The sequence below is a fragment of the Cydia splendana genome, chromosome 24 (genome assembly GCF_910591565.1).
Source record: "Cydia splendana chromosome 24, ilCydSple1.2, whole genome shotgun sequence".
Lineage (NCBI taxonomy): Eukaryota > Metazoa > Arthropoda > Insecta > Lepidoptera > Tortricidae > Cydia > Cydia splendana.
The window spans coordinates 4,646,108-4,715,000 of record NC_085983.1 but is presented as its reverse complement, the minus strand read 5'-3'; the positions used below and the strand labels follow the sequence as shown (position 1 = coordinate 4,715,000).

The 68,893-nt window shown below is 40.0% G+C and overlaps 3 protein-coding genes and 1 long non-coding RNA gene across 11 annotated transcripts in view; 2 read left to right on the top strand and 2 right to left on the bottom strand.

Annotated features, from left to right (window-relative positions):
* LOC134802291 (nuclear transcription factor Y subunit beta) overlaps positions 1-1,012 on the bottom strand; it is a 26,297-nt gene extending 25,285 nt beyond the window's left edge. For 5 of the 6 annotated variants that reach the window (XM_063774873.1, XM_063774869.1, XM_063774870.1 and 2 more), the window contains exons 1-2: positions 864-1,012; positions 599-706 (exon numbers count right to left, since the gene is read on the bottom strand). In XM_063774873.1, coding sequence (XP_063630943.1) covers positions 599-697 — 99 coding nt within the window. In that variant the 5' untranslated portion in view covers positions 698-706; positions 864-1,012. Of the gene's footprint in view, positions 1-598; positions 707-821 lie in introns of all 6 variants that reach the window. The other variant, XM_063774871.1, reaches the window with a different exon arrangement.
* A 464-nt stretch (positions 1,013-1,476) lies between these two features.
* Positions 1,477-4,585, top strand: LOC134802065 (uncharacterized). The gene is made up of 3 exons (XR_010145806.1): positions 1,477-1,660; positions 2,583-2,764; positions 3,675-4,585. It is a non-coding gene; the product is annotated as an uncharacterized LOC134802065 (long non-coding RNA).
* A 7,983-nt stretch (positions 4,586-12,568) lies between these two features.
* Positions 12,569-39,820, bottom strand: LOC134802322 (zinc finger and BTB domain-containing protein 41-like). 2 transcript variants are annotated; one of them, XM_063774923.1, is made up of 16 exons: positions 39,700-39,820; positions 39,316-39,430; positions 38,214-38,348; positions 37,318-37,493; positions 36,560-37,028; positions 36,158-36,288; positions 35,586-35,775; positions 32,198-32,349; positions 30,103-30,177; positions 28,349-28,478; positions 26,529-26,573; positions 26,302-26,384; positions 24,395-24,500; positions 21,216-21,332; positions 18,957-19,163; positions 12,569-13,908 (listed from the first exon to the last, which is right to left on the bottom strand). In XM_063774923.1, exons 2-16 carry the CDS (start codon positions 39,427-39,429, stop codon positions 13,264-13,266), a joined length of 2,775 nt encoding a protein of 924 aa, XP_063630993.1. In that variant the 5' UTR covers position 39,430; positions 39,700-39,820; the 3' UTR covers positions 12,569-13,263. The 2 variants fall into 2 exon arrangements, with proteins under 2 accessions (XP_063630993.1, XP_063630992.1); XM_063774922.1 differs by lacking the exon at positions 26,302-26,384 and having other exon boundaries at positions 26,446-26,573; positions 39,700-39,819.
* Positions 39,821-39,961: 141 nt separating this feature from the next.
* On the top strand, positions 39,962-59,406 carry LOC134802327 (bromodomain-containing protein 8-like). Of its 2 annotated transcripts, none has more exons than XM_063774933.1 (17): positions 39,962-40,352; positions 41,359-41,539; positions 42,213-42,411; positions 43,021-43,122; positions 43,807-43,947; positions 44,035-44,182; positions 45,791-45,947; positions 48,512-48,646; positions 49,667-49,785; positions 51,161-51,327; positions 53,391-53,536; positions 54,202-54,330; positions 55,255-55,327; positions 56,516-56,630; positions 57,937-58,071; positions 58,188-58,296; positions 59,171-59,406. In XM_063774933.1, the coding sequence occupies exons 1-17, from the start codon at positions 40,168-40,170 to the stop codon at positions 59,291-59,293; spliced, it is 2,364 nt and encodes a 787-aa protein (XP_063631003.1). In that variant the 5' UTR covers positions 39,962-40,167; the 3' UTR covers positions 59,294-59,406. The 2 variants fall into 2 exon arrangements, with proteins under 2 accessions (XP_063631003.1, XP_063631002.1); XM_063774932.1 differs by having other exon boundaries at positions 54,163-54,330.
* Positions 59,407-68,893: the final 9,487 nt, after the last annotated feature.

The window sequence follows — 68,893 nt, the reverse complement described above, 5'->3', positions numbered from 1 at the left end:
AGAAGAAGAATTCCATTACAAAGTGAGATTAGTTAGCATATTATTGCATTTTTTTTAATTTATAACTATTTACAAAAAATACAAGTGGCATATCCGCCATATAGCATAGTGGCATATTTTACACACAAAACAAGTTATCATCATGAATTAAGAATACTAAAATTATAACATAGAATTGACATTGAGGTCATCATAAAATCATGAATCATCAAATTATAGACATACATTTAAAATGCAAACAAAATTATTTGTATCAAGTTATTTGTATGTGCGTCTTTTTTATCTGGTATCATTAGAACTGGTTACACAACCTAAAGAAATGGTACACTTGGATTACTTCTTCAGTATAATTTATTATTCTCATCTCCTACCTGTACCAATACTCATAAGCTTATTTAGTCTTAAGGTCTATATTCTTTGAGTCTTAAGAAGAATCTTGCTTCACTATATTTAATAGATTTGTATTGTATTGCTTTCATAATTCAGTGAAACATATGGGGAAACCCCAAATTATGCCAACTTGACATAACAACTATTGAATAAAGATTATTTAAAACGCAGGGAGACGGAAAGAGGAAGAAGAGCAACTAATAGTTACCTGATAGTTCTGTGGGGGCACCCCAGGAGCAACTTTTTGCTGATATTGTTGCGAAATGCAACATTGCAGGAAAACAGCAAAAACTAGATAACGCAACATCTTTCACACCTGAAACGTATACAATAACAATTACTACAAACTGTAGACACACCTTAATTCACTATTTTAACGATAAAAAGCGAAATTATAAGTGAAAACTTGGAAATAAAACCTATGATCTAACCTCCGTGTTGAACCGTCTTAAAAGCGAGGTTAATTGATTTACCTCTAAATGTAAGCTACGTGGATATTAATGGCGATAAAATGCTTATCGAGTATTCTGATAATGTAAGCCGATTTAGAAATCGCAAGCGTTTCTAAAAAGTGTAACTTCAAACAAATCGACACGTCACGTCAAACGTAAACGTCATTTGACATTTTAGTGCGTTTTGTTATCGCACTGTTTTTTTATAGTAAAGTAAAAAATCGCTGAAACCGAAGCGAGCGATCCTGAAGGACCGTGGGCAATTTTCTAGTCAAAGAATATTCATTAGTTTAGGAGCTGTTTTTGCATAAATAACTGTAACATAAATAGCTGTTAGAGGGGCAAATAATGACGTTTTGATTTTTGTAAAAGAACAAGGACTCTCTTTCTAACAAATGGAATTTGAATATAGAATTCGACTGATATTACAGCACAAATTATACAAATGAAACCAAATGTGGCACGTTTCGTCATTTGTAATTCGTTAATTGCCAGTGATAAATAAATGCGATCAAATCGAAGATAAATTGTTACATCTATAGAGCCCTAATCCAATTTCCGAACCGAACGCAAAACTCTTTCTTTCTGTCAGTGTCACTATCTGTCACTTGCATGTCACTTGAATATCTTTCTTTTTATTTCTTTATCTGATTCGTTTTCTTATCCTGTGACTATCAATCCGGTTTGGGTGGTTACTTTCTTTTTATTACAATTCAATACCATCTTTCTAATACGCATAGGCATTTACAAATCGGAACATATCACTACTTGAAAGTTCAGGAAAAGCATCCATTTAAATATTTACATCTTGTGTCAAGGTACGTTTTAAACAGTTAGTTATTATTTATTTTTAGCCACACACCCAAACCCAACCCCAACTCACACAACTATTTTTAGAAAAATCATAGAATACAATACTTATTGCCTCTTTCACCTGTCTTAAACCAAAGATGATCGTATGTTTTTAAATAGTGAATTTAACTTACTTTGTCGGTTCAGGAAGTAGGAAGAAGGTAGCAGGAAGCGGCTATTTGCTAAGCTGAAAATGCTTTGAAACACAACTGAAATTAAAAAATGATAGGACCATATAAATATGTACCTCCTATGTTTTGGTATGTTCACATAAAATTATGTTTTATGTACAGTCACCTGCAATAATATGTTACTCTTCAAAGGCCGCGAAAATATGTGTGTGTGGCTCTACAAACAAATCGTGTCAGAAATTTTTGCGGCCTTCATTGTGTAACATATTATTGCAGGTGACTGTACAATCAGAAAAACTATTAGCTTAGCACCCTGCCTACATAGTAAGCAAATCCTGCTCTCATAAGCCCAATATAGGTATCAAAACAAGAAATTAATTTGAAAATTGAATTTTAACAAAAAAAAGGTATGTTCACGTTTAGTTTCTATTGAGGCAAGTTCAGCCAGTTATGTATGTATGTCTGATGTATCAAATAATCTGATCAAAATAAAATAATCTTTCTCTCACGTGCGGGCTTAGACTCTTGGGATATTGTCCCCATGCTGGCCTAATGTGGGTTGGGGACAAAACATACAACTTAAAAAAAATTCCACATGGTATCATTACCGAAACGTCTAATATTTTTAACATGGGAATCAAAATTTCCATTTCTAAAACGAATGTTTTCTTTGATCCTGCGAAATCTTCCGGTAATTGGTTCTCAGAAAATTTTCAACTTTTTGGAAATTTTCCACTTTATTATATTGCTTTTGCAGGTTACACAGAAACATGACAACTATGTCAATGGATATAACAAAAGTTAAAGAGGAGCCCGGGGAAGAGAGTGAGAGCAAGGAAGCCATACAGGCTGATTTGTATGAAGATCATGTTATCAAGAGGGAGGTGGTTGTGGGCCCGGAGGTTTTTCAACGGCCTAATGTGGCATTTGCATGTAAAGGTACATTTTCTAAGATTTTGGCAGTTACAAACTATGTGAATGGACAAAAGTTTAACGCATTCACTGCCAGGCGGGAGCTCAGTCCGCAGTCGTTTTTTGTTACATATAGGCTTGTGTCGGTCGCGAACTAAGAACTGTTAGGAAAGAAATCCCGTGAAGGACCGAAAGGAACTAAATCTTTTGGCGCGCTCTTAATCGGTCTTTAGGTCCTTTAGTGGGATTGGAGAGCGATTGACTGAGTGAAACGGAAAACGGACGGAACGAAACTATTTAAAATGCCGCTAGCACAAGTGCGAATGAGACAAAGAACAACGTGACACGCCAAAGCCCGAAAAGTATGAAGCAAAATCAAATATTTTTCCATATACCTATTTTAATTTTTTTCATTGAGTTAAGGTGTTTAATGTTTAATATCGACATAATCATATCATACAATTTGAATTTACCAAAGATTGGAATAAAATCGAGTGTAAAACCGATTCCTATTCATTCCCGGCTCCCAACAAGTTCGACGACCGAACTGAACTAAAGGAACTAAAAGAGCGAACTAGTTCGTTTGACCGATTGATAGAGAGTGGAGCGCTCTCTGTAGTGAACGAGCAGGCACAAGCCTAGTTACATACGGGTTTCACATGTTATCGACCCTCGTAGCGCGTAGCACGCGCTGGCACTGAATGTGTTAAAAACGGTAATCTGAGTAGGGTTGTTTTTTAGTATAGTTTTGCTATGTATAATAAAAAAAAATTGCTTTCTTAGAACAAATATTATTATGTGATGTTTTAACGTTCTATGATTTCTAATTAAATCTTTATGATAGTTAATAGTGATCTTTTATAGACTCCCAACATCATGTTCCATTATGCTTGAAAACCAGACATATAAGTTTCCTAACAATTAATTTATTTTGCAGCTAAAGAAAATGTCAAAAACTGTGAAGAAAATATCAAAAGGGAACGGCACATGCACACCACACTCAAGGTTGAAAAGAAGGAAGAAATTACAGATAATGACAGTCAAAATAACTCGATGACCTTTGATGATGATTTAAAATCTAAGTTAAAAGAAGCTGAGAGTAATGATAAAAGTCCCATTAAAACTAATGTAGTAAAACCTATAAATAAAACCTTGTCAGAAGAGAAACATTTTACATGCAAAAAGTGTAAATCTATGTTTTCTAGCAAATTGCTTCTTTTGAAGCATAGGAAATCCAAACATGGTTATGCATATTACAAATGCAAGAAATGTAAATACGCCGCTGGTCGCAAAGCACATTTTGAAAATCATTTGCGTACACATACTAGAGAAAAACCATTTAAATGCCACTGGTGTGAATATAAGTGTAGCCGGAAAGACGCTTTGATGGTACATGAAAAGATACACAATGAAGACAGGGAGAAACGTTATCAATGCGAACAATGCAGTTTCAAATCTGACAGTAAAGGAACCATAGTTCGCCACGAAATGGTACACAGTGGGGAAAAACCATACAAGTGTCGCCACTGTTCATACGCCTGTAGAGGCAAAGTTGACTTGCGAAGACATGAAGGAACACATAGACCTGAGAATTCATTCAAATGTGGGATATGCGATTATACATGTACGCGAAAAAGTGACTTAGGTCGACACAAAAGATCACATGCACCAAGACCATTCAATTGTACAGAATGCACTTTTAAATGTAGTCGAAAAAAGGTATGGTTGCGCCATCAACAAATGCATATCGAAAATACTTTCCAATGCAACGACTGCAACTTCATATGCAGAATGAAAAGCCGGTTTCTCTTGCATCTAATAGAACACCGTAGTGAAAAACCATATAAATGCAATCAGTGTCAAAATGAATACAAATTTAGAAGCAGCTTAAGAATACATAAAATGACGCACACTGGTGAAAAGCCTTTCAAATGTAATCAGTGTAGCTACAGGTGCAGCCTTCATTACAATTTACTGAAACATAAAATGAGACACAATGGCCCGAAACCATACACTTGCGATGCATGCGGTTTCAAATGCCGCTTACGAGGTGGTCTAATACGTCACCTAATGATTCATACGGGCGAAAGACCGTTTAAGTGTAAGTCGTGTGATTACAGGTGTAGGGATATCCAATCTTTACGAATACATGAGAGAATACACAGTAATGAGAAACCATACAAATGCGATATATGCGAGTATTCGTGTCGATGTAGAAGTAATTTGACTAAACATGTGAAGACTTGGCACTAGAAGCCCAAGGGTGCGAAACTCTTCCTTTCGGGAATTCTCGACTCCGTTCGGCTCAGCATTGCTCCGAGCAATTATTAGGGTTGGCACAACTTGACGTCCCTTTACGTGTACGACCACAGATAGGATATTGACTTGAATTTTGACAACCCTAAATAGCCGAAAGGGATATAAGAAAGGGACAGCATGATTCGTCCCTGAACCGCTGTCAAACTTCGGTTTTGTAGGAAGTTTCCTTTCGTTTCCTTAAGATATAAGGTACACCATAGTGCACTAATTATTGGCCAGTGGCCAAAACATATAGGTACTTTTGACGCGTGGTGCAAACAGACTTAATTGTTTCAAATTATAACAGGGTGGAAAGGCACGACGATCCTTCCCGGAAGTATTAGGTCGTTTAAGTGATACAGAGACTATTGGTAATGGTAAGAATCGTTAATTGAGTAAAAATTAAAAATTGCAAAAATACTACTTTTTAACTGTGGTGATAACCCTATAGCATGTGCACATGACGGCTAGATTAAGGATCTCCGTCGGGAAAGCTCGGGACTTTACACTTTTTTCCGATCGTTGACAGTATCGCAATGATGTATGAATGACGCATAAATGTCAAATAAATCAAATGCATGCAAAAATATTACAAACAATTTTATTACTTTCTTAGATAATTACTTTTTCACCTCAGCAGCTCGAACAAGGGTACTTTGCTTCTTAAAAACAGTGAGCAAAATGCGATTTTGCTCACTGAGTCATTTTGTCTCACTCAGTGAGCAAAATCGCATTTTGCTCACTGATTGTGTCTCACTAAGTGAGCAAAATGCGATTTTGCTCACTGAGTGAGACAAAATGACATTCAAGTGATCTTTATAGTCATTTCAACATGCGGGGTCTAATACAAGTTCGATATACTTGGGTTCTATTATCTCTGTCCCTCTAGGTATGTTCTCACTGCTTAGGGTGAAAAATTTTGTGTACTACACGAGATCAAAGTTATTTACATCTCGTGCGCTTTTGAATCCCTTACTACGCTCAAGATTCTAAATTAGATTCACTCGCTACGCTCGTGAATCTATTATAGAATCTTTCGCTTGCACGGGACTCAAAATAAGCACTCGAAGAAATATCAAACTTTGATCTCTTGTTGTACAAATAACTATTTTCCAATATTTAATACTATCTTCTTTTCACATACGGTGTTCAAATGTACCTCCGTGTATTACAACGCCGCCGCAGCCCGTACCCGAGTATGTCGATGCACATTGCACATGCGATATAGTGTATGCTCTTCGTCATTTATCCTCCGCAGAAAGCACCAATTAGCCTTTGTCTCATTTCGTCCGCAGTTTCACATTCCGTTTGGTTTGGTACACCATATCTTTTACACGGGTCTCTATTGGTTCCCATAATTTTTTTGTTCCGATTTATTCAGTCCATAACGTTTTCCATCATAATTTTTATTAGTTATATTGTCAATAGTCATAAATTTTAACAATATAAATTGCAGTTCCGATTTTTGCAGGTCACTATTATTGTTAGTCATAAAATTTGTTACTCATAATATTCAAAGTCCAGAAGGTATACCATTACATAATATTGAAGGCAATAAACTTGCTTACAATAATCGTTGTAAGGTCTTTTATTGCAGGTTATAATGATAAGTAGGGGATCTATTGCATTCTCTAAATTTTAAGTTCCGATTTTTTTAGACCATATCGTTTTCCATCACAATTTTTATTAGTCATATTGTCAATAGTTATAAAATTAATCAAAACAAATTGCATGCTAATTTGTTGCATGCAATCCCCAGGTAGGTAGACATACCTACCTGGGGATTTTTTTTATTTGGCTTACTGATTTCCCCTCCATTTCTTATTTTTCATGTAGTTTATTAAGCCATTTCATCCCGCCAACGAGTCGACGGAGCCCCGCTTCGCGGGGCTCCTATTTCCGCTCTGAGGGACACAAGGTAACTAACGAACCTACCTGAGGAATCAGATGTTTTATTGTTTGGTTTACTGATTTCCCGCCATTTCTTATTTTTCATGTAGTTTATTAAGCCATTTCATCCCGCCAACGAGTCGACGGAGCCCCGCTTCGCGGGGCTCCTATTTCCGCTCTGAGGGACACAAGGTAACTAACGAACCTACCTGAGGAAACAGATTTCATTTTTCTTTATATGAAGGATGTCATTAAAAATGGCCCTTTGTTTGACATAATTATTGAAAGTCATAATGTTTAATATTATATCCTCTAATATCCTAAATATTAGAATATTAGAGGATATCATTTTATGACTATCGAAATTCGAAACAGTAAGTTTATGGGAAACAAAGAGACGACATTAAAACGATATGATTAACGACCATTAGTCCGATAAAATATATGCCTTAAAATATTTCTGAATAATTATTGATATACCTTTGAATGTTATACTCAACAATTTTATAACTTTTGTGATTATAGCGTTTACTATTATAGATGTTTAACATTAGAACTATGAAACGTTATACTTAACAAAAATTATGACTATTGATGTTTATATCCATAAATTATATGGATATCAATTTCTGACTATCGAAATTCGAAACAATAAGTTTATGGGAAACAAAGGGATCCCCTTTTACACAGCCCCACAAATTTAAATAGCCACGAGCATCTAACATTTTTATTTGAAGAATATGACATTCAATAAGTATAGTTCAATGAAAATTTAATTTCAAACATCAGACGTCTTGTCTATTTCCTACCACGCAAGAAGGTTTGTTAGTTTGGTATTGAAGAAGTATTTATTCTTGATTTATTCTCAGTATTTCATTTTTGCAAGTTCATTCGGTGCAACTAACACAACCTACATGTAATTTTTTATTATTTTAAATAGTTTCCAATTATTCGAAAATAATTTTGTGAAACGTGTTAAGAAACTAAAACCTTTTTATCAGTCAAGGAAACCAGAGATATTTATAAGACGATTGCGTACTTTTGAGTGGTTGTCAATGTCACCATTTGAACTGTCGTTGTAAACAATGTTGTGGTTAGTATTATTAATATTAAGGAATAACATAACTATTTCATTCAAGTATTGAACAAGTGGAACCACTAAGAAAGCGAAAATCCTGCAATGATTCTTACCGTGCTGTAAGCAGACCTAAAAATGGTTAGATGGCAACAAATTAGCATAATTTCCTGTCGAATACTGATTGTTTACAAGTAAGTTCATTGACCCTGTCACCTGTTAGCGTTAGAACAAAGTAGTTTTTTGCGTGGATGTTTAAAAGGTTAATCATTTGTGGATGTATAAAAGGCATAATTTAGAAACGGTTGCCCATATTAACATAGTTTCTATGGAGAAAATATAGAGCTTAGGCTAAACTATCTCCCATTTCCGGAAAGGATCGTCGTGCCTTTCCACCCTGTATATATATGTACTTGAACTTATGTAAATAATATTTTTTAAATGAATAAAGGTTATTAATACATGGTGCCCACGAGGAAACTGAGGGATTTGAACCACACATTGCAGAGGCTAAAAGAAGGAAAAAAAATTATATGACTTTAGCTCAAATTCGTCAAAAAATATTTTTTTTGGGTGTTTTTCCCCCTTTTTTGTGTATTTGTACATATAATGTAAATGCTATTTGTAAAACTGTCAATAAAAATATTTTTTTTTTGTGATAAGTAATCCTAGGTTTTGCAAATAAGTGCTACTTGTCACTTTTTGATGCCTATCAATAAGGATATTTGTACTAGGTCCCAGTGGCAACATCGCCATCAAAAAGGCCACTAAGAAACAATAACCAGATTTTTTTTTAACTGGTTTTGACTAGGCTAGTCTATAGGACATTTTAGTCTTCAAATGAGATCAGGAATATACTGTTAAAATCTCTCGGGTTCCTCATGGGTACATTGTATATTATTTATAAATTATTGTTTTATTATTTATGTCACTTCTGTCGCTTAACTTCAAATTCGGGTAAATCCTTTAGACACTCTCAGCAAATATCTACCCTATTACCTTTTCTTAATACGAAAATCGCATAATCTGACACGGGGATTTACCAGAGTTTGAAGTTAAGCGACTCACTTATAGCACCTACTTAAAAAAATCGCAATCCCTAACCTTGTGGTGACTGTACATTAATAAGGTGTTTTACATTTCTGACGGGGTAATTAAACGTACTACAGACTCGTATTGAGATATATTATCGATTTCCATCAAGATCGGGTCAAAATAAAGAAATTCAAGATGGCGACCATTTCTTTCAATATAGACTTTAGATTCGTGTTAAGGCCAGATTGCCCACTATAATCCATAGTAAATTTATGGTGGGGAATAAAAAAAAGTGAGACTGTGACAAGGACAAACAATAATAGCGCTTTCGCTGCTACTCCTACTGAAAGATACATAAGACTATCCCGTTCGGTCATTTTCTTCCACCCCTCATGACTGATCCAGTTATATACTAGATTCATGAGTGCGACATAAAATAGTAGAAATAAAATAAAATTGAACTATTCTAAAAACATCCATACTAAATTGTTGCCATTTTTAAGCACTTTACGTAGAGTTAGACCAAGAAAAGTCTGCATCGATTTTGATAGCCCACGCAGGCTCGTGGCATTTAGGTAGCACTTAAAAGATTAGTTTAATTAATTTCCGTTTTTTAGTGGTTTTTTTTTCTCGACTCGTATAGGAAGAACATTGTCACATCACTAGTCTGTGCCTGCTACCTAAATGCCACGAGTTACCGATGTGTGCTCATCACTAATATTTTAAGTGCTACCTACCTAAATGCCACGAGTTACCGATGTATAGATATGACGTATAAATAACACTTGCACTGCGTGGGCTATCAAAATCGCTGCAGACTTTTCTTGGGCTAACTCTACAATTTCAACTCTAAGATTCGCGAGCAGCCGCGATACCTTCATACTGGTATACGCGCCCCGGCCGCGGGTTGGTCAACGACACCTTCGTAACTCATGAGGCCCTGGTACTTGCTCTTTGCTAAATTCAACTTTAGGACAATTTTTTTCTCGTTTTTGGTCACAGTAGCCTATGGAGACTAACAAGCAACGCTAAGCGGTCTTCTTAGTCTATGGATGTTGCTATATTACGGGTGTCACATGCGCGTTTCTGACTTATAAAGCAATTGTTTCTACTATAGGTACAGTCAGCAGCAGAAGTTGCTAAGCGGGTCAGGTGTTCAAAAATGATCTCGACACGACTTTATTGTTAAGAGAATAAGAGCGTGTCAAGATCATTTTGAACACCTCGCTCGCTTAGCAACTTCTGCTGCTGACTGTACAACCTAATGAATATTCTGTAAGTTAGCAGCAATGCATTACCATTGAACCTGGAGTACCTACCCAAACGTAGTGATTATATTAATATATTCTCTTTGATAGCCGTCAGCAACTTTTCGAATTTAGAATGTTCTACATCGAAATTTTTCCTGTCGCGTATATATATATTATATATACCTCCGAGTCGCTTATAGGGAGGTTGGTCGGGGAGGTGGGTTTTGGACTCCGGCCGCGGGCCCACTGCCATATAAACGCCTCACGTGCTCTTACAAACTGTATACATTCAAAGGTCTTACATACTGGGCGCCTGTACACACTCAAGGGTCGGGCGAAGCCCGACATTCAGCGCGCGAAGCGCGCTCTTACATACTGGGCGCCCGCGGCGCCCTACACACTCAAGGGTCGGGCGAAGTCCGACATTCAGCGCGCTCTTATATACTGGGCGCCCGCGGAGCCCTACACTGCACTCAAGAGTCGGGCGAAGCCCGACATTCAGCGCGCTTCGCGCGCTCTTACATACAGGCCGCCTGCGGCGCCCTACACACTCAAGGGTGGGGCCAAGCCCGACATTCAGCGCGCTTCGCGCGGCTCTTACATACAGGCCGCCTGCGGCGCCCTACACACTCGAGGGTCGGGCCAAGCCCGACATTCAGTGCGCGCTCTTACATACAGGCCGCCTGCGGCGCCCTACACACTCAAGGGTCGGGCCAAGCCCGACATTCAGCGCGCTTCGCGCGGCTCTTACATACAGGCCGCCTGCGGCGCCCTACACACTCAAGGGTCGGGCCAAGCCCGACATTCAGCGCGCTTCGCGCGGCTCTTACATACAGGCCGCCTGCGGTGCCCTACACACTCAAGGGTCGGGCCAAGCCCGACATTCAGCGCGCGCTCTTACATACAGGCCGCCTGCGGCGCCCTACACACTCAAGGGTCGGGCCAAGCCCGACATTCAGCGCGCTTCGCGCGGCTCTTACATACAGGCCGCCTGCGGCGCCCTACACACTCAAGGGTCGGGCCAAGCCCGACATTCAGCGCGCTTCGCGCGGCTCTTACATACAGGCCGCCTGCGGCGCCCTACACACTCAAGGGTCGGGCCAAGCCCGACATTCAGCGCGCTTCGCGCGGCTCTTACATACAGGCCGCCTGCGGCGCCCTACACACTCAAGGGTTGGGCCAAGCCCGACATTCAGCGCGCTTCGCGCGGCTCTTACATACAGGCCGCCTGCGGCGCCCTACACACTCAAGGGTCGGGCCAAGCCCGACATTCAGCGCGCTTCGCGCGGCTCTTACATACAGGCCGCCTGCGGCGCCCTACACACTCAAGGGTCGGGCCAAGCCCGACATTCAGCGCGCTTCGCGCGGCTCTTACATACAGGCCGCCTGCGGCGCCCTACACACTCAAGGGTCGGGCCAAGCCCGACATTCAGCGCGCTTCGCGCGGCTCTTACATACAGGCCGCCTGCGGCGCCCTACACACTCAAGAGTCGGGCCAAGCCCGACATTCAGCGCGCTTCGCGCGGCTCTTACATACAGGCCGCCTGCGGCGCCCTACACACTCAAGGGTTGGGCCAAGCCCGACATTCAGCGCGCTTCGCGCGGCTCTTACATACAGGCCGCCTGCGGCGCCCTACACACTCAAGGGTCGGGCCAAGCCCGACATTCAGCGCGCTTCGCGCGGCTCTTACATACAGGCCGCCTGCGGCGCCCTACACACTCAAGGGTCGGGCCAAGCCCGACATTCAGCGCGCTTCGCGCGGCTCTTACATAAAGGCCGCCTGCGGCGCCCTACACACTCAAGGGTCGGGCCAAGCCCGACATTCAGCGCGCTTCGCGCGGCTCTTACATACAGGCCGCCTGCGGCGCCCTACACACTCAAGGGTCGGGCCAAGCCCGACATTCAGCGCGCTTCGCGCGGCTCTTACATACAGGCCGCCTGCGGCGCCCTACACACTCAAGGGTCGGGCCAAGCCCGACATTCAGCGCGCTTCGCGCGGCTCTTACATACAGGCCGCCTGCGGCGCCCTACACACTCAAGGGTCGGGCCAAGCCCGACATTCAGCGCGCTTCGCGCGGCTCTTACATACAGGCCGCCTGCGGCGCCCTACACACTCAAGGGTCGGGCCAAGCCCGACATTCAGCGCGCTTCGCGCGGCTCTTACATACAGGCCGCCTGCGGCGCCCTACACACTCAAGGGTCGGGCCAAGCGAAAGATTTAAAGAAGGAAGGAGTTTAGGAATCAAACAAGGCGTAGTGCCTTAATTAAAATACCATTCATATAAAATTAAATATTTATTTAATCAAGAGTATATATGTATTTCTATGGATCATTTACAAGCTCGTAACACCCTCCTCAGAGGAACTTATTTTAAAAACCTATAAACATCAACATCATTCATTTTAGGTCTTAAATACATATGAAAAACAGGTCTATAGTGCAAGCGCTTGCAGTGCGCCGACCGAACACTCGCAATTGATAAAAACAGATAGTTTTAATCTAATAACTAATCTAACACAAAACACTTTTGCTAACCAAAATAGAATAAAAAATAGGGTAGGCTGTATCAGGGACACAGGCGCAATGCTTTTGCAAAGGCCGAGCTCTGCGTAGGGTTTAAGGCCTGAAGCGTCCGCGAGATTATTGCTCAACCATGGAACAATAGTAGGTACAAACGTCTTAATAGGGTATTATACTGTATTTAAAATAAAATATTTTACACCATGCATGAAATAAAGCACCAGATAATTATTATAAAAACACAGATAGAAGTTATTTTTAAACACAAGTTCTATTTAATAAATCGGATAGAAATATAAAAAGTCGGTGAGTTGACCGTGACGTCACGATGTAATGTTTCATATAAATTCCATATTAGCAAATCGTTTTGACAGTTCTAAAAAAGTAACTGATTTGACTAGTAGGAAAATACCCTATTGCGAAGACCGAAGGCCTATGCCGACTGTACGATCGACTTCACACTTCATCCTCGCACGCTATCCTATACATCTCCCCGTTTATCATCACAAACTGATGCCCATCATTCTCAATAACCTCCAGAGGCTCCGAATCATCAACCTCCACCTTATCCACCTCCATCTCCACTGTGTCTTCTTCCTCTTTAACACTTGATACATTTTCATCTACATCTGGTACATCTTCAATCTTCTCCACTTCGCCTGGTTTAATAATTTCAATTTTCTCAATTTTGATTCCACTCTCGGGATAACTAATCTGAGCGACCGCAGCTTCCAGTTCCGTCGGCTTCTTTTTCCTTCTATCCCGTTTCCTTAGATCCCTACTCCTATTCTTGACCATCGTAGTTTCTTCGGCATCAGGACTGAAGATGAAATAATTCTCGTATTCTACAGGTTTAGATTTTTGCTCCAAATAGTCCATTAGTTCGATTTTAACTTTTTCCACTATGTCCCTTTCTAACTCGTTGATAATGATCTTCATGTGGGCGTATACGAACATCGTGTCCTTAGATTTGGCGACTTTGGTCTTGATGGGGGGGATGACCAGGTTGTGTACGGTTTCAGAATGTTCTTTCAAGTTTCTCCAATAGGAAAACTCGACGCCACAGAATTCGCATTTGAATAGTTTCGTTGGTTCGTGTACCTGGAAATTGTTATTTGGAATTATTATAATGTAACAATGAATAGGGAGTATTACTGCAATGTTCTGCCGCCAGAGTGCAGCACTAATTTGTTTAGTAAACCATAGAGTAACTTATACATACTAGGCCTTCAACAGTTTTTTGACAAGTTTTCACTTTGTTTTTCACTGTGACATTGATGCACCATGGCGGTTTGTTTACAGGTAGCCTACCGCGAAACGCGAAAATCAAAAATTTCTTTATATGCCTCTCTATCGATCGGATAATCAAGAGTGATAGAGAGGCAGAAACCGATCTATCGATTGTCGTGTTTCACGGTAGGCCATGTGATTGACCTAGTGACGCATGATGTGTCATTGATGATGTCAATGAGGTTTGTTTACTGTATGTGCTAATGGTGCCACGTACGCAGAGCTTTGCCTAATATTCCCTATTCTTGGGATTAGTGGTCAAGCGGACCCCAGGCTCCCAGGAGCCGTGGCAAAATGCAGGGATAACGCGAGGAAGAAGAGAGAATGTAACAATGAAATGGGTTATGCGTTACACATAAGTTTAGATCATAAGGCAGACCATTATTAAACTACACTCCCAACATTTTTCATACTTATATATTTCGTACCGTCTATTCTACTAAAGTCTAGGAAAAATGTTAACGGAATGGAAAAAAGTGGGATTTATTAATAAATGCTTGGTGGGAAACAGATTTCGGATATAATTTTAAGTGCATTTATGACAATTATTGCATCTTTTGATGACCGGTCTGGCTTAGTGGGTAGTGACCTTGCCTGTGAAGCCAACGGTCCTGGGTTCGAATCCCGGTTAGGGCATTTATTTGTGTGATATTTGTTTCTGGAACAGGGGTGTATTCAGGGTGGCTAAAAAATAAGTGCATTCCCGTTGCCAGGGAGGTTTTGGGATTACACTGAGCAACTTTTACTATGGGACCAACCCAATGCACTTACTTTTTGGCCACCGTGTATAAGCATGTATTTATCTGTATAAGGCCCAGTTGCACCAACCACATTTAACAGACTGATGAACGCCAACAGCAGTGAAGTATGAAATTTCCCATATGTTAAATTGTATATTTAACAGCGCCATCTATCTCACCTCTTACATACTTTTTAATAATGATCTACATAAACGTAAGTACCTACCTACTTAGTTCCCTACAAAGTGCATAGGTGGTGCTGTTATTAGTTTTAATTATTTTAGGCTAGTTAATTTGTGATGTACTCTGACACTTTCCAAATAGACACGATAAGAAGCACACGCTGTTTTCTCTCCGATTCCCTCAAGATCCTCCGACCTCCGCCCACGTGCCATCATTCTGGTGACCCCGACCCTAAAGAAGATACTTCTATTGAATACGCTCGGAGTAGAAGCTGGGCGATGCGAGCCTAGCAACAACGAGACGGGAAAATCGAGCGGTAAGCATCCATACCGCCTTTGTGTTCCCGCATCGCCACGTGGGGGATCGAAGCGTTTTTGCCAGCGGAGAAGGAAACCTGGGTGCTACAATCGACACGATCTTCACATATGCGCAGAGAGCAACCAAAATCAATTGAAAAGTCACCGATTCATCAAACAACGAGCGAGTCGTGGCGAGCGACGACGCCACGAGGTCACCTGCAGAGGTCAAGCTTCAGAGAAGGGTTGAGAAGAGAGGAAGAAGGCTAAGAGCAGGTTTCTATTATCAAGTAAGTGGCTGGCAATTAATTAACGGGCTAAATTATTCGAAAATCCTTCAACTTTCGCGTTTTTATAACCTAACTGTACACGTGTTATACCTATTCAATTCTACAATCATATCTTACATTTAAATATGCCTTCATCGGACAGTGATTCCACAGAATCCACAGTTGTTGGGGATGTAAAATTAAAAACTTTAATTAAAAAACGAGGAGTAATTAAGGGGAAGTTAACCTTATTTAAAAAATATCTGTCGAAACTTACACCTGCCTCATTAACTGCTGATCATATAATCGATTTAGAGTTACGTACAACTAGAATAACAAGTGTTTTCAAAGAGTTCGAAATTATTCAAGATAGAATTGAGACTTTAAGCGAAACTCTCGACGAGCATTTACAGGAAAGAGAGACCTTTGAGAACACTTATTTCGAATGTGTGTCTTTAAGCAAAGGTTATTTAGCGCAGGCATCTAGACCAGGAGCCTCCACATCCCCCGAAGGCAACGTTCGCGAGGTCAGCGAGCCACGTGAGCACGATTCTATTAAATACCCAGATATTAAATTACCGTCTTATAATGGACAGGTTACGGACTGGATTGAATTTCGAGACACTTTCGACGCACTCGTCAATCAAACCAATCTAAAACCTATCCAAAAATTTAAATACCTAAAGGGTTGCTTAACTGACAGCGCACTGGAGGTTATCAGCTCATTGGAATTTGCCGAGGAAAGCCACGCCATAGCGTGGCAATTACTGTGCGAGAGATATAATAGCCCTAAGACACTCGTTTATAGCCATCTCAGAGCTCTGTTTAATATTGACACTTTACCTAATACAGCCACTGCCCTTAGATCCTTAAATGATAACATTTCGAAGCATTTGCGCATACTTAGATCAGTAAAGGTCCCTACCAACGATTGGGATTTGCTAATTGTTTTTTTCCTCAGTTCCAAACTCGATAAAAAATTGCAAACCAAATGGGAGGAAAAAATTAATTCCCGTGAATTGCCTACGTTACAGGACTTCAAGTCATTCTTGCGAACTCAAGCCGACCTCAGGGAGGCCGTGAGTCAAGCCGAGGCCTCGAAGACCGCGGCCCACGAGGCCCCGTCGCGGAAGGCGATGGTAACCACGCACCCTCCGTCCCATACCAACAGTAAGGTAACCCCTAAAAATAGTACCTATCGTAACCAATGTCCGAACTGTAAAGAGGCGCATTTCATAAACCAATGCCCGAAGTTTTTGGCTCTGAATGCAGCCACACGCATTCGTGTGGTAAAAAGATTAGGTCTCTGCTCCAATTGCTTAGGATCGAATCATATCGTACCAAACTGCCGCGCGAGTAACTGCAGAACATGTAAAGGTAAGCACCATACGCTCTTACACATTACACATACCGACACAACCGAGTCTAATCCACGACAATCGACACTTCATACTCCTTCAGAGACGCCGACTTCTGTAGATACGCAGTCAATCAATTTAATTACTAACCGACGACAATTGAACTCTGGTGGGGTTCCGCGCGATATCAATCCACAAAACAAAGGTGTAATTTTGTCCACCGCCCGTGTAAAGGTACTTAATAAAGATAACCAACCAATTATTTTGCGCGCGTTGCTAGACAATGGTTCGCAATCGAACTTTTTAACCAAAAGTGCATACAATAAATTAAATTTACCAACACAACAATTAAACCTAGAGATTATAGGATTTAACGAAAAAATTACGAAAGTAGATCAATCATGCAACTTAATCATGCGGTCAACCGATGACTCATACTCAAAGAATTTGTCTTGTTTTATTGTATCCACAATAAGTAATTTACCCCAACACGCGGTTAGCGCTCGACAACTCAATATACCTAGGCGATTCCGTCTGGCAGACGAATTCTTTTACGAAGGTGGGGAAGTCGATCTGCTAATAGGAGCTGAGCATTTTTATCAGCTACTTTGTACCGAGCGGCATTATTTAGGTAACGGCCGACCAATCCTTCAAAATACCCAATTAGGTTACATAGTATCCGGCCCGTACTCGTGCAACTCAACCAACGTGCCACAGAGGGTGAGATGTAACTTTACTCAAACTCAGGCACTTCAGACCTTTTGGAATTCAGACAGCGAACATTCTACAACGGCGATACCAAATGATGAATACGTTCGGTGCGAGAAGGTATTCAATGAGCACTCCAGAACGTCTGATGGTAACTTTGTGGTATCTATTCCCTTTAAGGACCCGCCTACCGATCTGGGTCAATCGCGATCTGTAGTTTACAAACGATTTAAAACATTAGAATCCAAGTTCTCTCGAAATCCCGAATATAAGGAAAAATATGTTCAATTCATGAAAGATTTTGAAAATGCAGGACATATGGTTCAGACAAAAAATACTGAACACTGCAATTACCTACCCCATCATGCCGTGTTAACCCCCCATAAGCCCACGACACCTCTTAGAGTCGTGATGGACTGTTCATTTCAAACTAACAATGGAAAATCACTTAATAGTATTCAATACAAGGGTACAATAAACCAAGACGACTTAGCCAACATATTGCTAAGGTTCCGAAAAAATAAATATGTAATAAGTGCAGACATCGAACGTATGTACCGAATGATTTATATCAACCCCGACCAACGACATTTACAGTGTATACTATGGCGCGAAATATATATTATATATTACACATATTTTATTTGTCTATAGTCCAAAGAGCACAAGTACCAAACAGTTTGTGTTATGCTTCTTCCAACAAAAACATGATCATCTTATCGGTCATAGTTACCTACCTACATTCCTTTAATTAAGAGATAGTCATGTGTTGAAAGAAGTATAATAGCAAATCTGTTATGCTAGACAGAGACAACAACCTTTCTGAATGGCACGACAGGTTTCTTATAATTTAAGCAACTCCTTTGCCCGGGAGCATGTTAAATTGTATATTTAACAGCGCCATCTATCTCACCTCTTACATACTTTTTAATAATGATCTACATAAACGTAAGTACCTACCTACTTAGTTCCCTACAAAGTGCATAGGTGGTGCTGTTATTAGTTTTAATTATTTTAGGCTAGTTAATTTGTGATGTACTCTGACACTTTCCAAATAGACACGATAAGAAGCACACGCTGTTTTCTCTCCGATTCCCTCAAGATCCTCCGACCTCCGCCCACGTGCCATCACCATACAAATAAATTTAGCGAACACTTTAACGGTGACAGACGGTTTGGTGCAACCGACCATGTATGTTATCGTCGCCTAGCACCCATAGCTTTGCTTAGTTTGGGGCTAGGTTGATACGTGTAAGATGCCCCCTAATATTAATTATTATCTGCCCCCCCCCCCCCCCACTTTACCTTAAGTACGTGGTCCTTGCAGTCGCTCCGATACTTGAATCTGCGCGTGCAGAGCGCGCAGCGGAAGGGGCGGCGCGCGTGCTGCGCCAGCATGTGTGCGAGGTGCTGCGCGGGCGTGGCGTGCCTTTTGACACACAGCCGGCACGGCAGCCCGGTGGCGGCGGCGAAGTGCGTGCGGCGGTGCGCCTCGAGAAACGGCTTGAAAATCTGCCAAGATAAACACCAAGTGGATCGTCAGTCATAGATGTGATTATAATATTAGGTCCTTACCTATGAAATTGGCGTTTTTATTCATAGATATAAGTCTGATCCTAGTTTTTTTTTTTTTTACAAAAGTACATACACAATTACAATAAAACTACAATATGATTTCGCCAAACTGCTTGACAGCAATTAATTGTTATTTTTTATTGTTAAGTGTTCAGAATTAAGCCTTGAAAATAGGTGCTTTCATGTGCTGTCGGTTCGAGTATTAAAATTACTTATATTTTTCTAATGGTACCAATTTTCAAGAAATGGAGATATTGAAAACATACCTTAAAGGTGTCAAAAATTACTGGAAAAATTTTGTTTGGTTTGAATTAGCCATCAAAAAAATATCCGCAAAATTAATTGTATGGAAATTCGTGTTTCGTTGAAATTCTCCGGACAAAACGCCAATTTCATAGGTAATGACCTAATATTTATGAAACTTATGAATGTCATAGTTGTAAGGGTTTGCGATCGCAATAGGGTTATTGGCACAATATGTTGAATTTTGTAACGAAATCTAGGTAAATAGATAGAAAATTAGCAATTTCTCGCAATAAGTTGGAAACATAACTAGTAGTTCGCCCCGAACTGAGAACTCGCGGTTCACCAAAAAGATCAATTGAATGCAGTGCTACTTAGTCGTCAAAGGATCAAAAACCGCGTGCGATTTACTGCAAGATCTATGGATTGATAAATTTAAGTCACCATAGAGATTAAAATAAACTGTATCTGTGGTAAGCCGTAATCTTTCTTGTCAAATGTCAAATACAAATATTAAATAGTATAATAAATAGTTTTTATCTTGCTCATTATTTTAATCCAAGCACTTTCATTTAATACCAACCTCGACCATACTTTCTTGCAATTAAAATTACCAGAATAGCAAGACCCCTCACAAATAGCTTTTTAGCATTTTAAGCTCTTCTAGCTCAATAACCTCTTGATCGAGCTTGCTCAAAATTTAATGACTAAAATATAATGCCCTCAACTACACGTTCACCCAATTTCATTTAAATTAGAACATATTTACTTAAGTTATTGTGTATCAAACTATCCTGTGATAGTTCAGCTTAAAAACATCGAAATGCCGGGACGTGCCCCTAGCCAGCCGTGTGTCCCAAGTTGAATGTAAGAACTTCACTTCGCTTCGCTCGCTCGTTCGATAAATATATGGGAATAATAAAAAAAATATAAGACCTCAAGTTCTAATTTTTTTTTACTTACAAATAGGAAAAAATAATAGTACATACCATTCGATTCCTTACATTAATAAAAATGTACAGTCGCCATCAGATATATCGGAGCGGCCAAGGTGTTCACAATATCTGAACACGCGCTCTAACGCCCTGACAATAGAGGCGTGTTCCGATATTTGTGAGCACCTTGGCCGCTCCGATATATCTGATGGCGACTGTATAGCAACAATTTCCTTGGTTGCCATAGATCGAAACGGCTTCTACAGTCACACGGTGACGTTGTGATGTATTGCCATTTTTTTAGAAGCGTTTCGACAGTGAAGTGCGGTGCCACACTTTGACCATCATTTGCGACTTTTGTATTGCTTTAAGACAATGGGTCCCATACAGACATATCTTCAAAATAAACCTGATCGACTAATACCATTAATAAAAAATCGGGCAAGTGCGAGTCGGACACGCGCACGAAGGGTTCCGTACCATATAAAAAAAAAACAAAAAAAAAAGCAAAAAAAACGGTCACCCATCCAAGTACTGACCACTCCCGACGTTGCTTAACTTTGGTCAAAAATCACGTTTGTTGTATGGGAGCCCCATTTAAATCTTTATTTTATTCTGTTTTTAGTATTTGTTGTTATAGCGGCAACAGATCATCTGTGAAAATTTCAACTGTCTAGCTATCACGGTTCGTGAGATACAGCCTGGTGACAGACGGACGGACGGACGGACGGACGGACGGACAGCGAAGTCTTAGTAATAGGGTCCCGTTTTACCCTTTGGGTACGGAACCCTAAAAAATGTATATACTCACCGATTTCCCGCAAATGTCGCAGATGCTATTCTGGGTGAGGTAGCGATACTGCAGCGTGGGGTGCTCCTGCATGTAGTGCGTCTTGTAGTGAATGACGTTGTGGAGCATCTCCGAACACTGCAAATAAGTTTCATACAGATGTAGTGCATTATTATTTTCCATCGTATTTTCACGGAAACGTACGAACGTGTCTTGCTATTTCAGTCAGTCTCGGTACAAAAAGTACTGAGGTTGATTGAAGTAGCATGATAAATACGAACGCGAACGCTTCAGAGACAACAATTATGCACTACATCTCTATCAATTTTATAGAATAAATATTAAAATTATTAAATTATTAGAATTTTATAGTTATTCGTTTAACTAGGGGGCAAAGTTGTTGTTTAACTCCTCGTGCATTGATAGACAAGCAATTCGAAAACTGAAATCGATTACAATATAGCGAGAGAGATGGTGCTACCATCTATACAATTTAGGGGACAAATCAAATTGTTTTAATAAATATTTTGATTTGTGTTTGTTAAGTAGTCTATTCTCTCTCTCTATTCTTCTTGCTGTATCCGGCAATGGCGACTCCATCAACAGTTCTTACCCGGATTATGAAATGCCCTAATGTGGCTCGCAAAACTAAACTTTGTCCTGAAGAAGCGGTCACACGAGTAGTCTAGATCACACTACTAAACACACATCAAATTATTTTAGAAAAACACATAATTTTATTTGTTTCCTAAGTTGTACAGTCACCTGCAATAACATGTTACTCTTCGAAGACCGCAACAATATGCGACATGCTCTTATGGCTCTACAAATAAGATCGTGTCAGATATTTTTGCGGCCTTCGTTGTGTAACATATTTATTTATTTTTAAACTTTACTGCACATAATAAAGAGCTCAGCCGGCGGACTTCATGCCGCTATAGGCATTCCCTACCAGTTAACCATAGGGCAAAACAGAAGAGCTTCAAGGTGGGTGCATTGAGAAATAAACAAAAGAAAACGTAACTTTTAACGAAGTAAAATATCTACATTTTAAATACTATATATGTCGAATACTGATGGTCCTAAAGGCGGTGGGCGCGTGGGGGTCGTACCTAGATGTATTACTTCACAGCTAAACCAGTACGCTACCATGCTACCAGTGCATGAAATAAACCTTAGGACTCGTTAACCATACTAGTGTCGAGACCGCTCTACATTGCCTACGTAGACTACCAAAAAGCTTTTGATACGGTTTCACACACAAGCATATGGGAAGCTCTTGGGAACCAAGGAATAGAACACCAGTACATAGAACTCCTCAAGAGCCTCTACAAAAACAGCACAGGTAGAGTAAGACTAGAAACGTCGGGTTCGAGTTTCCCCATAAAAAGAGGCGTAAGACAGGGAGATCCTCTATCCCCTAAAATATTTATAGCCATCCTAGAGTTAATTATGGGACAACTAGACTGGAAGCACTACGGTATAAATATAAAAGGCAAATATTTAAGCCACCTCCGTTTTGCAGACGACCTCGTCGTACTGGCTGAAACGGGATCGCAACTTCAAATTATGATGGAAGCTCTACATAGAGCAAGTCTCAAAGTAGGACTTGAAATGAACCTGGCTAAAACTATGATAATGACAAACAGTACAGAGAAAACAATAACAGTAGGCAACAAGCCCTTAAACTATATTGAACAATATATATACCTCGGCAAGCAAATAAGTTTCAACAAGAAAAATAATGAACTGGAAATCGAAAGGAGAATACAAAGCACGTGGAACAAGTACTGGAAATTGAAAGAAATCTTCAAGAGTAACATGCCCATAACCTTAAAAACTAGAATTATGAACTCGTGTCTACTACCAGGCCTAACTTACGGATGCCAAACATGGAAGTTCACAAAAAAAGTCAAAGACAAAATAAGAACTTGTCAAAGGGGAATGGAGCGTAGTATGGTCGGCATCAAAAAAATCCAAAAAATAAGACATACAAAGATAAGAAACTTAACAAAGGCCAAAGACGCGCTTAGACACGCCAAACAACTGAAATGGAAGTGGGCGGGACATGTATCACGGATACCGGACCAGCGTTGGACCAAAAATGTGACGTCATGGAAAGGGCCACTAGGAAAACGGGGTATAGGAAAACCTGTGACTAGATGGGAAGACGAAATAAAAAATATCGCTGGTCAAAACTGGATGCAAATAGCTCAAGATAGAGATGAGTGGAAAACTCTGGAGGAGGCCTTCACCTGCGAAGACGGGGTTCTTGCTAAATATTAACTTTAAAAACTATTCTAAAATGTCATAATTGCAAGAAATAAAAGGCTATTTTATTTTATTTTATTTATTTATAACCATACTAGTGCCTACTATATTTCAGAACTAAATGATGAAAAGAACTAATTGCTATTAGAATGTTGACTGGTTAAAATGAGAATGAAAAGATCACATGAAACCGTTCAAATCTTAATTCAAGTCAAGCTAGGCCGGCTCCAACCCTACGCCTCTAACATGAGAAGATTTAGCCCTATATGGGACCGGCAACAAACTCAGAGGGACAAATCTTTTCAAAACAAGTTAAAACAACACATAACACATCATTTCTTTATTTCACAAAAGTAAGCTTCTAATGAAACATAAGAAATCAAAATAACACTTGAAATAAAACACTTAGCTAAATGGTTAAAGAACGCGGGATTCTATAAGCTATCAGAATAATCCTTCAGGTATAAACTTTCAGGAACGTGGCGAGTTAGGCACGAGGTTGGCTAACGAGTACGTCCGATCTCTAGCGCGGCCCGATCAAGAAGAACTACCAGCGGCGGAGCCTCTCTGCTCCCGCCTCAAAGTCAAGTTGGCAAACCTTGCCGACCAATCTACCAACATAACAAAAATGCCAACTCGTACTTACGCTCACCCAAGAGAAAGAAACCTCTTGACGTTCCAAAGCCTTCTGCCATTTTAGTTCAACAACACGCCAATAGACGGCGTTACTCTCTACGCAACTTTATTTATTTTGTTACAACCAAATAATACGTAGCTCAACATTGCTAATCGATTTTATACAGGCGTCTAAAATAATGAACTATAACGCTGCAATACGTCTTTCTGGTGTCAGGGTCCGACATATATATTATGTAATAGTAATTATGTTAACATATTATTGTAGGTTACAGCTAGCTCATAGTACGTACATAGCAGCACTTGCGCGGGTACTTCCTCGCCTCTCTGCATATGATGAAATGCGTTTCCAACTCCTCCTCAGTCTCGTACAGCTTCTTGCACGGTATGCACGCGAACCTGAAAAGTATTGTTGGTTAAATCCATACTAATATTATAAAGGCGAAAGTGTGTGTCTGTCTGTCTGTTACCTCTTCACGCTTAAGCTGTTGAACCGATTTAGTTGAAATTTGGTATAGAGATAGTTTGAGTCCCGGGGAAGGACATAGGATAGTTTTTATGTCGGAAATCATCCCTGAAGAGAGTGCAAAGGGGGGTGGAATTGAAAGAGTTAATGGATTGCCTAATAATTGAAGTAAGTAATGCGCGAATTGAATGATTGCAGACGAAGTCGCGGGCAAAAGCTAGTTACTGCATAAAGGCATGTAAGGTTAGGTGGGGTAAGAGAAACACCGGGGCAAGAAAAACACTTGTTGGGAATCTACAAGCACTTTGTTCCTCTCACCCCACATGACCTCTTTTTTCTAGAACGACGTTGCCACGATCACGCCAAAATATTTTCAACTGACTGCCTTAGTCCGACTTGCACCAAACCACTAACCCGGGGTTAACCGGTTAAACCTTTAACCAAGTTTCAAACTGTACTGGTAACCATGGTAACTCCAGGTAACTCAAGGTTAACCGGATAAACCTGGAGTTACCATATGTGGTTACCAGTACACAAGTTACCATGGTTACAACTGACTGCCTTAGGCCCACTTGCACCATTCCACTAACCCGGGATTAAGCGGTTAAACCGTTAACCTAATGTCAAATTGTACTGGTAACTATGGTAACGCCAGGTTTAACCGGTTAACCCCAGGTCAGTGGAATGGTACAAGTGGCCCTTAGGGTGGTATTCCACCTGTCCAATTTCTTTGTCCAATGTGTATTTTGTACATTTTGCTTGATGAGAGAATGAGACGCAATGACATTGGACCATAGACTGGGAATCCTCTAGACAGAGTTTAGAGCAATTATTTCATGAAACCGATGCTGCCAAAAATACTGGGGTGCGGGGGACGGGGTGAACGAGGTCCCGTGCCGTGATTGGTCCGTTCAAAGACACGGACGTCACACAAAGACACACAGAAAATGGAGTAAAACTACCGTATATTTGTGGCAGAGGGGGTAGCGCTACTATACTCAGTCTGGAGGATGTCTTGTCTGTGCATTGGACCAAGATATTGGACAGATGGAATACCACCCTTACTAGTGAAATGAACCTGAAAAGCAGCTCCCAAGTTACGCTTTGAACTTTATTTCAAAGTGGTAGGGTTCAATTTGGTAAGATAAGTAATGTCACTCACTGGACCATGTCCGCGCCTGCGTGGTTCATGGTGACAAGGTGTCGCTCTAGACTGCGTCGGTCTATGAACTGCACGTTGAATTTGCTTCGAACTTTATTTCAAAGTGATAGGGTTCAATTTTGTAAGATAAGTAATGTCACTCACTGGACCATGTCCGCGCCTGCGTGGTTCATGGTGACGAGGTGCCGCTCTAGACTGCGTCGGTCTATGAACTGCACGTTGCAGTTTGAACTTTATTTCAAAGTGGTAGGGTTCAATTTTGTAAGATAAGTAATGTCACTAACTGGACCATGTCCGCGCCTGCGTGGTTCATGGTGATGAGGTGCCGCTCTAGACTGCGTCGGTCTATGAACTGCACGTCGCATTTGCTTTCAACTTTATTTCAAAGTGATAGGGTTCAATTTTGTAAGCTAAGTAATGTCACTCACTGGACCATGTCCGCGCCTGCGTGGTTCATGGTGACGAGGTGCCGCTCTAGACTGCGTCGGTCTATGAACTGCACGTTGAATTTGCTTCGAACTTTATTTCAAAGAGATAGGGTTCAATTTTGTAAGATAAGTAATGTCACTCACTGGACCATATCCGCGCCTGCGTGGTTCATGGTGACGAGGTGCCGCTCTAGACTGCGTCGGTCTCTGAACTGCACGTTGCATTCAGTTTGAACTTTATTTCAAAGTGATAGGGTTCAATTTTGTAAGATAAGTAATGTCACTCACTGGACCATGTCCGCGCCTGCGTGGTTCATGGTGACGAGGTGTCGCTCTAGACTGCGTCGGTCTCTGAACTGCACGTCACAGTCGCTGCATTTGTGGTTAGGGTCGCCTAGTAATGGGTCGTTTATGCTCTGTAACAATAAGACAATAAGGGTTAGAGCACAGAATAATATTTTAAACTTCGCGTTTTGAACACATATTAACTCACATTTATAGACCGGTCTAACGCGAATTTTATTCAATTAATTTGATTTACCGACGTTTCGACACAGGTTTCACTGGTCGTGGTCGCGGCTGACTGATATCCCAGCAAAATGACAAAACAGAGATTTGTGCAACTACCCGACGAAAAGTGTATGGAAAAGTTACATCACATTTTCAAACCACCCACTACACATAATGTTAATATGTTGTGTGGCGTTAGATCCGTCTATAAATGTGAGTTAATATGAGCACAGAATAAGTTTGACAGCGGTTCAGGATCGAATCATGATATCCTTTTCTAACTTATGGGATAGTCCTTTTCGGCTATTTAGGGTTGTCAAAATTCAAGTCATTATCTTATCTGTGGTCGTGCACGCAAAGGGACTTCAAGTGGTGCCAACTCTAATAATTGCTCGGAGCAATGCTGAGCCGAACGGAGCCGAGTTTGCCCGAAGTCAGGAGTCTCCGCACTGGTTAGAGTACAATCAGCAACACTCTTAACTGTCCATCGGTGGACCTTATGCATTTTGTAATAAGGTTTACGAACTGTCAGTTAACAGTGTGGCCGATGGTAAGCGTATTGAATGTAGAAGATGTGTATAATCTATGTGTAAACCGAAAAAAAATTCATATACGAAGAAAAAGTGACTAAAGTCCAAGGACTCAAATCAAGGCGCCATAAGCCCATAGGAAATTGCATAAGGTAAGATGGGGTAAGACTATCACCGGGTTAAGGGCTGATTTAGACGGCGCGCGAATTCGCATGCAATTTTAGTTACATTGAAGACTATTGCTTACATCCAATTCAGCCGACCAATCAAATACCGCAATGTAATGAAACTCGCATGCGAGTTCTCGCACCGTCTAAATAAGCCTTAAATGGGTCCACTGATTAACAGTCCGCCGAACGGTATCTGCCTGTCAGTTAGAACAAAATTTTGGCAGTTCCGAACAACTGACAGGCCGATACCGTCCGGCGGACTGTTAATCAGTGGGCCCCTTAAGACTATCACTTATATGGAATCCTCATACTGTCTGTCTTGCCACGAGTAAAATGAACTATGTTAGTCATACAAAATTTTATACCTAAGAACTGATGTAAAAAGTAATGAAATAAATGCATTTGTAAAATTTTTGACCCATGCCGTCGTGGCCCGGGTGGCCGAGGGGCTACTTAGGCACCTGCCGCGATAGCAGAGGACGCTGGTTCGATTCCAGCCCTGGGCACTGGAGGCCTTGGTCGCTTTTTCTTCGTATATGTAATTTATTTCGGTTTATATTATAATTTAGGTATGTAGTGTTTCTACTTGAAGTAACACATTAAAATAATTTAAATAAAATTAGTACATATGTAAAATCGAAGAAAAAAAGTTAATGGCCGAGTCATCGAGGCCGTACATAACACGAGGCAGGCAGTACTCACGATATATCCGTGTTCTCAGAGCTGATGTTTGTAATAGATTAGTTTGATGGGCGAGCAGGCGAGGTCGTATAAGTATAACACGAGTCAGCCAGTACTCACGATATATGCGTATTCTCGGAGCTGGTGCTTGTAGTAGAGTTTAGATGGCCGAGCCGTCGAGGTCGTATATAACATGAGTCAGCCAGTACTCACGATACATCCGAGTAGCTGGTACTTGTAGTAGAGTTAAGATGGCCGAGCCGTCGAGGCCGTACATAACACGAGGCAGGCAGTACTCACGATATATTCGTGTTCACGTAGCTGGTGCGTGTAGTAGATCTTCTCTGATCTAAATGCGTTCCCGCACATGTTGCAAGGGATATATTTAGTGTGCTTGGCCTTGACGTGCGTTTGTAACTTTATTGAGTTCCTGAAATAAGTGGATTTTTTTAGGTTACTTGCTTGATTGGTTTAGGTTTTATGATGCCCGGAAGTATATCGATTGTAGTTTTGTTCACTCATGGTTACATTTTAAAATACTTCGCAGAAGTAATTGAACAACAACTTGTACAACAAATATCTATTCTTATGGATAAGCAATATAATAATTACGAGTAGGACTAGTGGCTCTGTGAGCTGTAGACCTCGCGAGCAGAGCTTTAAATAACATGGTGCTAAGAGCTTTAAATATAGTAAATTAAAAAAAAAAAACAATACGAAATTTATGTGTAAAAAAATACAAAAAGTTATAATATCCCAGCATACAATTAATGGGGATCGAACCCAGACCCTCTGTGCAAACAGAAAAAGCGAACGTTTACAAACTGAGCCAAATAGTTCTTAGATGGGCTGACGAAATTTAGCTACTCCTTCTCAAATTAAAATTAGTTAAAATTAAATATCTCAATACCTCCGAAACCAGTGAAATAAATTTTCTGAAGTTTTGACCATTTAATCTATAAACATATCTCAAAAAGAAAACACTCGTATGGTACCGATACCACTATTTGTTTAGGCGCGAGCTATCACGACTCCGCCATTTAAAAAAAATCAAAAAACCGGACGGACAAAAAAAAATTATTAAGACATAGAATCCAGTCACAAAATTTCACGAGATTCGGTTAAGAATTGCGACCTGTAGAGGAGAACATCCGGACATACAAAAGCAAAATGCTCCAGTCGAAACGTAGACCTTCGCTACGCTCCGGTCAATTATGTATGTATATAATGCTTTGCTTTATTGTACATAAAAAGAAACACAAGAGACACAGTTACAGAGTAAATTAAATACCTACAACGAAGGAGAACTTATCCCTTAAGGGGATCTCTTCAAGTTAACCTAAGGAAATGAGTAGAGACGAAGTAACGATGAATGACAAATAAAAATTAACATTGTCGTCATATCTAAGGACTGGCCTTACGGGCAATAACAATGAGGCGTGAATGGAGCCAGTACAGCGCTGTGACACCGCTACAACGTGATTGGTTGATGAGCACGCATCACGCGCGCGATTGGTCGCAACTAATTGCGTTAGACTGCACGATTGGCTCAAATTCGTGAAATTCGTGAGTGACACCGCTGAACCAGTACCATTTTTAGGGTTCCGTACCCAAAGGGTAAAACGGGACCCTATTACTAAGACTTCGCTGTCCGTCCGTCCGTCTGTTTGTCACCAGGCTGTATCTCACGAACCGTGATAGCTAGACAGTTGAAATTTTCACAGATTATGTATTTCTGTTGCCGCTATAACAACAAATACTAAAAACAGAATAAAATAAAGATTTAAATGGGGCTCCCATACAACAAACGTGATTTTTGACCAAAGTTAAGCAACGTCGGGAGTGGTCAGTACTTGGATGGGTGACCGTTTTTGTTTTGCTTTTTTTTTTTCGTTTTTTTTTGCATTATGATACGGATCCCTTCATGCGCGAGTCCGACTCGCACTTGCCCGGTTTTTAGTGCCCGTAAGGCCAGTCCCTAGATATATGTCAATGAAAATGTACTACTAAAAGGTAAGAAATGCAATTATGAGTTGTATGAGCGAAGTACTCACTTAAACGTCTTCCCACATTCCTCGCACGGATGTTTTATCGCGTGTACCTCGTCATTGTGTTCGATGGCTTGTGCTCTGAAAACATGATCATTATCAAACATAACGTCGCTATACTTACTCAACCTCATATCTGCAACAATCATTTGATGGAAATGTCGCTTTTCTTTCATTCGGAATACGGGTGTTCATGTCATCAAATGAGTGTTGCAGATACGAGGTTGAGTATGTATAGCGGCGATAATCTATGTTCAAGTTAATCATAAGGAAACATTTAGGATGGGCCGTAAAGCCAGAGAGTTAGAAGGGGACGAAACTTGCGACGGGTGAATCGATCCGCGGGTTTTTGACTTTTATGTCAATTACTATGAAAATATACTTGTTTAAAATGTTGCTTGTCAGATACCTCGGCAATATCACTAGCTATTTAACATAACTTGGAGCAATCACTAGTATACTTATATATAGAAAACATGGAATAAACAAACTACCCTCCCCTAATAGTCAATAAATTTTGCCCCTTAACACATTCAATACCACTAAGTGCTACGGGTTACGCTCGTAGCGCGTAGCCACGGTTTCGTCGTATGTAGCGCGTAGTCGCTACGAACAGTGTACCCGACAGTCGGGTTCTTGGTGTTGAATGTGTTAAAATCCGATACCAGTAGCCTACCGCGACTGCCTTATCAGTGTCAAACTTACATATTCGCTAACGTCTGCGTAATACTTTCTATACATCTCGCTCGCACTAACATACCATTGCGGCGGTAAACAGATGACAACCGCTTTAGCTACATATATTATTAGCATATTTTGTTATGTAATTAGTGTTAAATGTTTTAATCACATAGGGGAAGCCCGGGTAAAACGCATATGTTAAGGGAAAGTGACAAAATAAAATACAAGTATGTAATAATTTTAACTCTTTTTACTTTTAATTTGTACGTTGTTTCATAAACTTTGAAAACAGCTATTAAAAAAAAACTTATACTATTTCTTCTAGTAACACCACTAAAATCAAAAAGTGTCTATTATCCTTTTTGCCCGTAGGGGTCGGGCAAAACTTAAAAATATAACAGTCAGTCTTGGCTGTCGTCACAGAAGTAGCTGCTTATGATGTGCTATTTTCATACACCCAATTTTGGCATTCGAGACACTTCCTGATTTTAAGTTTCGTTGCAAGGTAATAAGTGGAATCCGAAACATTTTTGCGGCAGAATTTATAGATTTTCCTTCTTTTTTTTTGTGAGTTTACAGCTCGCTCTAACGATTTTTCTGATCACGATGCCCTATCATGCTTTCTTTTGTAATTTAAAACCACCTGAAAAATTAAACGGTATGTAATAATTATCCGTCTTGCCCATATTCGTGTTGCCCATAATGCCAATATTAGATCAATGAACAAAATTCAAATGTTATTTGTATATTATGAAAAAACTACTATCACAAATTATACTTTAATATATATGCCATTGAACAAATAAAGCTTATAATTATACACTACATGATGTATAGTAAAAAGTTGTTGCACAAACTTTTGCGAAAATCGTAACGAAACTGCACAAATTCTTTTTTTTTCTCTTCACAACAAACGAGCGCTTACATTGTTTTGGTCAAACTGCCATGGCGTCACCGACCGCATGCCAAATCATGGTGGCAAGTGTCAAAGCGCCATCTATTACCCATTTTTAGAAAAATCGACTATTCTTCTTACCCGCATTATGCGTATATCCCAGGCTTCCCCTATGGATTATTTCTGGAATAAATTAATTTCATTCATTCATTCATGCATTAGCCTACTCACCGTGTGGTGAACACCTCCTTGCACAACTTGCATGTGTACATGTACCGATGTTTCAGCACCATGTGTTTATACAGACTCTTACGGAACTTGAACCCGGCGCTGCAGATGTCGCAGGAGAAGTCGATGATAACCGCTTTAGCCTACTCACCGTGTGGTGAACACCTCCTTACACAACTTGCATGTGTACATGTACCGATGTTTCAGCACCATGTGTTTGTACACTCTTACGGAACTTGAACCCGGCGCTGCAGATGTCGCAGGAGAAGTTGATGATAACCGCTTTAGCCTACTCACCGTGTGGTGAACACCTCCTTGCACAACTTGCAAGTGTACATGTACCGATGTTTCAACACCATGTGTTTGTACAGACTCTTACGGAACTTGAACCCGGTGCTGCAGATGTCGCAGGCGAAGTTACACTTTTCACCCGGCTTTGCTTCTCCGGGCTAAAAAGAAATAATTCAGCTTATATACGTCCCACTGCTGGGCACAGGCCTCCTCTCCTGCGCGAGGGCTTGGGCTATAGTGCCCACGCTAGCCCAATGCAGATTGGGGGCTTCACATACACCTTTGAATTTCTTCGCAGATGTATGCAGGTTTCCTCACGATGTTTTCCTTCACGGAAAATCTAGAATTCTTTTTTCATAATAATTATTATTGATAGTTGTTAATTATTTAATATTTTTTATAGCTAAAAATAAATGTGACGTTCTCAGTCTAAAGGTACCACATTGTCGCTTGCCATAAGAACGCTCTGACAGGTTATTCGTATAAAGATACAAGCAAATTTCGTCTTTATGGTAAGCGACAAAGTGGTAGGTTTTGATTGAGAACGTCACATATTATTATTATTATCCAAAGTAAGAAAACTCTATTTTAAACATTAAATAGTCTGGCAAATCAATTTGTCAGTATAAAAAGGCGGAAAATTAAAAAAAATGTATGCGCGAAGAGTAGATATTTCACAGAAAGTTTAAATATCACGCGTTTTTCTATTGACAAGTAGGTTAATTGTCAATCTTAGTAGGTACAGTCGCCATCAGATATATCGGAGCGGCCGAGATGCTCAAAAATATCTGAACACGCACTCTAACGCCTTGACAATAGAGGCGTGTTCAGATATTTGTGAGCGCCTTATCCGCCCCGATATATTATAACTCCATTATATCGCCAATAAATAAGATAAGATAAGATAAAGATAAAAAAATTAAGTAAGTAAAATAAGTAAAATAAAATAAGTACTTATTTTGCGAAGCTAATGACAATTGTCACAAGAAACACGACAATTATCACGAAATTCCGACACAGAACTCATTTCCTGTCAAGAATTACCGAAAGTTCTTTTAAATCTTGTGACAATTGTCATCATCATCATTATAAACTTCGCAAGAGAAATACCTGTTTTTTGCCGATATAATAAAGTTTTTTTTAATAATACAATTATGATGGCACACAGGAATACAGACCGCCCGATGGTAAGCGGTAACCGTAGCCCATGGATGCCCGTGACGTCAGCTACAGCTACATTTGTCGAAATGCCGCACCTGTCACCGTGGTGAAATAGGGGCCAGAAGGCCAGAAGGTATAACTTTTAAATCTGCATCACCAAAAACCTTGGAACGAATTCTATGTCGATTTTGAAAGAAAATGCATGAGCGTGATGACACTGGATTCCAAATTATTTATTTTAATTTTTACGTTATATTCAAAATCCGTATCCTGAAAATCTTGAAAACGAGTACCACGTCGACTTTTTCGATAAAGTGCATGTTCACGATAAAGTGTGTGTGTGTGTTGTTTGTGCTTACGAATAAATCAATTCTATTTTATTCTATTCTATTCCACTGTCTTGGATTTTAAAATAATTATTTTTTAATCTGCTGCCCCGAAAACCTCTGTAATGAGTACTATGACAACACACAACAATAATGTTCACATTTCATGTTCGCTTTCCGGTGAAGGAAAACATCGTGAGGAAACCGGACTAATCCCAATATGACCTAGTTTACCCTTTGGGTTGGAAGGTCAGATGCAGGGGCGTATTTACCATAGGGCCAAGGGGGCCATGGCCCGGGGCGGCAGGCCGCAGGGGGGCGGCGAAGCCGCCCCCTTGCGGCTTTTTCTGGGCGCCTTTTATAATCAAACTTAGCTATATTTTAATTGACATTTAAATTAATAAACAAACGAACGCTTCAAACCCCACCAATTGCTAAAAATATCTACCAACAAGTACCTAAATTAAGCAACATTTTCGTTCAAGAAGTATTAGTACGGCGCAGTGCCGGATTTACCACTAGGCTGAGTAGGCTGAAGCCTATGGCGGCAGATTTTAGGGGGCGGCAAATTTGGGTCAAAAAAATATTTTATTAGCTGTTCAGATAGGGTCGACCAGAATTTTGTCGCTCCCCTATTTATTTGTAAAATTTAAATAACAAGCCTTGTCGATTTTGCCGCCCTCTGTCATGTCAAGACCCTTTATATTGAGACAGACAGACGGCCGGACGGACAACAAAGTGATCTTATATGGGTTCCGTTTTTTTCCTTTTAAAATACGAAACCCTAAAAATGTACCTACTATTTTCTCGAAAAAATTTCGCGCTCGCTACGCTCGCGTTTTCACTTACGTACCTAACATTATTTGTGACCCATCTGACTATATACATACGGGCGGTTCTTGTGTCTTCGTGGTATTGAATCTCACTAAATTGTTCCGATCCCATGCCGAAACTCAGTACAGATAGAGTGCTCTCGATATCAGGTACAAATACAATACTTTTCATGACTTTCCAGCACCACAGAATGAGGGATAATGGTACGGCCTGTGTAATACGCATCCCTACTACTGTCGTCTGCATAGCAATGATTATCATTGATATGCAGCAATGACAGCACAGAACCTAGTGCAACGCCAGCAGTAATGTCCACACTATCGGAGCAGCTTCCGTCTACTATACGGCTCATGTGCGTCTACCGGAAAAAAAGCTAGCGATCCATTTGTATAACATATATTCCCTCGAGCAGACTCGATGCCAGACCCGACCGAACTCCTTAGCTATATCCAGCCTGACTGCCATGTCTCACCTTGATTCTCAATGGCCAAAACCCAGCAGTACTTACCCACCGGTCACCGATCAGATCAGGCAAATATAATGAGGTCGCATCGTCATTGAGTGACAAAAACGGCCCATATAAATCTGTATCTAGAATAGTGACATTAGTGACGTCACCTTTCTGCACTCAAAAGAATAAAAAAATATCTACGTTCCACTATCAGCGGAGAGCGCCTGAATAGCTTAGCTCTTCTTAATATAGAAGCTGAGCTGACAAACGTTTTAAATTACGACAGCGTTATTGATGATTTTGTCAACCAATTTGTACATAGGAAAACAATGTAAATGCCTATGTGAGTAAATGGTAAATGTTTAGTTTTTTTTTATTTCACACCCCAAAGGTACTTGTTGCAGGTTTTTTTTTTCTTAAATAAAATACTTTATCGTCACTGATGAAGGGGGCGGCAAATCAAAATGGCCCGGGGCGCCAAATTTGTAAATACGCCTCTGGTCAGATGGCAGTCGCTTTCGTAAAAACTACTGCCAATTCTTGAGATTAGTAGCCAAGCGGACCCCAGGCTCCCATGAGCCCTGGCAAAATACGGGACAACGCAAGAAATATAATGTCATACCTCCAGTTTCCCCCGGCTGTGCTCGGGCCTCGACCGCAGCAGCATGACGTCGCTCATCATCTGCTGCGACAGCGCGGTTATTGTGAAGTTGGCGAGAGTCTGCCGCAGCTCCTTCTTGAGTTCCATCGACTTTACCAACTGCTGGGTCTCTGTAGCGTGCCTGGATTTATGGTGGATTACTGCGTCTTTTCTGCAATGATTAGATATTATCAGCTAAATTGACAGTGATCATTTTAAACAAGAAGACTTAAGAGTCACAAGAATACGCCGCCAAAAAGATGCTTCTATTCAATCGAAGACACGCTTTTTTTTTAAATTTGACATAATATACTAATTATTTATTTATTCGTATGGCAAAAATACAATCGTTCAGGTATATATATAGGTAACGAGTATAGTATATTATAGCAGTACGCCCAATTGCTGGTTAATTGGCAGATTCCGGTCATAGGCCCTATATCTCTAGTCTGTTGGCTAATTATGAAAAATATGTCTCGTATTAGTTTTAGTCGCTAAAAATTGTAATATAAAAAAATAGAGCAAGTAGAAATTGTGTCTAGCTTGTTACTTACTGAGTATAGACCTTGGCTCGACAGATCTTACAAGAGTATTCGTACATATGACAATTAGCCACATGTACGTTGAGCTCCTCCACTGTGGGAAAGTTGTTTTTGCACACCTTACATTCATGCTGGAATTTCCTCTGAAAACAAAAAGTAATTTTCACTTTTATTTACGCGTAAAGTAACAAAAAATAATATATGGTATTTTGCGTTTTAATGGTAAGGGCATTTATTTTTGTTTATCACAAATATTTGTTCCTGAGTTATGGATGTTTTCTATGTATATAAGTAATCATATATATGTGTATATTATATATATCGTTGTCTAGTACCACACAAGCCTTATTGAGCTTACCATGGGACTAGGTCGACTGTGTAAAATTGTCCTATATTTATTTATTTAATACTTACTTTATTATGGTAGTGTACATGTTTCACCAGTTCGTTCATTGTCTTATGGATGGTCATGCACATAGCACACTTATACAGTGCCCGGCTAAATGGATGAAGGCTTTTCCTCAATTCCATCTTCTGTTTCTGTTCTTCCAAATTCAAAACTTTCAAATCAAATATCAGCATCGCTTTCGCAACAGTGCCATCTACAAAAGGTTTGGCCAGTTTTAAATTATCAACTTCTTTTTTTGGCTCCGGTATTGGTGGTTCTTCAAAGTTGTCATTGTCATCGCTCAGGACATCCGGTTCTGTTTCAAGATCTTTGAAAATGTCATTCATGTCAATGTTAGCTGTGTCGAGCTCTGGCTCTAAGTAATCGTTGGTTGGTATATCTTCAACATCGTTTGTAGTCGCATCATCTTCTGGTTCATTAGTTTCTTCTGGTATTTCAGTGTCTATTTCAGGTTTGATGTCAATAATAGGTTTACTGTGTGGAGAAATACATCAGTTAATGTGATTTAATAACATTAATTTTTACATACTAGACTAAACAAAAGGCCAGCTAGGGTGATTCCTTGAGGTACACCCCGTTCAATAATAAACGACATAAAACTCAAAAATAGTTGACAAACAGCTACGATATTGTTTTAAGAAACATATTGTGTCCAGAATTTCAGATAGTAATAAATAAGATTAGTATGAATACCTGCAAATCAGTAAAAGTTATGCGGTATATGAATCAAATTCATCTCGAAAATCAGAAATAGAGCAACTACCTGTGACATCTTGTATATTGAGGAGCATCCAAGTTATATTTCTGTAAGGAGTCGTCTTCCTGGCCATCCTCATTGGCTATTAGGTAACAAGGATTATGGTGTGGCTCCCAGAAATTCAGAGATGATTCCAAGTTGGTTTTCTTTCGGTTAACTGTGACTATGTCACTGTAGGATACCTAAGGACGTAAAATTCAATCAATTACCTACATATTAAATGTTATAAAAAATCATTATTTGCTTGCCCTTATCCCATATTGTTGTCAAAAGATATAAAAAAAAATTATCCGTGTAGTTTTGTCATAATGTGATCAACCAAAAAGGTAGAGTTAGTTGTCAAGATTACACTAAAGGCCCCCCTAAAAAGGCTTTTAATCAAGCAGACACATGACAGTATCCTCACATCTGGCAAAAGCAATCAAGTCATATGCTTTATATTATATTGCGATAATATTGCCAAAATTTGGGAGTGCACATGTGATTGCTACCTGAAAAATCCAGAACGGTTTTGTAGAAGTGACCTCATATTTTAATACATTACACTTTATACAGTATGCATGCTATAATTTTCAAGAGCCATATGTAAGTCATACTTTTTTTTGTACTGGTTTTTGTACTAAAATTCAACATGTGTCATCATCCTATTCTCATACTGTAATAAACTATGTTCCTTTAACCTAGTGGTGGGTAAAGCACGGCCCGCGGGCCAGTTCCGGCCCGCGAAAGGATTTTATCTGGCCCGCCGGTCCTTCTAAAGAAAAAAAAAGATAACTTATATAGCCAGCAATATAATAAAAATGGCCCTCTGACATTTATTAAACTTTCTGGCCCCCCATGAAGAAAGTTTGCCCACCACTGCTTGAACCCAACATGACCTATATTCTGCAAGCAATTCTTACCTGTTTTCTAACATTCAAGATCTCCTTGAGGACAAAGTGCGCGCGGCGGCTCTTCCTCCTAAAGGCCAAACTTTTCCTGATGTGGTGTCGGCATTCCACGCAGAAGTAAACTGGGTAACCATCACCATCTGCAATCTGTAATTTAATAAAAACCTGAAATGGCACATCACCCATAGCTGCTTGTTATTTTTAAATCTTAATTAAATTAAATTTCAATATTAGGTATGGTACTCCATTATTGTCATATAATATCAGTGTTTATTACCTTTAAAATGTTTTTAGCGTAAGTTATAATATGTTTCATGTGGATGTACTTTAATAAATAAATAAAAAATTATATTCACAAACAAATATTAAAGAAGTGTTGGTGGTCTCTAGCAATAAGGCTCAAGCTGAAGTTGTAAGTTTAATTCCCAATAGAGTCCCAATAAGGACTATATAGTTTCCCCTCTGGATTAGAAGTAGAGATGCAACGGATAGTTGTTTGGCCGGATACCGGACACCGGATATTCGGCCAGACCATCGGCCGAATATTCGGTATCCGGCCACCTAATATTCGGCCTGCGGAACTATACCTACATTTCGGTTTTTCGGGTGCGAGTTGTGTAGGTTTTGACCTGTTTCGTAGTGAACGTTCGCACGGAATTATTTCTAGGTTCGAAATGAGTGCGCGTGCAAGTGAGTGGAATGTTTAAATTGTTTTAAAATAATAAACGAGTACGATTATGACCGTGACTGTTCCTTATTCCAATTTTGTTTACTCCGAAATCATGCAATGTTCCTACACGGGATCCGGCCGGATAGTAGGCCACTATCCGGTATCCGGCCGGATGTTAAAATAATGGCCGGATAGGCCGGATACCGGATAGTAACCGAATATCCGGTGCATCTCTAATTAGAAGAACATATGTCGTTTTTAGGGTTGTTTTTATAATAACTAGTACCTGTGCTAAAGGCCCCCAAGAATACCACCAAGGCAATGCTACAACACAACTTTTATTGAACTGCTGTCAGGACGTTGGAAACAATGGATATTTCTCAAGCTGTTGTGGTTCCCTACTTTCCCTAGGGACATCATTTAGTTAATAATTTATGTTTATACCTGGAGACCTGTGATGGCTGTGTATTGCCTCTTTGAGGCGTCGCCAATCTTCTCCAGCTTGCCTTTCACCGTCAGGCAACTCCGACATGCTTTTACATCCCATATCCTTGACATCCTGAAATTTTTTATAGTTTGTAGCCTCAATTACACAATCATAATTTGTTTATGAAAATTGGTAAGTAAAAATTTAGTATTGGCAGAAACTTTGAAATTGTTTGGTTCGATTTGACGAAATTAAAATAATAGATTTTTCATTATCGTTGCTCCTTAAGCAAATGAAATTAATTTCATTTTTGGATGCAGCTGAACCGATTTTACATGGATTTTACAATTTCTACCCAACTAATAAAAACAGGACAAATCACAACAAGGAACACGACGTACCTTTTCTAATCACTTTAACAATATATAAATATCACCTTAATTTAATCATTTACCAAATAACTACATTTAGAATATATTCAAGCGGCAAACCAAATCAAAATGATAACCACAGAAACAAATCGAAATATTCGAAACGGACGAAACGTGAACAAACAAAATCCGCTCAACGAACAAAATGGCGTACGACAGCGAGTGGAAATCCAATGCTACCAACATGTAGATGGTTTCTGAGGAGAAGTTAGCTACAGTAAAGTACAGCGTTTTTATCTATGTCCCAAACAAACCTGGTTGAGCTTGGCAGCTTCGATCTCTCGATTTTATTTTGTTTGTGTCGGTTTAAACAAAAATGGTATCAAAAGCAACGCGTAGAGATCTATTTAAACTATTTTAAGTGTTTATAATGTAATCAGCTTTCAACTTAATCCGTGTATAAAACCAAAAACATCAACAAAGCGTCATAACCTCAAAATGAGTTCCATACAAGAAAGGCTTCAATTGAAAAGGATCCCGTTGGATACCTGGAACGTAAGGGAACAGTTATGCCTGGCTTCAGCCGTGGTCAGGAGTGGGGACCAGAACTGGATGTCTGTGTCGAGAGCGTTAAAAACCGTGGGAGAACCAAATAGGCCTGCAGATTGGTACTCTCAAAAAAGGTAACAACATACATAACATTGTAGACAGGATTAATGACGTTAAACAACGTATTATATCAATAAATAGAATCTATAAAGATTTTTCGTCCAAACAAACACCCAAGTTACATTCAATCTCTTTAATATTTATAGTTTTCTTTGTTTGTAAACACAGAATGTATTTACGTTTTATTTTAAGCTCACACTGAGCGTCATGGAAGTTTTCTACATAAAACAAAGTCTAATCTGTATTGGCTTAGCAAATTATGTGCGTGCAATAGAGATAGAGTTAGACCAAGAAAAGTCTGCAGCGATTGTGATACCTCACGCAGTGCTAGTAAGAGATGCAACGGATAGTTGTTTGGCCAGATACCGGATATTCGGCCTTACCATCGGCTGAATATTCAGTATCTGGCCGGCGCACCTATACCATCATTTCGGTTTTTCAGGTGCGTATTGTGCAGGTTTTACCTGTTTTCTAGTGAATTTTCGCACGGACTCATTTCTAGATTCTAATTGAGTGCGCGTACAAGTCAGTTGAATGTTTAAATTGTTTTAAAATAATAAACAAGTATGATTATGACCATGACTGCTTCTTAAATCCAAATTGTTTACTCCGAAATCAAGCAATGCTACTATCTGGTATCCGACCGGATAGTAGGTCACTACTAGGGCATCCGGCCAGATATGAAGATAATGGCCGGATATTCCTGATACCGGATAGTAACCGAATATCCGGTGCATCTCTAATTTATACGTCATACTTTCATAGAAGTTTGACGTAATAACACTTGCACTGTGTGGGCTATCAAAATCGCTGAAGACTTTTCTTGGTCTAACTCTAGCAGCAAGTGGGTTAAGGATGTTACCGCACCAATCAATTTCTCATGTACGAAAATCTAAGCGGAAACCATCTCTTCTTTACACGCAGTTATTTTGCTACTGCAGAGTTAAATTGAACTGTTTCTGTACCTCGGTAGTGTAATGTGTAAGATGCTGTTTATATTTCATTAATTATCATCTCCAGTTGCGCGGCCCAATACGGAGTACTGCTAGAACATGTGGAGACCCCAAAGCGCAAGAAACGCAGCTCGGAAGGTGCAGTGGAGACCCCGCAGGAGAGCATCCTTAAGAAGCTCACTCAGGAGCGCATCGCTGAGATACAGGAGGCGGTGGCTGAGATGAACCGCCAGTATGAACAACTCAAGGTGTGCAGTAACAAAGTATGGTAGTAACACTAAAAATGTCACTTCAAAGTCTTTGCAGATTTAGCTAACACAGTTAACGCTCCGGCGTGTAAGTGAGACAGCACTATGCACATATACATGTTCCGCGCATTAGGAGGACTTTATTAGTATTTAAATTAACTTATACATCATATCATACTGAACAACTTTTACTATGAGATAGAGCGTGTATTGTGAAGAATATTGACTGCCAGTGGCGGTGCGTCTATTTTGTTTGTAGGCAAACCGTAGCTAAGTTGCCCTTCCTTTTCTTCATAATTTTAAAGAAAATGGCCCAAGAGCCTGAATATCAGACAACCCGATGGGAATCGAGTTCTATGGATGCTCCGCCACTGTACCTAACTGTTTTGTGTTGATTTGTATTGGTTTCAGGTTTTTTTAAAGGGCTTTAATTAGATTTAAAGACATAAAGTAAGTAAAGTAGACTGGTCGCACGCAGTGCTGACGTCCAAAACAGTTTCATTCAAATCAATATATTTTGATTGTGCCGCTCAGAACCAGGCGGCGCGAGCACCGCGTCCAGTCCGCGGTCTTAATGTGGATGTTTCATATTTTCAGCTAAAGGGACCGCTGTAGCCCAATTAAACATTACCAAGTTTAAAAATACCCTCCTAAAATAAATAAAATATTCCAGAACGAAATAAACGAAGTCCGCAACCCGGCGACATCGGAAGAGCGCGTGCGCGAGCTGTGGACCGCCATCGAGACGGCCAAGCGGGCACGCGAGAGAGAGACAGCCAAACGCGCCGCCTGGCTGAAAGAGAGGGAGGAGAGACGAGCGCGGGTGGAGAGGACGTGGCGGCCGCCTGCGCAGCCCAATCAGAGCGCTCCCTGTAAGTTTGACCACAGACATGTACAAACATTGACACAGTTTTTTAACAGTTTGTAAACGTTACTGGGGCGTAGATTTCATCTAAATGGATTCAGCGGTTATTGATTCCCCACACATCATGACATCACTTTTCACTTTTAAGGGATAATTATTGGGATAAAATTATTCTATGATCTTCCCCAGGACTCAAACCATAACTCGTCTTACTCTTGACGTGGAATGACACATTAATACTTGAACAGACTAGATTCTGAAAAGTCCATGTTACAAGCTTCAATGGCACTTCATAATCCTAAAAAATCTGCATTAAAAAATATAGATAATGTCATAGGGTTGTCATTTTTGCCTTACAATATCTTGTAATGCTCTCATTCCGAAAGACGTCCACTTCTGGACAAAGGCCTCCCCCAAGGATCTCCACAGCGAATGATCATTTGCTGCCCTCAACCAACGGTTTCCCGCGACTTTAACCAGTCCATCTAGTCTGGGGCCTTCCCACGCTGCGTCTTCCGGTACGTGACCGCCACTCGAGAACCTTTCTGCCCCATCGGCCATCGGTTCTGCGAGCAATGTGTCCTATCTAGGGTTAATAAAATGTGTTTATTAACAGCGACGCCGCCGCCGCCATCGTCGCCGCTGCTCACGTCACTACTCAAGTCCTCCCCTGTGGTCACCACCCCGCAGCACATACCTCACCCCGCTACCGTCGTCGGTGAGTATTGTCTGGTTTATTGACGCACGTTACATGACGCGAACATTGAACCTTCGCGTAGAGGGACCGTGCACGTTGGAGGGTCTGCCATCTTGTGACCTAAATCGGAAACTTAAACTTGACATTGACACTTCACGCCGAAGCAGGTGTGGCCCCCTACAGTGCACGCACGCTCCCTTGCGCGTTGTAGGTTCTGCCATCTTGTGGCCTAAATCGGAAACTTAAACTTGACATTGACACTTCACGGCAAACCAGGTGTGTCCCCCTACATTGCGCGCACGCTCCCTTGCGTGTTGTAGGTTCTGCCATCTTGTGGCCTAAATCGGAAACTTAAACTTGACATTTATACTTTGCGCCAGTAATCAAGGGGCTCCTGTGCTGCCCCCTACCCTATAGTTCATGCAAGTTGTCTAGTTTTCTACACATACTTACAACATCTATCAAAAGTAACAAAACTCATTCGCGAATGAATATTTGAGAGTGACTACCCTTATATGCGTGCAAACTTACGCACAATATACGAATCTTCGTGCCAATATCAGTGGCTCACATAATATTGTTTGCCTTTGTAATGTAGTAGTAGTATATTGTACACTTTATTGTACAAAAAGCAACATAAAACATGAAAAAACACACATTAGTACAAAGGCGAACTTATCCCTAAAGTAATTTTTTTTTTCGCAGAAACTATATCACCATCAGCCGGCGCTCCGACTCTATCTATGCTGCTAGAGAAACCTGGCTCTACCAGCCCTCACGACAACAAACATGCCGCTATAGAGCACATCAAGAGTCAGTTAGTACAGATAGAGCAACAGCTTAAAGGTAAGTTTATAGTTATAGAGAAAAACACTTTTAACATTCTCTATTGGGACAGTTTAGCACCTAAGTGTACATATTTTTATTGTTCAGCGAGCACGACCGTGGCTTCCCCCGTCCCTCTCCCCGCCCCAGCAGTGGACATCGATGACATCGAAATAAAGGCCGAAGATGTGTATGCCTTCAGAGATATCGACCTGCATATACCGCCCGTCGCCACCATGCATAAGGGGCCAGTCAGGTATAACATATTCTTTGTATACGATTTAAAGATTAAGGGCCAGTTGCACCAACCACATTTGACAGACTGATCAATGTCAGCCGGCGCGCCCCATCGCTTTACTATAAAACTTTCCATACATAAAAATTTAGCGAACTCTTTAACGATACGAACAGTTTGGTGCAACCGACCCTAAGTGCCGGTTGCACCAAACCGTCTGTCACCGTTAAAGCGTTCACTAAGGGTCGGTTGCACCAAACTGTTCGTATCGTTAAAGAGTTCGCTAAATTTTTGTGTATGGAAAGTTTCATAGTAAAGCGCCGGGGCGCGTCGGCTGACGTTGATCAGTCTGTCAAATGTGGTTGGTGCAACTGGCCCTAAATCGCTGACCCAATATTACCGGGTTCTATGTTTCACTTTTATCGAACTGAAATTTGAACATTGTGATACTGACATTAGGTCGATTTTCAACTATCTTGAAAATGTAACAACCCTGTAATATTGGGCCAGCGAAATGTACATTTCGCTGGCCCAATATTACAGTATGGGAAGTTTCATAGTTGACTGCTGCGTGACGTTGATCAGTCTGCTAAATGGGGTTGGTGCAACTGACTCTTAATCTTAAAGTTATTTTAAAATAACGTGCCGCACATATTAACTCATATTTATAGACTGGTTTATCGCGAATCTATTTTATTACCTTTATTTACCGACGTTTTACGAGTTAATATGTGTTCAAAACGAAAGTTTTAAGTTTTAATGTGCCACACATTAATGTATACAAAAAAAAAAGATGGCACGAATGGAATGAATGATTGATTGAAAATATATATCTGTGTATCACACTAACCAATAAAATGATGGCTCTGACTGTATACCGATACTGGTGTCACAACTACAATGAAAGTTTCGTTCATTCCATTCGTGCCTGCTTTCGAGCATCGATCTGTAAGTACCTCCCCTAAAAATATATACCCCCTTATTCATAAAACTTTACGGGCCTGATTTAGTTATGTTTTATCCCTTTCTTACAAATACATAAGTCAAAATGACAGATAAAGTCAAACTATTACTAGCTAATCAAGGTTTGTAGCTTATGATTTATGAATGAAGGGGTGAGATTTTAACTTCAAAGCGAAGTAGTGTCTTAGGTATGCCTATTTAAACACAATCTGGCGAAAAAAACAACGGGTTGCACTCCGGGACTGCCGGCAGAAGTGAAAACTCAACAACATTGAAAACTCAAAATATTAATAATAGCGCCATCTAGTGCAAAATGTCTGCAGCACTATGTATGATTGAGGTTAACGCCATCTAGCGTATTTCGTCGCATTACTTGAAACCCCTAAGCACATCACTGTTAGTACTCGAGTTATATTAGTACCAGTTAGAGGGAAACTCACTAGACAGCATTTAAGTCAATAAAGAAAAACTCAATGACATTGTTTTTCGATCAGGTCACGTGTTCGTCTTACGAATCTTACGGTCACGTGACACCTGTTACGAGTTTAACATTTTTTCCCCATCACAAAAAGTGCACAGCGCCGCTAAAGAAGTTTTCACTTCAAAAACCCACTATTTTAACCAGATATTTGCTGTAAAAGAAAACAGTGCAAGTTTTTATTACAGAGCGGTCGAGAAGCCGCCTTTCAAGAAGGACGAAGAAGAAACGCCGATGGTCACCGAGGATGTCAAGGTGGAGGTTGAGCCTGCCCCCATCCACGTTCACGTGCAGCCTGTAGAAGAAGAAAAAGCTCCCGAAGAGATTTCTGTTGAAGAAATAACAGTGAGTTAACCCTTTACCCCCTTATGCATAAACGTTTACTAAAGTGGACAAGCCGATAATAATCGTTTGTCCCTTTCCATCATACCAATACGTCGGAAAGGGACAAACGATTATTATCGGCTTGTCAACTTTAGTAAACGTTTATGAATAAAGCCGGGTATTTGTTAATAAACTGTTTATGAATTTGATCACCATGTTTTGCAACAAGTTTACCGTAAACACTGTTTCTGAAACTTAGCAGTCCACACTAGTTTAGTTGTTGCTAGGATGTCGCCCGATGACATCTGTTTATAAACGTTTATAAACTGAATGTTTCGTCTTGTTCTCCACCTAGAGTGGGGAACACAGCAACATGTTTATGCAACAATATTTCATCATCCTTGTTTACAAACATGTTTACAGAGGTGATGAAACATTGTGCAACACTGTATATAAACAGTCATTCAACAGTGTTTATTAACAAAAGTTGCCTAATGAATACCCGGCTTAAGGGGGTTAGTCCGTAGCGGCAACATACTTGCCATCATACTTAAAACAAAAACGCATCTCTATTATAAGAATTACGGTTCTAAATCGAATGACTAGAAAGGAATGTCAAATGGTTGAAGGGTTAAGTTTTTCCTAGAATAGCGGTGCCGTCATATAGCGGCCGTCTCCATACTAAATAATACGACTAAATATGTCTTAGTGTTTGTGTGGAGACGGCCGCTATATCACGGCACCGCTATCCTAGGAAATTAGAGCATTATAGTTGTTTCTTTCTATCAACTCCCTCGTACTTGGACAATTGTGACTTTCCGTCAGACAAGGGTCCTTATGCTTTGAGTGCTCATGGATCATAAGGACCCTTTTCCGATGAAAAGGTCCTTATGCGCATGAAGCATAAAGGTCCCTTCTGTGATGGAAAGTTACATATTCTTAGATACATTTTTGTGAAATATCCACACAGAACAGAAAAAATCCGCTGTTTCGAAAACTAGTGTCCTTGGGTCCATTTTGATTGCTCAGGACACAGGGCGGACACGCCATACATCAAAAATCATTTGCGTTTACATGTGTGCGCGGCAAGTCTGTATACGCGTCATTGTGTATGTGTGGGTAAGTCGCTTTACTGAGAGGACGCCAGAAGTCCGCCAGATTCATGTCGCGGGGCGAGGTAATGCGAGTCGGGGCGGGGCGGTGCGTGCCTGTTCTGTATGATAATACTATTACTTACTATGTACTCAGGAGCTCCATCTTTAACCAACTTAAAAAAAACCGGACAAGTACGAGTCGGACTCGCTCACCGAGGGTTCCGTACTTTTTAGTATTTGTTGTTATAGCGTATAGCGGCAACAGAAAGAGATACATAATCTGTGAAAATTTCAACTGTCTGGCTATCACGGTTCATGAGATACAGCCTGGTGACACACAGACAGACAGTGGAGTCTTAGTAATAGGGTCCCGTTTTTACCCTTTGGGTACGGAATCGTAAAAAGAGGTTTTACATTTGTGTATAAAATCTTGTTCCCACTCTTTGCTCTTTTTAAGTAAGTATGTAAACACTTTCTTGCATAAGACAAGTAGATAAGTATATATAGCGGAGATACATAAAAAGTCCATCATAAGTAGTAGGAGGTCGCGGGTTCAGACCCCGGCTCGTACCAATGAGTTTTTCGGAACTTATGTACGGAATATCATTTGATATTTTACCATTCGCTTTACGGTGAAGGAAGAACATCGTGAGGAAACCGGACTGATCCCAATAAGGCCTAGTTTCCCCGCTAGGTTGGAAGGTCAGATGGCAGTCGCTTTCGTAAAAACTATAGTCCGTTATTTTTAGCATTAGAAAGAACTTGAAAGAAAGTAAGCGATCTTTTAATTGAAAAACACTTTTTAAAAATCAGTAACTATTACTTATGAAAGCAGAAGAATATAAATGATCGTATTAGATTCATAATTGTTACATATTTGCCGTAACTTATTTTTTAAATGTGTTTTTCAATTAAAAGACACATCAAGATTGTTTACCTTATAATAATAATAATAATAAATATTCTTTATTGTGCACCATACAGTTAAAAATACACAGAAAATTAAATGTACATTAAAAGCTAGGTAACAACAGGCGGTCTTATCGCTAAGAAGCCCCTATAAGAACGGGACCCTATTACTAAGACGCCACTGTCTGTCTGTGTGTCACCAGGCTGTATCTCATGAACCGTGATAGCCAGACAGTTGAAATTTTCACAGATTATGTATCTCTTTCTGTTGCCGCTATACGCTATAACAACAAATACTAAAAAGTACGGAACCCTCGGTGAGCGAGTCCGACTCGTACTTGTCCGGTTTTTTTTAAGTTGGTTAAAGATGGAGCTCCTGAACACATAGTAAGTAATACCTTATTTCTAATGCATGCTAAAAAAAGGAACTATAGTGCCTACGTCAACGTCAAATCACGGGATTAGTTGCTAAGCGGACCCCAGGCTCCCATGAGCCGTGGCAAAATGCCGGGACAACGCCAGGAAGAAGAGAGAGGTACATAAAAAGTTCCCCGTATTATTGTCTGGTTTGTCTATTACCAGGTAACCGAGGAGCCGGTGCCGGAAGTGCCGCCGCCGGAAGAGCCTGCCCCGGAACCGGAAGAGGTCAAGATCGCGTTCCCGGAGGTCAAGTTCCCCACGCCCGAGATCAAGGTCATACACCCGGAGGTCCAGAAGGTATTCTTATTATTTGTAATGTTTATTTTCACATCACCTATTCAAAAAAGGGATTTTTCTTCCCCGCTAGGAGGGATCAAGGTTGTACTTTTCTGTTCAAGGACACGATTTTTACTTCCTTGCATACCTACAATTTTTTTTGGTCAAATAATACATATTTTGGAACATAACAATTTCCTCGTAGTTGATGTGAAAAGCAGTATGTGTCACACGGTATCAAAATTATTTCGTCTTGGGCGTTAACAGTTGAATCCCTCAATACGCTCAGGATTCAATGTACGCCCTTGACGGAAATATATCATTTTGATCCCTTGTAACACAAACTACTATTGTATGTCTTTCCGCAAACAGTAAGCATTTAAGGCAGTAAGCATTTATTCAGTAAACTTATATCTTATAATAATACAAATAAACGTGCATAAGAATATTTGATTTTTAGCCAGGGGCGATTTTACTATGGCATTCCGGCCGGGCCCTTTCTGGCCCCTATTTCACCACGGTGACAGGTGCGACAATTATAAAACGTCACTGTTGCTGACGTCACAGTCATCCATAGGCTACGGTTATGATGTCGACAATAGGGAATATTAGGCAAAGCTCTGCGTAGGTAGCACCACTAGCACATACAGTAAACAAACCTCATTGACATCAACAATGACACGTCATGCGTCACCAGGTCAATCACATGGCCTACCGTGAAACACGACAATCGAAAGTTCGGTTTCCGCCTCTCTATCACTCTTGCTTATTCGATCGATAGAGAGGCAGATAAAGAAATTTCGATTTACGCATTTCGCGGTAGGCCACCTGTAAACAAACCGCCTTGGTGCATCAATGTCATAGTGAAAACTTGTCAAACAACTGTTTAAGGCGTAGTATGTATAAGTTACTCTATGGTTTACTAAACAAATTAGTGCTGCACTCTGGCGGCAGAACATTGCAGTAATACTCCCTATTGTCGCACCGTGTCAAGTTTGGTCTGCCAGATTGTATTAAAGTGTATGTCATTTCTGTTGACAGCCGAAGGAGGAAGTGAAAGAACCGGAAGCGCCACCGCCGGAAGTGGAGCCAGAAGTTGTGGTCGAAGACGTCCCGGAAGTGGTGGAAGAGGTCGCCACTGAAGTCGTTGAAGAAACTATGTAAGTTTAAAAAATCTATTTATTTTGCATCATTATTCTAGATCAACACTATGCAAATCTAAGATAAAGTCTAACCCCTCTTATTCATAAAACTTTACGGGCCTGATTTAGTTAAATTATGTTTTCTCCCTTTCTTACAAATACATAAGTCAAAATGACAGATAAGGACAAACGATTATTAGGTAATTGAGGCTTGTAGCGCGTTTATGACTAAGCGCCACTTGCACCATCCCACTAACCCAGGGTTAACCGGTTAAACCGTTAACACAGTGTCAAATTGTACTGGTAACCATGGTAACTTCAGATTTAACCGGTTAACCCCGGGTTAGCGGGATGGTGCAAGTGGGCCTAAGGGGGTAACGCTCGGTCAATCAACGTGATTTTTTTTTAAAAACACATCAGGTCAGATGGAGTAAGAAAAACACTTGAAAGGAAGCCTCGTACTGTTTCTCTTGCCCCGAGCAAAATAAACTATATTTTTCTTTCTTACTCGACATTACCTTAAATCAGCGGTCGGCAACCTTTTAACAGCCAAGGGCCACATAGCAGTTAACGAAGTGGACGCGGGCCGCACTTTGTTAATATTTATGACTTTATTAGGGGTATCCGCAGATGGTCTAAAACGCAAAATGACTAGTGTGTTGTTTTGCCTAAATCGCAATTAGTCTACATCGCAAACGGTCTAGAACGCAAAATGCCCGAATTATTTTTTCCGTTTTATCTTAACTTTATAGCGATGTCGACGGAGCCCCGCTTCCGCGGGGCTCCTATTCCTTGCTGTTTGGCCTGCGGCCATTTGAAGATACCTAACGAACCTAACCTACCTATGTAAAATGTGGTGATATAAAAATTGGGCATTTTGCGTTCTAGACCGTTTGCGGTGTAGACTAATTGCGATTTAGGCAAAACAACACACTAGTCATTTTGCGTTCTAGACCATCTGCGGATAACCCCTTTATCATACATTGTCATGGGCCGCAAGTGAGAGGTTCGCGGGCCGCATGCGGCTCGCGGGCCGCTGGTTGCCGACCGCTGCCTTAAATGAATAACGGTTTCACACAAGAACTTCACTGTAATTTATAAGTCGGTAAAAAAAATTTACAGTAGAAAAAGGCGCAGAATTCAAAATTTCTATGAAACGATTACCCTTCGCGCCTAATTTCTTAAATTTGCCACTTTTTTTTGTACTTACGGTTTTGGCTTGACAGACTTAGGGTCGGTTGCACCAAACTGTTCGTATCGTTAAAGAGTTCGCAAAATTTTTATGTATGGAAAGTGTCATAGTAAAGCGCCGGGGCGCGCCGGCGGACGTTGATCAGTCTGTCAAATGTGGTTGGTGCAACCGGCCCTTAACCTTAAATGTACCTATTGACAGCGTGCCGCCCGAGCCCTCACCGCCACCGGAACCGGAAGAGGCGCCGCCCCTCCCGCCCCTGCCGCCCCCGCCCCCAGAGGAACCAGCACCGGAATTGGTGCCAGAGGTCACTGACCTGGACAGCATCCCGCTACCCAGCGACCCGCCGCCGGAGGACAATGTTATAGGTGAGCGATTATCCTTATCGCATTAAGTGCGCCATTTGTACAGTCACCTGCAATAATATGTTACACAACGAAGGCCGCAAAAATATCTGACACGATCTTATTTGTAGAGTCATAAGAGCGTGTCACATATTTTAGCGGCCTTCGAAGAGTAACATATTATTGCAGGTGACTGTACAGCCTGGCAAAAAAGAGTAGAAGTTAAAAAGTGGCAACACTGTAGTGTCGTCCCTTTCAAATCAATATACAGTGTTGCCACTTTTTAATTTGTACTCCTTTTTGCCAGGCCGTACATACATGATTTGGTACTTTCATCTACTTAAAATAAATTATTTCACACTATGCACGAAATAAAGCACCAGATAATTATTAGAAAAACATAGTTAGCAGTTATCTTTAAACACACGTTCTATTTAATAAATCGGATAGAAATATAAAAACTATATACTTACATATTGTAAATAGTATTAAGACCTTTTTGTAAACCCACTATTGACAAATAAATGATCATTCATTCAAAGTAGGTGAGTTGACCGTGACGTCACGATGTAATGTTTCTTAAATTCCATGTTAGCAAATCGTTTTGACAGTTCTAAAAAAGTAACTGATTTGACTAGTAGGAAAATACCCTATTGGGTACTTTCATCTACTTAAAATAAATTATTTCACACTGTGCACGAAATAAAGCACCAGATAATTATTAGAGAAACATAGATAGCAGTTATTTTTACATGCAATTTCTATTTAATAAATCGGATAGAAATATAAAAAGTAGGCGAGTTGAAGTATTAGTTTACATATAAATTCCATATTAGCAAATCGTTTGTAAAAAACTGTCAGTTCTAAAAAAGAAGCTGGTTTGGCTAATAGGAAAGTACACAACTTTAGTACTAATTGAATCTTATATGAATGTTTTAATTAATTATTATTTATTCTTGAATATGTAAATTTAATGTTAGTGTGTAAGATATTTGCTATGCCCTACCAGGGTATCAGTGCAAATACCATCTGCAATGCAAATGTATTTATTTATATATACATATTTATATTTCGGGGATCTCGGCAACGGCTCCTACGATTTCGATGAAATTTGCTATATGGGGGTTTTCTGGGGCGATAAATCGACCTAGCTAGGTTTGATCTCTGGGAAAAAGCGCATTTTTGAGTTTTATATGTTTTCCGAGCAAGGCTCGGTCTCCCAGATATTAGACCTTATAAGACACAACGCGTTTTTCATTCCACGTAACAGTTTGTTTGCTAACGCCATCCTAGCCTAGTCGGTAGTGAACCCTGCCTACGAAGCAGGAGATCCCGGGTTCGAATCCTGGTAGGGGCATTTATTTGTGTGTTCATCACAATTATTTGTTCCTAGAAATACTTATAAACATCCATAATGTTTTCTATGTACATATAAGTATTTGTATACACCGTGTTTTTATTGAATTCCGTTAACTTCGGGGTATAGTTAAGTACGTTTATAAGAACTAAATGGCATAGTTAATTTAAAAAAAAAAATATTTTTTTTGTTTTTTTTTTTTGTTTAAAAAGTAATTAAATGTAGCATATAGCGTTGTTGTAACACGGGCATTACATTTAACTCAACCAAACAATTGAAATCTGTGACATATCAATGTCATTTCGTACATCAATCGACCGAGATTGTACTTAAGTTTAGTAGCAAATGTATGAACTCATTCTAAACACTAATCAATATGTAAGCCGGCCCTAAGGCAAGTATACACGCTTGTAGAGGCCTTATAGGAAAAAAATAAATTATGGATTATCTCCGAAATGGACTTAATTAGAACATCGGTGTCTTTGAGAAAGTTACTTGATTTAAGCTCAGGAATGCACCCTTGAAATTAACGGAAATCAAAAACAACACGGTGTATATGTGTATATTATATATATCGTCGTCAAGTACCCACAACACAAGCCTTATTGAGCTTACTGTGGGACTAGGTCGATCTGTGTAAAATTGTGCTATAATATTTATTTATTTATAGTTTGCCCAATCGAATTTATTTGCGTTTGTCGCGATACAAACTTATCATAATATTATTTAGTAACCGAGATGCCACCGGAACAACCCCCCCTACCCCCGCTACCGCCGGACCCGCAACCGGAGGAGACCATAGAGAACATAGCGGAGGAGATCAAGGTGCCGGAGGTCAAGGAGGAGACCCAGGAGGATAAGGAGGAGGATGCTGAGGTTAGTTGGTACAGTACCTCGTAAAACCCAGCATATAAAGTTTTCATATTTTTAATTTGAACCTTATTCTGTAAGTAAATTGGAACGAATTTCGGTTGTTTTAAAAAGCAATGAACAAAAGAAATGCTACTTTATTAGGTTCATGGAAGGTTCAAATTAGATTGCACGATTATGTACATTGTAATGTACATTTAGTCTCAAGAGGATAAACAATTGTTTATTTATTTCACAACTCATGTTTATACCAGATTCATAGATTGTAGGTATATGATATAGAAAATCTAACCTCCCTAATTCATAAAGTCTAGTGGGAAGGTTTTTTTAACTATTTACTTGTTGTTGTAGAACGCCCATTATAAAAACGTAAAATTACACGTACAGTCAGCTGCAGAGAGAGGTGACCCACCCATGCATAGACTGATTGTATGCAGGGGGGTGGTCACCTCTCTGCATTCGACTGTCTGTACCTATGAAGCTCGTCTTTGTGATGAAAGATAAGAAACTTTCATTATTTCACTTATTATGTTTTTAATTCCACTAATTCTAACTGTACTAAAATTATTTTTTTCTAAATTTAAATCTTTTTCAATTGGCACCTATCTAAATATCCAAAATATGTGGCATAGGCCACCGAAGTGGCCAATGCAACGTTACCTGCCCCACAGGACTCCATCCCGCTGAAGGACATGATCAAGGACGAACAAGCAGAGGCCGAGGGGCCGAAGGAGGCCGACGGAGAACAACTGGAGCCCCATGCGGATACTGACGATGACACGCCGATGGAAGTTCGAATGGTTAGTATAGATTATCTGAGGCCGAAAGAGGCCACGAGGCCGATAAATAGCTACTAAAGCTCCATGCTGATATTGATGATGACACGCCGATGAAAGTTCGAATGGTTACTTGGTTAGTAACTTAGTATAGATTATCTAAGGCCGAAGGGCCGGAGAGGCTGAGAGGCCGAAAGAGGCCGACAGATAGCCACTAAAGCTCCATGTGGATATTGATATCTAAGTCGTGATCATGAGTTAGAGCAATTATTTTATTTATAACTTTAATTTGAGTGTTTGTTATATTTTTTCCACTTGTATTTGGTTTGTAAAATTATTTGGTTGGTTATTTGGCTGTTAATACATGTCATGCAATAAAGAAAAAATCAAATTATTTCATAAAATAATTTGATTTGTTCCCTAGTTGTTTATTATAAAAATCAACTTTTTTTTGACGTGATAACGTTTTATAAATCGATGAAACACCGGTAGCATGCACGAAAAAGTGTCACGTTGTGGACAGATCTCCATAGTAACGTTGTGGATAGATCTCCATGGTAACGTTGTGGACAGATCTCCATGGTAACGTTGTGGATAGATCTCCATGGTAACGTTGTGGACAGATCTCCATGGTAACGTTGTGGATAGATCTCCATGGTAACGTTGTGGACAGATCTCCATGGTAACGTTGTGGACAGATCTCCATGGTAACGTTGTGGATAGATCTCCATGGTAACGTTGTGGACAGATCTCCATGGTAACGTTGTGGACAGATCTCCATGGTAACGTTGTGGACAGATCTCCATGGTAACGTTGTGGATAGATCTCCATGGTAACGTTACGGCCAAAGTATGCAATTTTTCATCAATGTTTTCTTATGACGTTATCAGTGTTATCACGCAAGATTATCGTGCGCAAACCGACTTTACAGACAACCGTTTTTTGTAGTTGAGCCGTGAAGAAGAAAAGGATGGAAAGAAGAAACGAGATTATTCGCGCAAGAAGAAATCTGATTCGAGAAGTGAGTATTTGTTACTTTAATTGGTACATTACGATACAAGTGCGAAAAGTAGGAAATTGGCAACGAGTGGCGGTAAATTAAAACACGGCCGAGGAGTGTTTTTAATCGACACGAGTTGCGAATTACCTATTCGGACGTGTATAGTAAGGGGAGGCCTATGTTCAGCAGTGGACGTCTTATGGCTGAGATGATGATGATGATGACGTGTATAGTACAACGTTTTACAGTACATATCTTCTTTCCCCTGCCCTTATCCCACGTTATGTGGGGTCGGCACAACATGTTTTTCTCTTCCATTCTCCTCTGTCTTTCGTCTCCTCAGCACTCACTCCTTTCTTTCTCATATCCTCTTTCACACAATCCATCCATCGTTTTTTGGGTCTACCATACGCTCTCCGTCCATCAACATTCATCCCTAACATTCTTTTGCCTATATGGCATTCATCCCTCCTCATTACATGCCCATACCACGCTAACCTAGTACTCCTCATTTTCTCCGTTACTGGAGCTACTTTCAAACTTCCTCTTATATACTCATTCTTAATACGATCCTTTCTCGTCACTCCACACATCCATCTCAGCATTCTCATTTCCGCTGCGTGCACTCTTCTTTCATCCGCTACTTTCGACGCCCAGCATTCTGATCCATACATTACAACAGGTCTCACGATCGTTCTGTATATTTTCCCCTTAAGTTTAAGGGGCATTCGTGGATCGCAAGTTGTTCCAGAGACCTGTCGCCATTTCATCCATCCCACATTTATTTTACAGTACATATAAGGCCCTTTAAACATACTTACATTTTTGACATAGTTGCGTAATGAGCTTATTATCGCACTAGTGCGGTAAAGTAGCACCATATGTACTTTAAAAGAAACTTACCTTACACTACTTTTGAAACTCTGCAAGCTTCGTGATCAAAAAGCTATATTCGCTCTATATTAGACCGCCTGTTGTTACCTCACAGAAAATATTTGATTATGTTACTGTACATTTATTGTAAACAACGAGTATATATCGTCAGGTGACAACCAGAATTCACTTCCATAGTGAACCATATCAGTACTGAAAAAAGGTTGATTTTTGTTCAATATTTTTTTAGTGATCAGTGAGATTTGGTTGTCACCTGACTTTAAATTCTTGTATATTTCGATCTGATCTCTATGTGTCGGTCTGTCCGTCTGTTAGCTTGCTCGGGCTCCGAGAGCGCGGCGGAGGCGAGCGCGCCGGACTCCCCGCACGCCAACGATGCGGAGCGCCAGCACCGGTTGTGGAAGCGGTCCGTCATGCTGGTGTATAGCAGGTGAGTCATCACTAAATAGGTTTAGATGCGTTTTCCTTTGCTGTAAAGCCACTGGACTAAATATCAATAGTAGTTTGTGTTACAAGGGATCAAAATGATATATTTCCGTCAAGGGCGTACATTGAATCCTAAATGAAGCGATGGATTCTACAATAGAATCCCGAACGTAGTGAGGAATTCTAAAGTAGAATCCTGAGCGTAATGAGGGATTCAAGTGTTAACGCCCAAGACGAAATAATTTTGATACCGTGTGACACATACTGCTTTTCACATCAACTATGAGGAAAATAAAAAAATCCAAATGTTGACACAATCTGATGCTTAAACAGATTATTTAAGCTAAAAAAATAATGTGCAAAAAAATTTAAAAATAGTGTGCTAGGACAGAAAAGTGTTACTTTGATCCCTCCTAGAAAAGTCTGCAACGACTTTGATAGCATACGCAGAGCAAGTGTTATTTATACGTCATAATTTCAAAGACGTTTGTTGTCTAAAATAACACTTGCACTGCGTGTGCTATCAAAATCGTTGCAGACTTTTCTTGGTCTAACTCTAATTGGAATCCAGTGATTTAAGGAAAAGCTATAATACCTTAATATATTTTTTTGGTAAACTTGCGGTTTTTTCTGAACTTGCTATTGGCGCGAAAAATAAAACTAATATCAATATCTCGCTGTCATTACATAACACATGGTGTTGTGTCGATATACAGTAGAGTGGTGTCTAAAAGTTCCAAATCTAATAGGGTATTTGACTGTATTTAAAATAAATAATTTTACACTATGCATGAAATAAAGCACCAGAAGATTATTAGAGAAACGCGCGTAGATATCAGTTATTTTTAGACACAGTTTCTATTTTAAAACCCGTATAAAACTATAAAGAGTAGGTAATTTGATCGTGACGCCACACGCTAGTGTCACATATAAAATCCATAGGTAGCAAATCGTTTTGACAGTTCGAAAAAAAAACTGATTTGACTAGTAGTCAAATACCCTATTGGTACAAGCCGGGATTAAACCTAGGACCTCTGCTTAGGTAATATTCATTCACGACATACAGAACATCAGCGGTCGGCAACCTTTTAGCAGCCAAGGGCCACATAGTAGTTAACGGAGGTGACGCGGGCCGTACTTTGTTAATATTTATGACTTTATGAGACATTGTTGTTTGTCACTATTACATACAAAGTAGCCAAGGCGCCTCTCGGGCCGCAAGTGACAGTTTCGCGAGCCGCATGCGGCCCGCGGGCCGCAGGTTGCCGACCGCAGCAGAACATTAATGTATTAAATGTAAACTTGTCCAGGTTATGCGCTCACAAGTACGCGTCCCTGTTCCTTCGACCAATCACGGACGAGGAGGCGCCGGGGTACAGCGTCGTGGTCAAGAGACCCATGGACCTCACCAGCATCAAGAGGAACATAGAAGCTGGGAACATAAGGTACACACACGCATCACAATGCGCAACTAGGTCCGAAATGTTCACCGTTAACGCAAATATTGTTTATACATCACAGTGAACGTTTTTAATGTTATTTATTAATATTGTTATAACAGAACGACAGCGGAGTTCCAGCGCGACATCCTCCTCATGCTCTCCAACGCGCTCATGTACAACAGCAGCGAGCACAGCGTCTACCAGATGGCTAAGGAGCTCCACGAGGAGGTAACACAACATACAACCAATGCTTTAATATTGTTATAACAGAACGATAGCGGAGTTCCAGCGCGACTTTTGTTTTTGCGCCATTTTTATTACATCTCTGTTTAGCCCTATGGTTGACTGGTAGAGATATTGATAGCATAGGCTGTGCAAGTGTTAAGTAAACGTCATAAAGAAGTTTGACATTTAAAATAACACTAGCACACTCTGTGCTATCAAAATCGCAGCCAACTTAGATTGGTCTGACTCTAACCATTTTATAGCATTTTTTTATTCAGATATAATAGGGAATATTACTGCTATTTTCTGCCGCCAGAGTGCAGCACTAAGCTAGCTAGTAAACCATAGAGTAAGTTATACATACCGGGCCATAAACAGTTTTTGACAAGTTTTCACAGACAATAAAATATGACATTGATGCATCAAGGCGGTTTGTTAACAAGGACCTACCGGGAAACGCGAAAATCGAAGTTTAGTTATCTGTTATCTGCCTCTTTATCGCTCGAATATGCAAGAGTGATAGAGAGGTTAGATAACGAAATTTCGATTTGCTTGTTTCGCGGTAGACCCCCAGATTGTGATGGATAGTCGTATTGGCGCTCCTTACGCAGAGTTTTGCGTAATATTCCCCATTCTACAGCATTGTTATCTTTTAACCTTTTGGACGCCACTGACCGATATATCCGCACCGTAGGTCCAACGCCAAAGACCGACTAATCCGTCACAGACCTACGTGCATATGCATAAAGTTCAATTTCAGTTTTGACACTTCGGTGACGTGGGGTCCGAGTGACAGCTTTTGTGTTTGACACGGCGTCGAAAAGGTTAAGTGTAAGGCTTAGCTAAAATGGATCAGTATACGTGTAACGTTTTCCAGGCGGTGTCGCAGCTGGGCATGCTGCTGGCCGCGCAGGCGCACGCCGGGCTGGCGGAGTGCGCGCCGCGCCGCAAGCGCCGCCGCGCCGACTCGCCGCACCACCACAAGCGCGCGCACCACTAACTACACACCACACGGCTTAGGGTCGGTTGCACCAAACCGTCTGTCACCGTTAAAACGTTCGCTAAATTTTATTGTATGGGAAGTTTCATAGATCTCTGCTGCGTGATGTTGATCAGTGTTAACTGTGGTTGGTGCAACTGGCCTTTAGTCACGCTCAGCTCAGACCGCCGACATGAACACAAGCGCATCGCGGTAAGGTCTCATTTAGCCGGCGAACTCGCATGCAACTTACATTCTGCCGCGCTAAGCACAAGAGCAATAACTCATTTTGAAATGTCATTCAATTGTACCTCGTACGTGTACGATTCTACAATTGAAAGAGATTTCAAAATGAGTTATGCTTAGCGCGGCAGCATTGCGGACTACATGTACATATTGGTTGAGTTTGCATCCAATTCAGCCGATCGATCAACCCAGAGCCCTCCGCCGTTTAATTGAGCCCTTACACCTCCAGCGCTACGGGTAGGCGGTGAGAATCAAATTAAACAAGAGTTATATAAGTAACTAAATTTATTCTCCCGTAATTTCCACCACACGGTTGAGAGTCGGAAGGTAGGGTACGTTATAGGCGGGTTCTAATTTTGCTCAGAGTTTAGTTCCACCACGCAAGTACTCTGAGATGCCGGAGCCACCGCGGTTTGAGAGACGGTCGCGCTGAGGGACGTCTCCGCTCTGGAACTATAGGAGATGGTTTTTACGGTCACCGTTTAGCCGTAACTATACTCTGTATCTTTAGGTATTTAAATAAAAGTAAACAAATAATTTGTACATTTTCCGGTAGTTATAACATTTATTGGTTAACCAACCAAACACAAAAACATCTGGATCTGTCACTGAACGACCTGACTTTAACCTACATTATTTGATCATGTAATGTTTTCATCTACCCTCAACTGGCTTAAGGAGCCATTTGAGGGTAGATTTTGTTTACTTTTATTTAAATACCTAAAGATACAGAGTATAGGCACCAAACACAACTAGGTACAATATAATTTATCGATCCACTGCGACAAGTACAACTGACTCGAAGAGTCGATTACACCAAAAGGCAGCAGTATCATGGTCGAATTTTTATCACCTGTCATGCCATGCGTCACTTTCGCACTCACATATTTGTTAGAACGTGACAGGCATGGTTACAAATGATAAAGAGCCGACCATATTAGCCGTACAGTTTGTAATCTTCAAAACGTTCGCTTAATGGTATTGTATCGGATGTTTCATAGATTTACATTATAGTTCGTTTTTTTTTAGCTTTAGAAAGTACTTGAAAGAAGGTAAGCTATCTTGACATGTCTTTTAATTGAAAAACGCTTTTTAAAAATCAATAGCTATTACTTATGAAAGCAGAAGAACATAAATTATCGTATTAGATTCATCATTATTACATATTTGCCGTATCTTATTTTTAAAATGTGTTTTTTAAGTAAAAGCCACATCAAGATTGTTTACCTTATTTCTAATGCTAAAAAAAACGAACTTATGGACAATATATTGGAGTTGTGTCAAATGTGGTTGGAGCAAAGGGCCTTGTTTAGGGCAAGGTAGCGATCTATAAAATATATTAATTTCGCGTGGTCTCTCGTTGTATATCGTATACTGAATCACTAAAACTCTACTTAACCCCTTAGAATTGTCGCAGATGACTAAAATGTTAGTTCAAATGCCAATATTGTGTAATAAAATGTTATTAAGAATAAAACTTTTATAAATTAACTTTTATGTTTCATTTCATACTTTCAGCTTGTTACAATATTAGATTGTTAACCAAGGGATGAAAGGCACTCATTTCTGCCGAGGTAGTTTGGCGCTCGAACGCAGTGAGAGCACTACTAATAGTCCGAGGCTGAAATGATGGCTTTCATCCGAGTTAAACACTCTACTTTTTATTTTGAATACGAAGTAAGTAAAATGCATGTTTTTTTAAAAACATGACTAAGTATACATTTTTATAGTATTTTTGAGGGTACTTTCAATTAACAATTTAGGCAAAAGTATCATTATTTATGGAATGGGGAGTCAAATATCAGAATGGAAATTGTATAACAACCCCATTTATACCCAATTTTCAATTGCTTATCGTAAAAAAATTAATAAAATTTGTGCTTGGAACCTAAAATGCTCTAGTATCAAACGTATCATTTTCTGCACACCTTTTAGAACAGAAATGACCCTCTTTCAAAGCATGAGAAATAAAAAGAATATAATCGTACGAGAGAGCGAAGCGAAGTTCTTACTTCGATTTGGAGGACGCGGCTGGCTAGGGGCACGTCCCGGCATTTAGATGTTTTTAAGCCGAGCTATCAGAGGATAGTTTGATGGACAATAACTTTTTTTTTTTTTTTTTTTTCTATTATGGCTTTTGGAACGTTAGCCAATGTCAAGTTGTGAAGGTATTCAAAGTTAGGGAAACAAGGAATTAGGAAATACGGATAAGACGAAAATTTGGAAAGGAAAGGATTGGATTTACTGTAATATATATAATTATAATATTATAAACTATATTTTTATATCATTCTTTTCTAAAAATACTGATATGATTTTATAAATATCATACGAGTTGCTAAATAACAAACAAATTATGGATGTAGGAAATGGGATGCGTAATGATTCAAGGCTGGAAAGGAAATCAGACCGATCATGAAGAGAGCATGCAAAGAAAATATGGTTCAGATCCCCGTAGTCACCACAAGGACAATGAGGATCCGGCTTTTTATTTATTCTGTATAAATGCTCCGGGGAACAAACATGCCCCACCCAGGCGCATTCTACACAAAAGAGAAGTTACAGTTTTCGAAAAAAACATTTTGTTAAACCATGGTTTCCTTGGAATTGACGGCTGAATATGCCTATAATGTTCACCTTTTGAGGTTTCCTTATTCCAAATCCCATTCCAATCCTCATACAAATAAACTTTTGATAAATTTATTAAGTCATGACAATAATTATGGTATGGCACAATGTCTCCCACGTGAATAGCCTCATTTGCCAATTGGTCAGCTCTTTCATTCCCAGGAATGCCCACATGGCTTGGTACCCAAGCCAACACGACAGCACAACTCTTCTGTAAACATTTATATAAAAGATTTCTAATATTAAAGACAACTGGAGACTGTTTATGAGACTTAAATGAGAACCTCGTTATGGCTTCTAAAGCACTGCGAGAGTCTGAAAAAATTATGGTTTTTGGTATCTTCAGCATAAGTATATATTCTATAGCTTTAAGTAAACCATAACATTCACCAGTGTAGACGGAAGTTTCAGGTGGCAGTTTGATAAGTTGTAATCCTTTGTATTGTGAATGGAAAATTCCAACACCAACGCAACTCCTATCGCCATGTTTGGAGGCGTCTGTATATAAACAGTGCCAATCAGCCCATTCAATATTAAGAAAATTCATAAATTCCATTTTTGGATTAATATCATTTTTAGATAACCCTATGTTAAATCTAATATCTGGATCTGTAATGAGACTGTTGTAATCATGTTGATATAAAGGCAGAGTCGCGTTTCTGTAAGTGGGTGCTTCTAAAGCTTGATATTTTTTAAAACTCTTAACAAGGCAAGGAGAATCCTTATGGGACCAATAATTACAGGTTCCGACCAGATCAGCTAATTGCTTTAATTTTAAAAGCAATGGATGAGAATCCAGTTGCAGAGTACGGAAAAAGAATTTATCACAGAGAAACTGTCTTCTAAACGTAAGAGGTGGATCACAGCATTCTACTTGTAAGCAACTTATTGGACTCGATTTCATTGCACCTATAACCAATCTTAAAGCCTTAGACTGAATAGTATCAATTTTTTTGATAGCTTTAACATTTCCAGGGTGTAGAAGAAAAGTGCCATAATCTAAAACACTTCTAATCAAAGCGTTGTATAGCAATCTCATAGTAAAAGGGTGAGCCCCCCACCAGACTCCTGTCAGACATCTTAAAATGTTCAGATTTCGTTCACATCTTAATCAGGGCCGGATTAACCCTAAGTCAAAGTAGGCAACTGCCTAGGGGCCCCGCCTCGGTTAGGGGGCCCCGGCGGCTCAGAGCGCACAAAAAAAAATTTGTTTCATAGGGGTCAAAATTCAAGCGGAATTATTTTATCCTTAATTAAAGAGTATGCTTTGTTATTGTTTATTTTTCGATCCATTCTTTAATTCAATGAAACTGTAATAAAACTGAAGCAATACGTTACAGTTTACGGGGCGTATATGCGTACCTGGGGCCCGTTTCTCAATAGCCTGTAACTTGTAATACAAGTGGAAGTCCCTTTCTAACAAAAGCTGTCAAAAAGTGACATCCGCTTGTGTTACAAGTTACAAGCTTTTGAGAAACGGGCCGGGCCCCTGTTTGTAAAGGTTTTCTGAAAAAATGTTACATTTACTTTTTTTCGAACAACCAACAACTTCTGGGTTATTTCGACTCAGAATCACGAGGACTATTGATTAAAACAAAGAAAAAAGTGTCCCCAGTTTTTCATACGAATTTTGGGTGTCAGTTTAGTGACGGTTCATACAAAATGTATGTATGTAAAAATGCGTCACAATAGTGACCTTTTTTCGACGATTGTCAGAGCGCTGCTTCCTTACAGCTCGGTCTTCGGCGTCGCTTTTTAAGAAATATCAACATTTATTTCAGTAGCTTGGTATTTTGCCTCGCATGAAAGCTCACTTCGCTAAAAGACGCTTCGGGCTTGTCGAGCAATGCGGAGATTGCTGAGCTTGAACTTTTCTTCAGGCTCACTTTTTACCTCAATTTACCATTGGTTTGTGTTCCTCATCTCCTCTACTTCAGCTTAGCCTTTGGCATCGCTGCGCCTAGCTCGGCCTGCAGTCTCGCTTTTTAATACAATGGAATTTGGTTCGTGTCTGTGTTTAACTACTTATCCCGAAGCCTGAAAGGCTTTGAGTTCCCATGAAAGCTCGCCTCACTGGGGCACTTCAGACTTTTAGCCGCAGGTGAAGATCGGTACCTGGCCTGGCCTTTTAACAGGCTTTCACAATTTACGATATTGTTAAAAAAAATTGCGCTCGCTGCGCTCGCGTTTTTGGTAATAGGTTTTTTGGTTGACCCTCTATCTACATGTTAGCTTGACTGGTGAATTAATACAGTTAGGCCAACAAAAGTCAGCAATGATCAGCGGCGATGAGTTTAAAATAACACTTGCACTGCGTGTGCTATCAAAATCATTGCAGACTTATCTTGGTCTAAATCTAATAATGTTAACATACTTATGGAAATTCTTTATTACTAGGTTGATCCTAATCATGTGGCTCGGCGTTTTGTCTTATGGTCGGACAATCGCTGTTCAGCCTCGCAAAATATTAACTATTGAGAAAATCAACTTTGCGGCACTAATTGAGCGTAGCCTCGCTTATAATTTTCCATCAGAGGTAGATAGGAAATTGACGCTCAAGCGTACAGCTTTGGTATTCCACTGGGAATTGGCCTTAGGGCCGGCACACATACCCACGATAAGACGTCGTATCGTGAGACGACGCAACATCGTCTCACGTTGCGACGTCGTGTAACGTTACGACGTCGTATCGTGGCGCGATACGACATCGTGTCGCGGCACAATACGACGTCGTGTCTGGACATTTTACGACGTCGTGTCACGTTGCGGCGCCGTAACGTGGAAATCTACGATGTGCATTGATTGATTCACGACACGATATCGCATCGTAGTTTTAGTCGACCACAATCAGACTACGATTCGAAAGTACCGTTAGCACAACAAATTAATAATTATACTCATATGTCATATGCCTTCATACTACAAGTCCATGCACTTTTTTTTCATAATGGCGTGACCATTGGGCTCGCAAGACAGCTCGCAAAGGCTCGAGTAGATAATGGCAATGACGGTAAACAGTCACTACATGCATATATTTTAGCGCTATTCTTTATGCATATTATGCTTTTTAGGGTTTCGTACCAACAATGTGGTTCCGTACAAAAAACCCTTATGACTCTGTCCGTCCGTCTATCTGTCACGTCTTTCATAACATATGAATCGCCATATCTGGCAATAAAATATAAATCGTGGAAAATGATTGATTAAGAATTTTCCACAAATATTGAATTATTTGTATAAAACCGTTTAATACAATTAATTCAATAATTGTGTAATAGATAACTGTATTTTTTTGTTTTCAAAGCTTTAAATCTTCTTCATATAGAAGTAAGTACCTACCTATTTTCATTTATCTGCACACTCTACCATTAAGAGCCCCTTGCACCAATCCCACTAACCCGAGGTTAAGCGGTTAAACCGTTAACCCAGTGTCAAATTATACTAGTAACCATGGTTACATTTACGGCATGTTACTACCATGACGTTGAAAATGTAAAAAATCATCGCAGTTAATGAAGATATAAGGATTGCAACAGACATGTTCTTGTTTTGCTGCCATTACCTCTAAGAAGTCGCAGAAAGTTTACTTAATGTTTACGCCGTAAGTTTTTACGACACGACGCCGCAACGTTATACGGCATCGTATAGTGCTCACGATACGACGTCGTAGGTTTCTACGACACGACGTCGCAACGTGACACGGCGTCGTATAGTGCCCACGATACGACGTCGTAGATTTCTACGACACGACGTCGCAACGTTACACGACGCCGCAACGTGAGACGACGCCGCGTCGTTCCACGATACGACGTCTTATCGTAGGTATGTGCGCCGGCCCTTACTCCTAAAGGGCTCTCCCCACACTTGACTCAACGCGGAATCGCCAAAAACCGATAGAAAAAAGCTTTATGTCCAAGCAATAAGAGCGAAAAAAACATCGTTCTGACTATACTCGGATCGTCGGCTGAAGATTGAAATTAAAAACGCAAACTTATTTCCCTGTGCTAAACAACTAAACATGCTCTATGCAGAATTGACTGTAAGGGGGCCCAGAGCCTTGCACTGCCTAGGGACCCGACATGCTTAATCCGGCCCTGATCTTAATGCAATATATTCAAAATGAGGAATTCCAGTAAGTTTACGGTCCAGTATAACTCCCAAAAATTTTACATTATCTTTAATTACTAATGGAATACCATTGCAATTTATGTTAATAGGTGGAATAGTTTGCTTTCGTGAAAAAACTACAACAGAACTTTTAGACGGCGAAAGATCTAATCCATTATTATTCAACCAATTATTTAAGGCACCCAAAGATGATGATAATACTTTACTAATGTTTTCTAAAGATCGCCCAGAAACATATAAGAGCAAATCGTCGGCATATTGAAGAACATTTACCTGCCCTTCAACAGAAAGTTCCAAATCATAAGTATAAATGTTGTATAGTAAAGGACTCAAGACAGATCCTTGTGGCAGGCCCTTCCAAACTGTTCTTTTAATGACTTCATTTCCTGACTGATCCAATGAATACTTTATATACCTTTCATGCAACATATTTATTATAAAATTAATCAAAAAGTTGGGAACATCTAGTTGAATTAATTTATTTTTTAAGATTGAAATGTTGACGTTGTCGTACGCAGCATTTATATCTAGAAAGGCAGCAACTAAAAAGTCATTTCTAGAGAAACTTATTCTGATATCTGTGGTAAAAATGCTTAAACTGTCAAGAGTACATTTACCTTTCCTAAAACCAAATTGATTACAAGATAAAAGTTTATTATGTTCTAGAAACCATTCCAATCGAATTTTTACTAAGTGCTCGGCAACTTTAGCTAGTACAGTTGATAAAGCTATCGGTCTATAAGATGTGGGATCTGAATTGGGTTTATTCGGCTTCTGTATTAAAATCAATGTTTGAGTCCTCCACTCTTTAGGAACAGAGCCTGTTATCATAACATTGTTAATCAAAGAAAGGAAGTAACAAAGACTGTTATCGTCAAGTTTTGACAAGAAAGAGTAGGGAATCCCGTCTTCACCGGATGCGGAGTCTTTAGTTGATGAAAGTACTCCTTTCAGTTCATAAAGTGAAAAAGGGGAATTTAAAACATCTTCAGAATTATTATTAGATAACATGAGTGGCCTTAAAATCATAGGATGCTCTGGGACGTAAGGTGGGCCCAAACGATCCATGACTTGTTCTGCTAAAACTGCAGATATTTTACTCTGTGTGTCTTTAAATGCTGATCTAAATCTTCTAATGTTTTGCCAAACTATAGATGGTGAAACATTAGGACTTAATGATTTACAAAACCTATGCCACCCTTCAAACTTTTTTGTTCTAAGTAATTCTTTAGTGGATTTAGCAACTTCTAAGTAGTTATCAAAGTTATTATCAGTCATTTCCTGACAATACTTTTTCTCTGCCTCCTTTCTTTGTTTAACTGCAAGGGTGCAGTCTGAATCCCACCAAGGTGGGGATGGAATGAATTCTGGACCACTACTTTTCAATGGAAAGGTTTCATTAGCAGCCTCAACCAAAGCTGTGGCAAATGCTTGTGAACTGTCTAATATATTCAAATGGCTTATTTCTGGCAAATTATTAATTTTTTGTTCTACAGCCTCTCTATACTGATCCCATTTATCATCTATTAACTAGTGTTTAATACGGGGCTGTCTGACATGCTTTTGAGGCTTCTTAAAGTAAGGAAAGGTAATGAGAATAGGAAAATGGTCACTACCACAAGTGGAGACTGCAGTTGACCAAGATATAGATGAAGCAAGATCTGGAGTACAAATGGACAGATCTATTGCACTTGGATTTCGAGCGAGCCTTGTTGGAGATCCAGTGTTTAATATGCATAAATTACATGAGCTAATTAGTTCCAACAGTTTTTCTCCATAGTATAAAGTTTGAGCACAGCCCCAGAACTCATGGTGAGCATTAAAATCCCCTAAGCATACAAATGGTTTAGGCAGGAACTTAAAAAGTTCTTCAATTTCTTTAAAAATATTATTATTAGGTTTATTATAATATAATGATACATAACAAATACTATTTACAACCACTGCTATAACAGATAATTCATCACTATGTACAGGTAGAGTGATATAATTATATGTTAAAGAGTTTTTGACAAGTATGGCCACTCCACCATACCCATCAGGTCTGTCTTCTCTCAGACAGACATATTCTGGTATTTTAAACACTGAATCCTTTCTCAACCATGTCTCTTGAAGACAGATTAGAAAGGGATCATGTTTATTAATAACATGTATTAAATCTTGTTTTCTATTGACTAGACTGCGAACATTCCACTGAACCACTAAGGCTCTCTGATCCATTATTGTTGTTTCTGAGTTGGTATAAAGCATTAATAACTGCTGCAACGTTGGACGGTGATACTGTGTTAGATTGGGACATTAAATTCATAAGAGCTTTTACTATAGCATCAATACTAGGCGTTTCTTCTTTGTTACTACTACAGTTACCACTACTAAAAACAGGTTTTTCCCTATGAATAACTGGTTGTCTTACTATTTCTGAATGAGCATACCTATCATACCCTTTGCCTAACTTTACAGGAGCCCTGGGTTTAAGAAAAACAGTTTTTTTATAAGATTGGTTATTCAACTCTGGTATTTTATCCTGATAACTCTGTGAATCATGCTGTGTTTGTGAAGAAGATGACACTGGTGTTGCAAGCAAAGCCTCAGCATATGAGACCTTAGACACAGGCGGGT

Excerpts from the sequence above, each read along its gene's own strand:
- LOC134802322 (XM_063774923.1), bottom strand. The coding sequence starts at position 39,429 with ATGTCAAGGATATGGGATGTAAAAGCATGTCGGAGTTGCCTGACGGTG. Across the intron at positions 35,776-36,157 it reads CGAGCCAAGGTCTATACTCA|AAAAGACGCAGTAATCCACC; the intron begins GTAAGTAACAAG and ends TAATCATTGCAG. Across the intron at positions 28,479-30,102 it reads GAATGTGGGAAGACGTTTAA|GAACTCAATAAAGTTACAAA; the intron begins GTGAGTACTTCG and ends CACTTATTTCAG.
- LOC134802327 (XM_063774932.1), top strand. The coding sequence starts at position 40,168 with ATGAGTTCCATACAAGAAAGGCTTCAATTGAAAAGGATCCCGTTGGAT. Across the intron at positions 40,353-41,358 it reads GATTGGTACTCTCAAAAAAG|TTGCGCGGCCCAATACGGAG; the intron begins GTAACAACATAC and ends TATCATCTCCAG. Across the intron at positions 51,328-53,390 it reads GCCGGAGGACAATGTTATAG|TAACCGAGATGCCACCGGAA; the intron begins GTGAGCGATTAT and ends AATATTATTTAG.